Source organism: Triticum urartu, chromosome 7A (assembly GCF_056163025.1).
Source record: "Triticum urartu cultivar PI428250 chromosome 7A, HENAU_Tu73, whole genome shotgun sequence".
NCBI classification, from domain to species: Eukaryota; Viridiplantae; Streptophyta; class Magnoliopsida; order Poales; family Poaceae; genus Triticum; species Triticum urartu.
Window position 1 is genome coordinate 81,711,444 of NC_141879.1, and position 71,485 is coordinate 81,782,928.

The following is a 71,485-nucleotide window of genomic DNA, read 5'->3' on the forward strand; positions in this document are numbered from 1 at the left end:
GAAACCACCTTTCCCTGTTAGGATAAAGGATCATGCTAAAGCTTCAACTGTGGTTCGTAAAAGCAATATTAGAACTTATACACCTCCTGAGCAAATTAAAGTTGAACCTAACATTGCTATTGTTAAAGATCTCTTGGCTGATAATATTGATGGGCATGTTATTCATTTCTGTAATGAAACCGCTAGAATTGTCAAACCTTGTGCTAAAGATAAACATAGACCCGTGGTAGGCATGCCTGTTATTTATGTTAAAATAGGAGATCATTGTTATCATGGCTTATGTGATATGGGTGCCAGTGCTGGTGCTATACCTCATGACTTATACAAAGAAATTATGCATGATATTGCACCTGCAGAGAAAGAAGATATTGATGTCACAATTAAACTTGCCAATAGAGATACTATTTCACCAATTGGGATTTTTAGAGATGTTGAAGTCTTGTGTGGGAAAACTAAATATCCTGCTGATTTTCTTGTTCTTGGTTCCCCACAAGATAGCTTTTGTCCCATTATATTTGGTAGGCCCTTTTTGAACACAGTTAATGCTAAGATAGATTGCGAAAAGGATGTTGTTACTATTGGTTTAGGTGATATGTCTCATGAATTTAATTTCTCTAAATTTCGTAGACAACACCATGAAGAGGAATTGCCTAGTAAAGATGAAATTATTGGTCTTGCTTCTATTGTCGTGCCTCCTAGTGATCCTTTAGAACAATATTTGCTAGACCATGAAAATGATATGTTTATGAATGAAAGAAGGGAAATAGATGAAGTATTCTTTAAACAGGAACCCATCCTGAAACACAATTTACCTGTTGAAATCCTAGGGGATCCTCCTCTACCCAAGGGTGATCCCGTGTTTGAGCTCAAACCGTTACCTGATACTCTTAAATATGCTTATCTTGATGAGAAAAAGATATATCATGTTATTATTAGTGCTAACCTTTCAGAGCATGAAGAAGAAAGATTATTAAAAACTCTGAAGAAGCACCGTGCTGCTATTGGATATACTCTCGATGATCTTAAGGGCATTAGTCCCACACTATGTCAACACAAAATAAATTTGGAGAAAGATGCCAAACCAGTTTGTGATCACCAACGATGGCTGAATCCTAAGATGAAAGAAGTGGTAAGAAAGGAAATACTAAAGATCCTTGAGGCAGGTATAATTTATCCCGTTGCTGATAGTCAGTGGGTAAGTCCTTTCCATTGTGTCCCTAAAAAGGGAGGTATTACTGTCATTCCTAATGATAAAGATGAATTGATTCCGCAAAGAATTATTACAAGTTATAGGATGGTAATTGATTTCCGCAAAGTAAATAAGGCTATTAAAAAGGATCATTACCCCTTACCTTTTATTGATCAAATGCTAGAAAGATTATCCAAACATACACATTTTTGCTTTCTAGATGGTTATTCTGGTTTCTCTCAAATACCTGTGTCAGCTGATGATCAATCTAAGACCACTTTTACTTGCCCGTTCGGTACTTTTGCTTATAGGCGTATGCCTTTTGGTTTATGTAATGCACCTGCTACCTTTCAAAGATGCATGATGGCTATATTCTCTGACTTTTGTGAAAAGATTTATGAGGTTTTCGTGGACGATTTCTCCGTCTATGGATCCTCTTTTGATGATTTCCTAAGCAACCTTGATCGAGTTTTGCAGAGATGTGAAGAAACTAATCTTGTCTTGAATTGGGAAAAGTGCCACTATATGGTTAATGAAGGTATTGTCTTGGGGCATAAAGTTTCTGAAAGAGGTACTGAAGTTGATAAAGCCAAGGTTGATGCTATTGAAAAGATGCCATGTCCCAAGGACATCAAAGGTATAAGAAGTTTCCTTGGTCATGCCGGTTTTTATAGGAGGTTCATTAAGGACTTCTCCAAAATTACTCGGCCTTTAACTAATTTATTACAAAAAGATATACCATTTGTTTTTTATGATGAATGCGTAGAAGCATTTGAAATACTTAAGAAAGCATTGATCTCTGCACCTATTGTTCAACCACCTGATTGGAATTTACCTTTTGAAATTATGTGTGATGCTAGTGATTATGTTGTAGGTGTTGTTCTAGGGCAAAGAGTTGATAAGAAATTAAATGTTATTCAATATGCTAGTAAAACTCTAGACAATGCCCAGAGAAATTATGCTACTACTGAAAAAGAATTCTTAGCAGTTGTATTTGCTTGTGATAAGTTCAGAACTTATATTGTTGATTATAAAGTAACTATTCACATTGATCATGATGCTATTAAATATCTTATGGAAAAGAAAGATGCTAAACCTAGACTTATTAGATGGGTTCTCTTGCTGCAAGAATTTGATTTGCATATTATTGATAGAAAGGGAGCTGAGAACCCCGTTGCAGATAACCTGTCTAGGTTAGAGAATGTTCTTGATGACCCACTACCTATTGATGATAGCTTTCCTGATGAACAATTAAATTTTATAAATGCTTCTCATACTGCTCCATGGTATGCTGATTACGCTAATTACATTGTTGCTAAATTTATACCACCTAGTTTCACATACCAGCAAAAGAAAAAGTTTTTCTATGATTTATGACATTACTTCTGGGATGACCCACATCTTTATAAAGAAGGAGTAGATGGTGTTATTAGACGTTGTGTACCTGAGCATGAACAGGAACAGATCCTACGCAAGTGTCACTCCGAAGCTTATGGAGGACACCACGCTGGAGACAGAACTGCACATAAGGTATTGCAATCTGGTTTTTTATTGGCCTACTCTCTTCAAGGATGCCCGTAAGTTTGTTGTATCTTGTGATGAATGTCAAAGAATTGGTAATATTAGTAGACGTCAAGAAATGCCTATGAATTATTCACTTGTTATTGAACCATTTGGTGTTTGGGGCTTTGATTATATGGGGTCGTTTCCTTCCTCTAATGGATATACACATATTTTAGTTTCTGTTGATTACATTACTAAGTGGGTAGAAGCTATTCCAACTAGTAGTGCTGATCACAACACCTCTATTAAGATGCTTAAAGAAGTTATTTTTCCGAGGTTTGGAGTCCCTAGATATTTAATGACTGATGGTGGTTCACAATTTATTCATGGTGCTTTCCGTAAAATGCTGGCTAAATATGATGTTAATCATAGAATTGCATCTCCTTATCACCCAAAGTCTAGTGGTCAAGTAGAATTGAGCAATAGAGAACTCAAATTAATTTTGCAAAAGACTGTTAATAGATCTAGAAAGAATTGGTCCAAGAAACTTGATGATGCATTATGGGCTTATAGAACTGCATATAAAAATCCTATGGGTATGTCTCCATATAAAATGGTCTATGGAAAAGCATGTCACTTACCTCTCGAACTAGAACATAAGGCTTATTGGGCTATTAAAGAGCTTAACTATGATTTCAAACTTGCCGGTGACAAGAGGTTATTTGACATTAGCTCACTTGATGAATGGAGAACCCAAGCCTATGAGAATGCCAAATTATTTAAATAAAAAGTTAAAAGATGGCATGACAAAAGAATACAAAAGCATGAGTTTAATGTAGGTGATTATGTATTATTATACAACTCTCGTTTAAGATTTTTTGTAGGGAAACTTCTCTCTAAATGGGAAGGTCCTTACGTTATCGAGGAGGTCTATCGTTCCGGTGCCATAAAAATCAACAACTTCGAAGGCACAAATCCGAAGGTGGTGAACGGTCAAAGAATTAAACATTATATCTCAGGTAATCCTATAAATGTTGAAACCAATGTTATTAAAACCGTAACCCCGGAGGAATATATAAGGGACACTTTCCAGAACGTTTCAGACTCCGAAAAGAAATAGGTATGTGGTACGGTAAGTAAACAGACTCCAAAACAGTTCTAATGGCAATTTTCTTCCATTTTGGAATATTTAGAAAAATAGGAAAATAAGAAGCAGTCTGGGAAGGACACGAGGGCCCCACGAGGGTGGAGGGCGCGCCCTACCCCCCTGGGCGCACCCCCATGCCTCGTGGGCACCTCGTGTGCTCTCCGGACTCCGTTTTGACTCCCGTATCACGCAAATATCTCTTGTCTTTGTTTCGAGTTGCTTTCTGTCAGGGTTGTCAAGGCCAGGCATTATGTTGTCTCCCTCCTCCTCCAACCATGAGGGCAACGATGCTTGGCTAATGAAGATAGAACTGAAGAGAGAAGAACCCATGGAGATCAACAAGGATGAAGGGATCAAGAAGGCCACGGAGGACCAAGTGCCGACAACAGAAGACATCCTTCAACTTGATCACAATCTTACCCCAACTGAGATCGAAGCTTTCAAGATGATTGAGTTAGCTCGTATACAAAATAAGTATCTCACACGTGAAAATGTTTTGTTGAAGGAGCATATCATTGCACTCAAGGGCATTATCCGCAAGTTGGAAGATCTCCTACGCTCGATGTGCGACTATCCATCATCACCAACAACTTCTTCACCGGCAAAAGGATATAATCACATGGGTATGGGAACTCCCCTTGGCAACTGCCAAGCTTGGGGGAGTGCCCCGGTATCGTATCACCATCACTTTTACCTTTACTGTTTTTCTTAGTTCGATTCTTTTGGTAATATTTTGATCTAGTAGAATAAAAGTTCTTAGCATGATCTAGTTTTGAGTTTTGCTTTATGATCCTTCTATGTAATCGAGTCCGTGAGCTATATATAATAAAGATTAGTGTTGAGTCAAGGTCTTGATTATTTTGCCATGATCTTGAGTGAATAAAAGAAAAGAGAAAAAGAATAAAAAGAAACAAAGAGATCATATGGATCTTATGGAGAGTGATGAGCTCACATATAAAAAGTATGATGAATAAAAGTTGTTGAGAGTTGACAAACATAGTTTTGGTCATCGTTGCAATTAATAGGAAGTAATAAAGAAAGAGAGGTCTTCACATATAAATATACTATCTTGGACATCTTTTATGATTGTGAGCACTGATTAAAATATGACATGCTAAAGGGTTGACGTTGGACAAGGAAGACAACGTAATGGGTTATGTTTTCTTACATCTGAGATAAATTATATTGTCATGGATCCTCCAACATGTTGAGCTTGCCTTTCCCCCTCATGCTAGCCAAATTCTTTGCACTAAGTAGAGATACTACTTGTGCTTCCAAATATCCCTAAACCCAGTTTTGCCATGAGAGTCCACCATACCTACCTATGGATTGAGTAAGATCCTCCAAGTAAGTTGTCATCGGTGCAAGCAATAAAAATGCTCTCTAAATATGTATGACTTATTAGTGTGGGAGAAAATAAGCTTTATATGATCGTGTGATATGGAAGAAATAAAAGCGACGGACTGCATAATAAAGGTCCATATCACAAGTGGCAATATAAAGTGACGTTCTTTCGCATTAAGATTTTGTGCATCCAACCATAAAAGCGCATGACAACCTCCGCTTCCCTCTGCGAAGGGCCTATCTTTTACTTTTATCTCCTACCTTACATAAGAGTCATGGTGATCTTCACCTTTCCTTTTTGCATTTTATCCTTTGGCAAGCACAATATGTTGGAAAGATCCTGGTATATATGGCTAATTGGATGTGAGTTTTCATGAACTATTATTGTTGACATTACCCTGGAGGTAAAACGTTGGGAGGCAAAACTATAAGCCCTTATCTTTCTTTGTGTCCGATTAAAACTCCATACCCATAAGTACCGCGTGAGAGTTAGCAATTGTGAAAGACTATATGATAGTTGAGTATGTGACTACTATCTCTTTTAGCACTGCGTTGGTTTTCCCCGAAGAGGAAGGGATGATGCAGCAAAGTAGCGTAAGTATTTCCCTTAGTTTTTGAGAACCAAGGTATCAATCTAGTAGGAGGCTACGCGCGAGTCCCTCGCACCTGCACAAAACAAATAAATCCTCACAACCAACGCAAATGGGGGTTGTCAATCCCTATAGGGCCACTTACGAGAGTGAGATCTGATAGATATGATAAGATAATATTTTTGGTATTTTTATGATAAAGATGCAAAGTAAAATAAAGGCAAAGTAAATAGCAAAGTAAATAACTAAGTAGTAGGAGATTGATATGATAAAGATTGACCCGAGGGCCATAGGTTTCACTAGTGGCTTCTCTCGAGAGCATAAGTATTCTACGGTGGGTGAACAAATTACTGTTGAGCAATTGACAGAATTGAGCATAGTTATGAGAATATCTAGGTATGATCATGTATATAGGAATCACGTCCGAGACAAGTAGACCGACTCCTGCCTGCATCTACTACTATTACTCCACTCATCGACCGCTATCTAGCATGCATCTAGAGTATTAAGTTAAAAACAAAGTAATGCCTTAAGCAAGATGACATGATATAGAGGGATGGACTCATGCAATATGAAGAAAACCCCATCTTGTTATCCTCGATGGCAACAATACAATACGTGCCTTGCTGCCCTTACTATCACTGGGAAAGGAAACCGCAAGATTGAACCCAAAGCTAAGCACTTCTCCCATTGCAAGAAAGATCAATCTAGTAGGCCAAACCAAACTGATAATTCGAAGAGACTTGCAAAGATAACCAATCATACATAAAAGAATTCAGAGAAGATTCAAATATTATTCATAGATAGACTTGCTCATAAACCCACAATTCATCGGTCTCAACAAACACACCGCAAAAGGAAGATTACATCGATTAGATCTCCACAAGAGAGGGGGAGAACATTGTATTGAGATCCAAAAAGAGAGAAGAAGCCATCTAGCTACTAACTATGGACCCGTAGGTCTGAAGTAAACTACTCACACTTCATCGGAGAGGCTATGGTGTTGATGTAGAAGCCCTCCGTGATCGATACCCCCTCTGGCGGAGCTCCGGAACAGGCCCCAAGATGGGATCTCGTGGATAAAGAAAGCTACGGTGGTGGAATTAGGGTTTTGGCTCCGCATCTGATCGTTTGGGGGTACGTGGGTATATATAGGAGGAAGAAGTACGCCGGTGGAGCAACAGGGGGCCCACGAGGGTGGAGGGCGCGCCTGGGGGGGGTAGGCGCGCCCCCCTACCTCGTGGCCTCCTGTTACGTGTCTTGACGTAGGGTCCAAGTCTCATGAGTTGTATTCGAAGAGAAAATCACGTTCCCAAAGGTTTCATTCTGTTTGGACTCCGTTTGATATTCCTTTTCTTCGAAACCCTAAAACAGGCAAAAAAACAGCAATTGTGGGCTGGGCCTCCAGTTAATAGGTTAGTCCCAAAAATAATATAAAAGTGGATAATAAAGCCCAATAATGTCCAAAATAGTAGATAATATAGCATGGAGCAATCAAAAATTATAGATACGTTGGAGACATATCAAGCATCCCCAAGCTTAATTCCTGCTCGTCCTCGAGTAGGTAAATGATAAAAACAGAATTTTTGATGCGGAGTGCTACTTGGCATAATTTTAATGTAATCCTTCTTAATTGTGGTATGAATATTCAGATCCAAAAGATCACAAAAGTTCATATTGACATAGAAAATAATAATACTTCAAGCATACTAACAAAGCAATTATGTCTTCTCAAAATAACATGGCTAAAGAAAGTTATCCCTACAAAATCATATAGTCTGGCTATGCTCTATCTTCACCACACAAAATATTTAAATCATGCACAACCCCGATGACAAGCCAATCAATTGTTTCATACTTTTGACATTCTCAAAACTTTTTCAATTTTCACGCAATACATGAGCGTGAGCCATGTATATAGCACTATAGGTGGAATAGAGTGGTGGTTGTGGAGAAGACAAAAAGGGAGAAGATAGTCTCACATCAACTAGGCGTATCAACGGGCTATGGAGATGCCCATCAATAGATATCAATGTGAGTGAGTAGGGATTGCCATGCAACGGATGCACTAGAGCTATAAGTATATGAAACCTCAAAAAGAAACTAAGTGGGTGTGCATCCAACTTGCTAGCTCATGAAGACCTAGGCCAATTTGAGGAAGCCCATCATTGGAATATACAAGCCAAGTTCTCTAATGAAAAATTACCACTAGTATATGAAAGTGATAACATGAGAAACTCTCTACTATGAAGATCATGGTGCTACTTTGCAGCACAAGTGTGGTAAAAGGATAGTAACATTGTCCCTTCTCTCTTTTTCTCTCATTTTTTTATTTTTTTTATTTGGGCCTTTTCTCTTTTTTATGGCCTCTTTTCTTTCTCTTTTTTTATTTGGGCTTCTTTGGCCTCTTTTATTTATTTTTCGTCCGGAGTCTCATCCCGACTTGTGGGGGAATCATAGTCTCCATCATCCTTTCCTCACTGGGACAATGCTCTAATAATGATGATCATCACACTTTTATTTTTCTTACAACTCGATACTTAGAACAAAATATGACTCTATATGAATGCCTCCGGCGATGTGCCGGGATATGCAATGATGCATGAGTGACATGTATGAAAGAATTATGAATGGTGGCTTTGCCACAAATACTATGTCAACTACATGATCATGCTAAGCAATATGACAATGATGGAGTGTGTCATAAACAGAACGGTGGAAAGTTGCATGGCAATATATCTCGGAATGGCTATGGAAATGCCATAATAGGTAGGTATGGTGGCTGTTTTGAGGAAGGTATATGGTGGGTGTATGATACCGGCGAAAGGTGCGCGGTATTAGAGAGGCTAGCAAAGGTGGAAGGGTGAGAGTGCGTATAATCCATGGACTCAACATTAGTCATAAAGAACTCATATACTTATTGCAAAAATCTACAAGTTATCAAAGCAAAGTATTACATGCATGCTCCTAGGGGGGTAGATTGGTAGGAAAAGACCATCGCTCGTCCCCGACCGCCACTCATAAGGAAGACAATCAATAAATAAATCATGCTCCGACTTCATCACATAATGGTTCACCATACGTGCATGCTACGGGAATCACAAACTTCAACACAAGTATTTCTCAAATTCACAACTACTCAACTAGCATGACTTTAATATCACCATCTCCATATCTCAAAACAATTATCAAGTATCAAACTTATCATAGTATTCAACACACTCATAAGAAAGTTTTATTATTAATCTTGCATACCAAGCATATTAGGATTTTAAGCAAATTACCATGCTATTAATATTCTCAAAATAATCTAAGTGAAGCATGAGAGATCAATAGTTTCTCTAAAACAAATCCACCACCGTGCTCTAAAAGATATAAGTGAAGTACTAGAGCAAAATTATATAACTCAAAAGATATAAGCGAAGCACATACAGTATTCTAAAAAATTCCAAATCATGTATGGCTCTCTCAAAAGGTGTGTACAGCAAGGATGATTGTGGTAAACTAAAAAGCAAAGACTCAAATAATACAAGACGCTCCAAGCAAAACACATAACATGTGGCGAATAAAAATATAGCTCCAAGTAAAGTTACCGATAGAAGTAGACGAAAGAGGGGATGCCTTCCGGGGCATCCCCAAGCTTTGGCTTTTATGTGTCCTTAGATTATCTTGGGGGTGCCATGGGCATCCCCAAGCTTAGGCTTTTGCCACTCCTTGTTCCATAATCCATCAAATCTTTACCCAAAACTTGAAAACTTCACAACACAAAACTTAAAGTAGAAAATCTCGTGAGCTCCGTTAGCGAAAGAAAATAAAAGACCACTTCAAGGTACTGTAATTAACTAATTATTTATTTATATTGGTGTTATACCTACTGTATTCCAACTTCTCTATGGTTTATAAACTATTTTACTAGCCATAGATTCATCAAAATAAGCAAACAACACACGAAAAACAGAATCTGTCAAAAACAGAACAGTCTGTAGTAATATGTATATAGCGCAAGATATGGAGCCCCAAAAATTCTAAAATAAATTGCTGGACGTGGGTAATTTATCTATTAATCATCTGCAAAAAGAATTAACTAAATATCACTCTGCGAATAAAAATGACAGCAGTTCTCGTGAGCGCTAAAGTTTCTGTTTTTTACAGCAAGTTCAACAAGACTTTCCACAAGTCTTCCCAACGATTCTACTTGGCACAATCACTAATTAAACACAAAAAACACAACCAAAACAGAGGCTAGATAATTTATTTATTACTAAACAGGAGCAAAAAGCAAGTGATAAAAATAAAATTCGGTTGCCTCCCAACAAGCGCTATCGTTTAACGCCCTTAGCTAGGCATAACAAGCAAGAATAGATCTAGGTATTGCCATAATAGTAAGATAGATTATTAAAACTCATTTCATATTCTCTACGTTCAGCGGCAAGTTTTCTTTGAGGCAAGCAAAAGTAATCAAAAGGGCTAAATTTATTGGGACAAAAGTCTCCAAGATCAACCTTGGGAGGTATAGGTTCCTCCTTCGGTCCTTCATATTGCACAACCAATTCATCATTATAAGCATTCTTTTGACAGAACTTTGTGAGCCTATATTCAAGAGAATATCCCAATTCATTATTTTGAATAGCCAAGTCATCATTAATTTCAGAAAATTCTATCAACTAAAACATTGGTAGGCACCCTTTTTCTAAGATTTTCATTAAAAGCAACATAGTCTAGAGATTGAAAACGCATTATTTCTTCTTGATCAAAGAGGATGGCCTCTATGGGAGGACGGCAAGCGTCCACCCTATAATGCGCAAAGATTTCTTTGGCCTCTTTTATTATGAATCGAAACTCATGAGCCAAAAAGATAGTAACGGCACGCTTAACAGAAGAATGCTCAATATTAGAAAATTCTAGGAAAATCCTTTGTATGGAAGGATGCATGTGCATGAATTGCCTTTCAAGTTCAACTATAAGCATGGCAATAGCGTCCGCAAGACTACTAGTTCTATGAAGGATAGAACTACCCATAGAGGGTAAAGCACCAGCACAAGTAAAGAAATCTTGAATAACTCCTTTTCCAATAATATTACCACTACCAACATAGAATCTTTTTATATGTGAGATAGTGAGTTCTTTAGTAGGAGCATCAAAATTATTTTCGACAATAGTATCCCCAATTTCAGACATAGAGGCAGAAGGTAAAGAAACTAGCCGTAACGACAAGCAAGCAAACTAACACACAAGCAAGCAAAAAGCAAGCGGACAAAAAGAGGCAAATAGAGGGAGGATAGAGAGAGAGGGCGAATAAAATGGCAATGGTGAAGTGGGGGAGAGGAAAACGAGAGGCAAATGGCAAATAATGTAATGCGGGAGATAAGGGTATGTGATGGGTACTTGGTATGTTGACTTTTGCGTAGACCTCCCCGGCAACGGCGCCAGAAATCCTTCTTGCTACCTCTTTTAGCACTGCGTTGGTTTTCCCCGAAGAGGAAGGGATGATGCAGCAAAGTAGCGTAAGTATTTCCCTCAGTTTTTGAGAACCAAGGTATCAATCCAGTAGGAGGCTACGCGCGAGTCCCTCGCACCTGCACAAAACAAATAAATCCTCGCAACCAACGCAAATAGGGGTTGCCAATCCCTATAGGGCCACTTACGAGAGTGAGATATGATAGATATGATAAGATAATATTTTTGGTATTTTTATGATAAACATGCAAAGTAAAATAAAGGCAAAGTAAATAACTAAGTAGTAGGAGATTGATATGATAAAGATTGACCCGAGGGCCATAGGTTTCACTAGTGGATTCTCTCGAGAGCATAAGTATTCTACGGTGGGTGAACAAATTACTATTGAGCAATTGACAGAATTGAGCATAGTTATGAGAATATCTAGGTATGATCATGTATATAGGAATCACGTCCGAGACAAGTAGACCGACTCCTGCCTGCATCTACTACTATTACTCCACTCATCGACCGCTATCCAGCATGCATCTAGAGTATTAAGTTAAAAATAGAATAACGCCTTAAGCAAGATGACATGATGTAGAGGGATAGACTCATGCAATATGAAGAAAACCCCTTCTTGTTATCCTCGATGGCAACAATACAATATGTGCCTTGCTGCCCTTACTGTCACCGGGAAAGGACACCGCAAGATTGAACCCAAAGCTAAGCACTTCTCCCATTGCAAGAAAGATCAATCTAGTAGGCCAAACCAAACTGATAATTCGAAGAGACTTGCAAAGATAATCAATCATACATAAAAGAATTCAGAGAAGATTCAAATATTATTCATAGATAGACTTGATCATAAACCCACAATTCATCGATCTCAACAAACACACCACAAAAGGAAGATTACATCGAATAGATCTCCACAAGAGAGGGGGGAACATTGTATTGAGATCCAAAAAGAGAGAAGAAGCCATCTAGCTACTAACTATGGACCCGTAGGTCTGAAGTAAACTACTCACACTTCATCGGAGAGGCTATGGTGTTGATGTAGAAGCCCTCCGTGATCGATGCCCCCTCCGGCGGAGCTCCGAAACAGACCCCAAGATGGGATCTCGTGGATACAGAAAGTTACGGCGGTGGAATTAGGGTTTTGGCTCCGTATCTGATCGTTTGGGGGTACGTGGGTATATATAGGAGGAAGAAGTACGTCGGTGGAGCAACAGGGGGCCCACAAGGGTGGAGGGCGCGCCCCCCCTACCTCGTGGCCTCCTGTTACGTGTCTTGACGTAGGGTCCAAGTCTCCTGAGTTGTATTCGATGAGAAAATCACGTCCCCGAAGGTTTCATTCCGTTTGGACTCCGTTTGATATTCCTTTTCTTCGAAACCCTAAAACAAGCAAAAAAATAACAATTCTGGGTTGGGCCTCCGGTTAATAGGTTAGTCCCAAAAATAATATAAAAGTGGATATAAAGCCCAATAATGTCCAAAACAGTAGATAATATAGCATGGAGCAATCAAAAATTATAGATACGTTGGAGAAGTATCATGGACTTGCTGAAAAGCTCTTATATTGACTCTTTCCTATGTTATGATAAATTGCAATTGCTCCAATGACTGAGATCATAGTTTGTTAGTTTTCAATGAAGTTTATGATTCATACTTGAAATTGTGATTGAATTATTACTCTAGCATAAGAGATCATATGATGAGAATTATAAAAGTTTCTGTTCTAAGAATGATCATGATGCCCTCATGTCCGTATTTTATTTTTATCGACACCTCTATCTCTAAACATGTGGACATATTTTTCGATTTCGGCTTTCGCTTGAGGACAAGCGAGGTCTAAGCTTGGGGGAGTTGATACATCCATTCTACATCATGATTTTATATCGATATTTATTGCATTATGGGTTGTTATTACACATTATGTCACAATACGTATGCCTATTCTCTCTTATTTTACAAGGTCTACATAAAGAGGGAGAATGCCGGCAGCTGGGATTCTGGGCTGGAAAAGGAGCAAATATTAGAGACCTATTCTGCACAGCTCCAAAAGTCCTGAAACTTCACAGAATTCATTTTCAGAATATATATAAAAAATACTGAGCGCAAGAAGTTCACCAGGGGGCCACACCCTGCCCACGAGGGTGGGGGCGCGCCCCTATCTCGTGGGCCCCCTGGTGGCCCTCCGATGCCCATCTTCTGCTATATGGAGTCTTTCGATGAGGAAAAATCATAATTCACCTTTCCGGACGAGACTCCACCGCCATGAGGCGGAACCTTGGCGGAACCAATCTAGGGCTCCGGCGGAGCTGTTCTGCCGGGCAAACTTCCCTCTGGGAGGGGGAAATCATCGCCATCGTCATCACCAACGATCCTCTCACTGGGAGGGGGTCAATCTCCATGAACATCTTCACCAGACCAACTCCTCTCAAACCCTAGTTCATCTCTTGTATCCAATTCTTGTCTCCAAGTCCGGGATTGATACCTGTGGGTTGCTAGTAGTGTTAATTACTCCTTGTAGTTGATGCTAGTTGGTTTACTTGGTGGAAGATCATATGTTCGGATCCTATATGCATATTAATACCCCTCTGATTATGAACATGAATATGCTTTGTGAGTAGTTACGTTTGTTCCTAAGGACATGGGAGAAGTCTTGCTATTAGTAGTCATGTGAATTTGGTATTCGTTCGATATTTTGATGAGATGTATGTTGTCTCTCCTCTAGTGGTGTTATGTGAACGTCGACTACATGACACTTCACCATTATTTGGGCCTAGAGTAAGGCATTGGAAAGTAATAAGTAGATGATTTGTTGCTAGAGTGACAGAAGCTTAAACCCTAGTTTATGTGTTGCTTCCTAAGGGGCTGATTTGGATCCATATGTTTCATGCTATGGTTAGGTTTACCTTAATACTTTTGTTGTAGTTGCGGATGCTTGCAATAGAGGTTAATCATAAGTGGGATGCTTGTCCAAGTAAGGGCACTACGCAAGCACCGGTCCACCCACATACCAAATTATCAAAGTACCGAACGCGAACCATATGAACGTGATGAAAACTAGCTTGACTATATTCCCATGTGTCCTCGGGAGCACTTTACATCATATAAGAGTTTGTCCAGACTTGTCCTTTGCTACAAAAAGGATTGGGCCACCTTGCTGCACTTTATTTACTTTTGTTACTTGTTGCTCGTTACCAATTATCTTATCACAAAACTATCTGTTACCTATAATTTCAGTGCTTGCAGAGAATACCTTACTGAAAACCGCTTATCATTTCTTTCTGCTCCTCATTGGGTTCGACACTCTTACTTATCGAAAGGACTACGATAGAACCCCTATACTTGTGGGTCATCAGTCCACAAGGTCCAATATGGTCAACAAAACTTTAAGCAATTATTCCATTGTCAACAAGTCAAAGGAGAATACAAAATAAAGGGCTAGTCAACAATCAAGGCAAGAAGCAAAAGAAACTAAAGTCTAAATGGGGCCCAACTCGCCAAAGACCCATTAACGCATGGATGAACGGAAGCAATGCACCGTGGACTATCGACGCACTCACCTTTGATTAGTCTTCGTGGGCCTAAACTTACCATAGTACACCTCCTACCTACCACCACCATGGGTAGCGGAATAAGTAAATTTACCAGTTCCAGTATGTAGCGGTGAAGAATCAACCGTCCACGCAACTCTAGGGATTCGTGCAACTATTTCTAGTATAGAACATGTGAATGGAATACAAAGATAATACATGTGGGGCCTCTGCATGTCTTTTCAACTTTTGTCAGGAGAGAGAGAGAATGTGTGGAGAGAGGCACAACATTGCATCATTGCATGCATGTTAAAATATTCTATCTCCCCCCATCAAAATACTTCCATTTAGTTTCACTGAGAATTTTTCAACAATGTATATCTTTGGAATGAGAACCCGTTTTTGGAAAAAAAAATATTTTAAATCATAGCAAGAATATCTTTAGAATATGATCAGTTATGGATACATTTGAACTAGTTTTAATTTTACTAATTTCAAAAAACAAATTTGACTCAATTCAAAACATGGATTTCACTCATATCAAAAAATGATTTCACATATTTAAAAAATAATAGTTCACTCCTTTCAAAAAAATCATGTAATTCAAGTAACAGATTTTAGGGATTTAGAAAAACAGATTTCACTCATTTTTAAGAAGTGATTTCCAAAAACCAAGTTCACTCATTTCAATTAACTGATTTCACTTTACTCAAAAACATAGTTTCACTCATTTTAGAAAATGTATTTCATTATTTTATAAAACGGATATCACTCATTTCAAAAAATAATTTTCACTCATTTCAATGAAAAGTTGTGTTTCAATTATATTCAAAATCCAATTTGACTCAGTTCCAAAAACCGATTTCCTTGAAATTTCAATAAGTTGAGTGAAATAAGGTTAACATGTTGACAAATATGAGTTTCACATTTTGTAGATAACAAGTTTTGCATCTTTTCACACACCAGAATAAACGAACTTGAAAAATACATTGAAATATGTTTCATAAAAAACATAATTTCACTCATTTTTAAAAACAGATTTCACTCATTTGAAAAAAACATATCTCACGCATTCTAAAAAACTGAATTTACTCATTTAAGAAAATACTTTCAGTCATTGGGAAAACAATATTTCACTCATGAAAAACCCTTTTTTTTCTTATTTCAAATGATCTCGCCCATTTCAATGAAAAGTTACGTTATAATTACTCCCTCCGTCCGGAAAAGCTTGTCCCAAGTTTGTACTCCCTCCTTTCATCTATATAGGGCCTAATGCATTTTTTAAGACCGCCTTTGACTATTGACAAGATTAATAGTACATGACATGCACAATGTGAAAATTATATCATTGAAAGCTCCTTTCACACACGAATTTAACGATGTGCTTTATGTAAGTTGCATGTCATATATTATTGCCCTAGTATTTGGTCAAAGTTAGCCTCGAAAAACGTATTAGACCCTATATAGATGGAAGGAGAGAGTATCTTAAATGGATGTATCTAGCACTAACTTGGTGCTAAATACATTGATGTCACTGTGCTAGGTAACTTTAAAGGCACACACGACAACATCTTTCGAATTATAAGTGTGAACAATCACAGCATAATGAGCATCGCAGTGACCAACTCATCGCCGGTGGTGGTCGTGGCCCCGTCGGAGCTGAGGATGGCGACCGGCGGCGTGATCAACCTCTCCTCCTTCGACAAGTGCTTCGCCCCCATTCCGGTCCAGCTGCTCCTCGTCTTCGACCAGCCAATCGACGACCCGTGGAGACCATCAGGAAGGCCCTCTCGCAGGCACTGGTGCACTATCACCCAATGGCCGGCCGCCTCGTCGCCGGAGCCGACGGGGAGCCGATCCACATCTCGTGCACGGGCGAGGGCGTGCCGTTCGTGGGAGCGTGTGCTAGCTGTGCCCTGGACCAAGTCGCGACGTGGCCACTGCTCTTCGGGGACCTCGCCGTCCGCTACCCTGCCGCGTACTGCCGCCCCAGCGACGCCTTGCTGCTGGTGCAGGTGACCGAGTTCGCCTGCGGTGGGTTCGTCGTCGGGGTGACGTGGAACCACGTCGCGGCCGACGACACCGGGATGGCGCAGTTCCCGCAGGCCGTCGGCGAGCTCGCCCGTGGGATGCCAGCGCCGTCCGTCGTCCCGGCCAGATCCGAAGCGGACAGCTCCCTCCCGCGCCTCCCGCCGCCGATGGTCGCCGCAGTGCGGTCCGGGATGCGCATCAGAATGGAGGAAATGGCGAGCCTCGACGTCAACGTCCCATGGAGCTTGATCAACCGCATCAAAGCAGAGTGCGGCAGCGACTGCACGGTGTCCGACGCCATTGTCGCGCTTATCTGGCAGTGCCGCACCCGCGCGGTCATCTCCGACCCCTACGCGCCCGCGCCCCTCGTCTTCACGAGCAACATTCGAGGGCTCGTGGGCGCCAAGCGCGGCTACTACGGCAACTGCCTGATGGGGCAGACGGTCCAAGCGAGGAGCGGCGCGGTGGCGAGCGGCGACGTCAAGGACCTGGTAAAGCTCATCAGGTTTGCCAAGGAGGACATACTCATGAACGGCGGTGGGGGCGCCGATGGTGGTGGGGATCATCGGCGGCAGCAGCAGACGCCCCCGCCGAGCTACTCCAAGTACAACACGCTGGCTGTGACGAGCTGGAGGAACATTGGGTTCGACGCGGTGGACTTCGGGCGTGAGAGTCCAGCGCGGGTGATGCCACCGATGTGCAAGCCGGAGCAGACGGCGGTGAACCTCTGCATTTTGTGTCCGCCGTGCAAGGGGAAGGACGGTGTCAAAGTCGTGTCCCAGTGCGTCAAGCCGGAGCACGCCGATGTCTTCGTTCAGGAGTTGGCCGCCCCGGGTATATAGTGGTGGTATACATGCAACCGTACCGTACGTACATCGGAGCACGTATGCAGATGCACCCATGCATACAATGATGATCGATGCACGCAGGCACGCAGGCACGCAGAATAAATCTCGTGAATAAAAACGATTCTTCCACTTCCTTTTTGCAAGAACAGAACTTTTATTGGCGAAGCACAGTGATTACTCTACTATGGCTATCTCCATAGCGAGCGACCCATAGAGGCGAGAGTATGTCTCGCCAATTCACGTGCCTACTAAACTTTTTTTTCAAAAAAAACTTCCGATCTATTCATCAAACATCATGGCATTGCAAAAACACCACAAATAATAAAAATTACATCCAAATTCGTAGACTATCTAGCGACAACTACAATCGCTGAAGCAAGTCGAAGGTGCGCCACTGTCATCGCCCCTACCTCATTGGAGCCGGGCAAATCTTATTGTACTAGACAGTCGAAAAGTCGTCGTGCTAAGACCCCATAAGACCAGTGCACCAGAACAACAACCGCCATCGATGAAGAGGAACATAGATCGAAAAGATCTAACCTGTAGATTGATACATCCATTTTACATCATGTTTTTCTACTGTTATTTATGATGTTTTTATGCATAATAATGATTTTTTGAGGAATTTTAATGTCTTTTCTCTCATAATTTGCAAGGTACACACAAAGAGGAAAAATTCCGGCAGCTGGAAATCTGGACCTGGAAAAGCTACGTTAGGCTACGTACACTGCACAACTCAAAACAAGCTGAAACTTCATGAAGAATTTTTATGGAATATATGAAGAATGTTGAAGCAAATAAGTACCAGAGAGGGGCCACCAGGTGTGCACAACCCACGTGGGCGCGCCAGGGAGCCCGGGCACGCCCTGGTGGGTTGTGCTCACCCAGGCCCACCTCCGGTGCTCATCTTCTGGTATGTAAGTCATTTTGAAGTAGAAAAAAATAAGGAGATGACTTTCGGGACGGAGCGCCGCCGTCTCAAGGCGGAACTTGGGCAGGAGCAGTTTTGCCCTCCGGCGGAGCGATTCCGCCGGGAACTTCCCTCTCGGAGGGGGAAATCATCGTCCTCATCATCACCAACAACTCTCCCATCTTGGGGAGGGCAATCTCCATCAACATCTTCAACAGCACCATCTCATCTCAAACCCTAGTTCATTTCTTGTGTTCAATCTTGTTACGGAACTATAGATTGATGCTTCTGAGTGACTAGTAGTGTTGATTACATCTTGTAGTTGATTACTATATGGTTTCTTTGGTGAAAGATTATATGTTCAGATCCATTATGCTATTTAATACCCCTCTAATCTTGAGCATCATTTGTGAGTAGTTACTTTTGTTCTTGAGGTCACGAGAGAAACCATGTTGCAAGTAATCATGTGAACTTGATATGTGCTCGATATTTTGATAGTATGTATGTTGTGATTCCTTTAGTGGTGTCACGTGAACGTCGACTGCATGACACTTCACCATATTTGGGCCTAAATGAATGCATTGTGGAGTAGCAATTAGATGATGGGTTGCGAGAGTGACAGAAGCTTAAACTCCGGTTTATGCGCTATTCTGCAAGGGACCAATTGGATCCGAAAGTTTAATGCTATGACTAGAATTTATTCTTAATACTTTTCTCGTAGTTGCGGATGCTTGCGGGAGCAAGGCAGAACTGGGCCTAGGGCAGTTGGGGCTACAGTCCCAGGCGTGGCCCAACTAACACCTATAACCAGAGTAATTGTTTTTTGAATTTTAGACATATAGGAAGCCCAGCCCCAAGCATGCCGTACAGGCCCAGCCCCATGTGTGCAGCCCAACGAGCTCTCCAGCTCACGTACATAGGCTACATGCCTAAAAAAACGTACACATGCTAAAAAACGATTTTGTAGAATCGCTGGATCTCGTCCGCACAGAAAACCGTAGCTCAAAGCGTAGACGCCACTTACTTTCAACCCTCATCAACTAGATGGAAAGTGCGGCTTGCCACACCCCGCACCCGGCACCCTGGCGGGTGCGGTCATATCCAACCCAGCGACCATCCAACACAGTAGGTTACGCTTCAAATCTGATAGATTGACATCATACCAAAAGCAATGAAGAATTGCAGCACATAATAACTAATTTACAATGCAGTGACATTATATCCAACTTGGTAGAACGCGATTCATATTCGATTCAGGTTGTTACATGAATAGCAAAGCACGATGGTAGCACCACCCAGTCCACTACTGGTTACACAATATATATTCCACTGATTGAAGGAAATATAGTCCATTCATTCCATCATTAGAATTTCTCAAAGATATAGGAGGAACTAAGCACTAATAACAGTAATGGTTTGGTTAATTACATCACTTTGAGCATGTCATAGAAATGATGTCGGTGATGATGTAGTATATGCGGCTACACATCAAGTATATTTGTTGTTGAGTTGTTGAGGTGCTCACAACCCAACTAAAAATGATGTCGTGAGTTGGGGCTTGGACCATCAATGTGGTTATGGTGATGCTGTCCACAGCGCTGCCATGAAGTACCTGATCGACAAAATAAAAAGAACCAGTTCCTTGGATTAGGATAGAAACATGAGCACAAGAAAAAATAGAACTTAATAAGTATCTGATCATAATTTCAAAACCATCATCATCCCTAGAAGTAGAAAAGGTCGGAGAGGTCACCTATGTATAAAAATTTGGCAAGTTAAAGGTTTCAGGCCTAAATAAGCATCACCTAATCGTTGATATTTCGAAAAAAATTGCATCTTACATTAATTAAACATCATAGTAAAGCAAAAGGTCACATATGACACAGTCTGATGTATGGAAATCATGTAAGAATCACTACAGAGTACTTCACAGCAGAAAGTAGTGGCATCACGGATTCAAAAAAGAGCACATTTTCTTAGTCCAAATGAATCCATTGGTGAGATAGGAAGAAAGCAGAGGAGCATTGCATCTAGGAGACAGTGCTAACAACCCAGTGAAATAAATCATGTTTAATGCACAAGCAGTATTTGGTTCGGCTGCAATCTACTCGTATGATTTCTGTACTATTCTCATGTTACCCAAAGAAAGAAGGGGAGGGATTAGAAGAGACTCAAGTCGTGCTGTCTCCGGTATGCAGAGAGAGAGAGAGAGAGCAGCCTGAGCGGAGGGCGCAGGTCGCCTACGTGACGGAAGATGAGCAAGGGAAGATGGAGGGAGCCGCCGCCGTCGGGGCTCCGGCAGGACTGGATGGAGAGGAGGGCAACGAAGGAGTAGGAGAGTTACCTATCAAGTGCTTTCTCTGAATAAAAACCACTATTGTGTTTTCTGCATCATATTGTACGGCACTGAACCAAACAACTGGAATTAACAATGTATTGAGCCATTGCCCTTTTAGTAAGGTAAATATCATCCCTATGACTATAACCAGTAGCAGGCACCCATCTATGAAGGACTGTACACACACTAAGAAAGGCACTAAGAAATTGCTAATACAAAAACCAAAATACTGATCCGACCTCGATCTCTAATTACAATTGCAGCACACATTTGACAATATATTTCTACCAAGGATTATCTTTGTTTTACATAATAAAGTAATTCTAAACTTGGAATGTGTCGATACATCACCATCTATTTTTGTTATGCCAGTACAACGGTTCTGAATCCGTTCGACAACAAACAATACCTAAAATGCATCAAACCTAAGTAAAATAAATGGGGGAGGGGTGCTACCTGAACACCGAGGAAACCTGCAGCAAACCGAACCACTGCCGGCTGGAAAGGTGAGGCAGAATCAACACCAAGATCTGTACCTGCAAAACAAATTAGGCAGCACACAAACAATAAATCAAGTTTTGATCCCCTGTCACGTGCTAAAACTTTCTAAGATAGTAGGAACATCTATTTATTGGTGCACCAAATCACTACTAAAAAATCCTGAATAACCGATGGTTCAACCATGTGCAAGTACCTAAGAGTAGGCTGCTTTATCATGGAAGGAGGCATTTCACTGGTAGACATGGCAGGAGCAGCCTGATTTTAGTCGAAGAACACCTGAGATAGGACACGGTAACAACAATAAAAGAGGGAACAAATTAGCCACAGCGTACTTGTACTTCCATACACCTACAAAAAGAACACATGAATAAGGTCCGGGAACTATACTCTAAATAATTCTATAGCTGCACGAAAACTTCCAGGAGAAAATTTTGAACCCAAGCACAATGCAAGCAGCAGGACTACTGTGGGGAGTTTGGGCTGTCAAGTGGGGAGCTAGCAAGAAGTGTACGCATCTAGATAAGCCCGGTGGCGAACGGGATACAGTCAAACACCATAAATGGTAAAATGGGTACTGTGATAAACCTACACATCCACTACAAAAATGACAGCAAAGCTAGATAAATCTGTGCATAAACTGATAATGCTTGACATAGTAAGAGATACATGTGTAGCCTGACAGTATATACAGCAGGGCTCACAGAATATTGAAATTACAAATGAATTGTTAATTTTAGCCTTTTAATTGGAAATATTGAAAGAAAGAAAATCTCCAAAGACACCCTTTTCGGCAGTGTTCACATGCATAGAATAACAAAAATAACAATATTAACAGTCTATAGATACTGCACTAACCAACAATACTCCAATTAAGCTAATAATGTATCTGTTTGACCAGATCATGAAGCAGAGAATAAAAGAATTGTATGCACTAATGTATACCTCTAATTAACCACTACATGGCACTTATACATTTCTGCATAAATCATGCATCCATCCGCGACTTCAAATGAACCTTAACTGCCATAGTATCTAAATAGCTTCAATATCATTGAAACAATATCTTCCATCACTTGAACTGCCCAAAGGTGAAAGCCATTTATTTCAGGATAAAAAGGAGTATGAATCGACGAAATCATCATAATAATCCAGTTCACTTGGGACATACCTGCAGTTTCAGAGAACAATGAAGCAGTCAAATATAAATAACAAATCTCAAATTACTGAAACATCAGTTTCACATGATAATCCAGTGAATCTAGGTATATATAAATAGTACAAGTAAACTGAAAAATATATCTCAAAAAGAAACAAGCTCACCAGATCTGGGGCATCAATGTACAAATAAACTGAAGAATATATGTTAAAAAGAAACTGAAGAATATATCTCAAAATAGAAAAGGAAGGTAATAAAGAGAAATTTCTCTGGACATATTTTCATGTACTCACCTCTCCTTCATCAAGTCCTACATGAGCACGCAATCGCTTCCTAGAATTAATAACTTTCCTGTAAATGATGAGGCACCCACTACGCAGAGCGACCTGAATATCCCATCTTGATAGATACCTGCAATAGAAGAGTTCCGACTTGTTATGTACGAGACAGGGATATCATATTGTAATGCACTGCATCCATTTACAACCCCGCTAGTTCAGTGTGGCGACTGGTGAGGCCAACAATAACACTGCTGCTACAAGCTGAAACCATGTCCTGAATTTCATATATCAACTGACACGTCTTTCAACAGTTATAAAACATGTTGATCACCCTTTATATTTGATTTTTTTGTCAGTTTCTTTTTACTTATTTAGTTACACTTTGCTCAACTTCATACAATAACCATGGTAGGTTGCACCGATTATCCCAAAAAAGACACGGTTATGTAGCGGTGCTCTGGACTCTGGAGATTTCTACCAAGATTGAAGACAATATATCAGCAATTTGGCATAGTTTAGGAGCATATAGAGTATTACATAGGGAATCTGCTGCTACAAAAGCCAACATCTTAGCCTCCAGGACATGGGCAACCACCTTGCCTGCACTGAAGTGCCCAACGCTTCTCTGCACCTGCACCACCATGGATCGCACCAAGAAATCAGTGACATAGCACAAGCTTTTCAGACCGTACAAGTACCAGATGGTGCTGCAGCTCAATGCTCGTCGAATTGGGTGGAGTTTGTAGGATACCTTCTTCTTGACAGGGAAGCCTCCGCCCAATTCGACACAGCGGCACAAATTCACACAGCAGCACCTGCACATGACCGCATCCAGGCATCAGATCCAAAAAATCACCTTTATCTCTCACCAGATCCACCTACTTATCCAACAACACCAGTCTAAAGGGGCACACCAAAGCACCAAAGCATCTCCAGCGGTACTCCTAACTATCATATGACTACTCATCCAACAACATCAATCAAAAGGGGCACACCAAAGCATCTCTAGAGTTACTCCTAATTATCGTATGACCTCAAGACTATACCTCTCCTTGACAACAAATGCATACTTCAGAAAAAATGCTTCTAGATCTAAAGCTCCCCTGGACAGCAAACTAACAAAATAAGATAGCTCCAAAGAGCCCCTTCCTTGGAACCTAGCTAGAGCAGTAAAGAAATAAGAATCAACAACTCCTGTACAAAAACATAGCCTTCCTGCATGCAAAAAGGAACAAACCCACCAGGGTTCCTACCAATGTCCAGCCAAGAATAAAAGGCATATGTCCACACCCCACTAAAAACAAGCACAAATTCTTTTGTCCCTTACCAGAATCAAGACAAAAAAGAAAAGAGTACAAAAAACACATGGCCATACATGTATACATCCAACCTAGAATAGAAGAATAGTGAAAATAAGGAGGAGAAGGGTTGAACCACTGATCCGTGAAGGCCAGATAGAAGGATGCACTGGTAACAATGGAAGATATCTTCAGCAAATGGAATCCACTACAGGTTGAGTAACAACTGGAATTTGATACATGAGCACTTCCTGCAAAATTGAAGAACAACACACATGAGAAGACAAAAGTAAAGCCAGATCTGCCTCTCCATGAACACCAAAAGAAATCCATCTGGTTTTCTATTCCACGCCCAAGCGACCTGAAATCTCTAGCTTTAGGAGGAGAAGGGGGGAGAGGGACCTGTAGGTCTAGTAGGCGCGGTAGGAGGGTGATGCAGTGCAGGAGGGCCCGGACGGTGTCGGAGAGGACCAACCAGCGGCGCAGGTGCAGCGCCGGCGTCCATGGCGACCAGGATGCTAGGTTTATCCCGGGCTCGAGCTCGCCACGGCCGCTGGCGCGCTCACCAACGTGTCCACGCGCCCGAGCTAGCTCGAGATCCATCGCGCTCACCATCGAGCCGCCGCGCCTGGACCCGGCCCGCCCCTCGACCCTGAGCTTGGATGGGCAGGGCGAGGGGGGCGCGAGAGGGGAGAGGAGGCGGCGTCGAGGTGGGAGTAGCGGGGCGCGGGGGAGGAGAGGAGGCGGCGGCGAGCGAGACGGCCGGGCGGGCGAGCGGCTGGGAAGGGGAGAGGAGAGGAGGCGGCTAGGGTTCTACGGGAGCTGATAAAAGTTTATACCCAAAAGTGAAAGGACTAAAACGCCCTTGGGGGGCACCGATTTTACACGCGGTGGCACGGCCAGGCGGTGGCATGGCGACGCGGACGGCCAGGGTCGCTGCGGGCTCGATTGGACGGCCCGGATCGGTCCACCCGAAGATCCGACGGCCAAAACGCGCTCGGAAAAACGATCCGACGGCTGAGAGGGCACATGGCCTGAGATTGCTTCATTTTTCTTCAGACTCTAACAAGGGGATTTCAAGGGGCGGAACTGACCTGCACGGCTGTGCCCAGGGTGCTTGGCGCTCGGATCATCTTATCACAGAGCAGCCCCTACTGCGCCTAAACAATCTACTTGGCCGGCTCTTATCTGCTCCCGGCCTCCCACTACTAATGTGGATGTATGATAGGTAATTTCTACCTATATCAACTGACATTTCCCCTAATTCCTCTTAATCAGCAGAAATCAATTATTTGGTGATTTTCAATTGTATAATTTCAATCAATTTTATTTTATTTGATAAACCGAAATCAATTATTAGACGAAATCACACAATGAGGAAACAAAAGGGCCTACTAGCTACCTCGTGCATTTCATGATAATGATATATTGTGTTCTAAAAAAACTGAACAATTGATTTGGCCCATGTCTAGTCTCTTGATTTTGGACACTAAGGGCATGTTCGGTAGCTCGCCAGCTCCCAGCTTCCGCGTATCCGCGAGCGGAGCTGGCCCGAACGGCCCGGCGCCAGGCTTCCTGGATCGAACCAGCATCCACGTACAAAAACTGGGAGCTTGTGTTTCGTCGATCCCAGAAATCGCAAGAGTTGGAGTTCCAGCTATTTACGGCGAGCTGCCACCGCGAAGTGGAAGAAAACGTTTCGTCAAGCGAAGAAAAGACCGGAGCGACTCCCTTCCCTCCCTACCAGGCCAGAAACGAGATTAATGGGCCAGCCAGCTCCAACTTGGGCCAAGTTTGGCCTGTCCTCAACTCCCAATAGGCCAGAATCAACTGAAAAAGGCTGCCAGCCCATACGTTGCGAGAGAAAACTGGAGCTGGCACACCGAACGGTTTTCTGATCATTAGCTTTCATTTCGGAAGCTGGCATACGAAATGGGAAGCTGGATTTCAGGAATTTCAGGAGTTGGGAAGCTGCCGAACAGGCCCTAAATTTTATCTTTACAACTCTAGGTACCTCAACTACTGCCAATGAAGAAATGGTGATCTCATATGAAGCAAGTCATCAATAATTTGATATTAGCTTTTACAACAATGCACTTTGTTAGACTGTTTATATTTTTTTGTCAAATTTTCTCTCATGTTAATAATGAAGTTTATATTTCCTTTGAATTGTTAATATCAAGTGTACTTATGACGTGCATTGGTACGTGTGGTATAATAATCTTAGGTGTTTTTGTATAGCCGCTTAGTTTCAGCCCTGGGCTTTGAGAGATCCTGGCTCCGCCTCTGTGTGGGAGGGTTAATCATAAGTAGGAGGTTTGGTCAAGTAAGAACAACACCTAAGCACCGGTCCATCCACATATTAAATTATCAAAGTATCGAACACAAATCAAACCAACATGGTGAAAGTGACTAGATGAAAATCCCGTGTACCCTCAAGAACGTTTTGCTTATCATAAGAGACAATTTTGGCCTGTCATTTGCCTTAAAAGGATCGGGCTACCTTGCTGCATTTTTGCTACTATTATCGTTACTTACTCGTTACAGATTATCTTACTATCAAACTACTCTATTACTTATAATTTCAGCACTTGCAGACATTACATTGCTGAAAACCACTTGTCATTTCCTTCTGCTCCTCGTTGGGTTCGACGCTCTTACTTATTGAAAAGAGCTACAATTGATCCCCTATACTTATGGGTCATCAAGGCTATTTTCTGGCGCCGTTGCCGGGGAGTGGAGCGCCTTTGGTAAGTGGAATTTGGTAAGGAAACATTTATCTAGTGTGCTGAAATTTATTGTTACTTGTTACTATAGAAAACAATTATTTGAGGGGTTTGTTCGGGGTATCTTCACCTCGACCGGAACCACGATTAGCTACCCCTTAACCTACTGCACCTACTGAAAATATTTAATATGAAATTCCTTCGGGTATGGCAGAACAACTGCTAATAATCCTTATGCAGGAGACGGAACCTAACATCCTGATATGAACTTGATATATGTAGAACAAATTTGTGGATTGTTCAGGCTTACAGGTTTACCCGGAGATGAAGTTATGAAGAAGGTTTTCCCTTTATCTTTGAAGGGAAAAGCATTGACATGATATAGCCTATGCGATAATATTTGATCCTAGAATTGGATTTGACTGAAAATGGAGTTCCATCAAAAAATATCCATGCATATAGTTCATCGTGATCGAAATTATATATATAGTTTTTGGCCTCGTGAAGAAGAAGATATCGCTCTAGCTTGGGGGAGGCTTAAGTCAATGTTATATTCATGCCACAATCATGAGCTCTCAAGAGAAATTATTATCCAAAAAATTTATACTCGGCTTTCTCGTAATGATCAAACCATGCTTGATACTTCTTGTGATGATTCTTTTATGAAGAAGACTATTGAATACCGGTGGGATCTTTTGGAAAGAATTAAACGCAACTCTGAAGATTGAGAACTCGGCGAAGGTAAAGAGTCAGGTATTAAACTTAAGTATGATTGTGTTAAATCTTTTATAAATATCGGTGCTTTTCAAAAATTTAGCACTAAACATGGACTTGACTTTGAGATAGTAGCCTCCTTTTGTGAATCATTTGCTACTCATGTTGATCTCCCTAAATAGAAGTTGTTTAAATATCACCCACCTATTAAAGAGAAATTAAAGAACCAATACCATTTAAAGAAGAAACTATAATTTATAATGTTGATCCAATTGTTCCTGCTGCTTATATTGAGAAACCACTTTTCCCTGTTAGGATAAAGGAACATGCTAAAGTTTCAACTGTGGTCAACAAAACCTATATTAGAACACCTAAACCTGATGAACAAATTAAAGTACAACCTAGTATTGTTATGGTTAAGGATCTCTTGGAGGAAAATGTAGATGGACATGTTATTTACTTCTGCGAAGAAGCTGCGACGCCTTGCTGTTGGTGCAGGTGACCGAGTTCGCCTGCGGCGGGTTCATCGCCGGGGCGACGTGGAACCACGTTGCGGCCGATGGCGCTCGGATGGCGCAGTTCCTGCGGGCCACCGGCGAGCTCGCCCGTGGGATGCCAGTGCCATCCGTCGCCCCAATCAGATCCGAAGTGGACGGCTCCCTCCCGCACCTCCTGCCACTGATGGCCGCCGCAGTGCGGTCCGGGATGCGCGTCGGAATGGAGGAAATGGCGAGCCTCGACGTCACCATCCCATGGAGCTTGATCGGCCGCATCAAAGCAGAGTGCGGCGGCGACTGCATGGTGTTCGACACCGTTGTCGCGTTTATCTGGCAGTGCTGCACCCGCACGGTCACCTCACTACAAGAAATATGGCAACTTGCGACCATCACTATTGGTCACTGAAAGGTCATTGTTTTTCATTTGCGACCTTTTTGCGACCAAAAACAGATGGTCAAAAGCTGGCGGTCGTAAACTGAAATTAGTGACCTTCTTTGTGATATGTAAAAGGTCGTTGGTTTCACGACCAAAATTTTGGTCACTAGCAACCTCTCCGGGCCACGTAGGCATCCAACGTGGCAAGCTGATGTGGCACAAGAATCAGCCCAGTCCAATTCGGTTTTCTACATGGGCCTAGCCCAACAATTCGGCCTTTTTAATATTTATTTTTTCTATTAATTTTTGCTAGCTACATGGGCCTGGCCCAGCAATTCGGCCTTTTTATTTCTAGATGCGGCCTTTTACAGCGTATGATCTTTTATTTTTTGCCATTTTATTTTCCACTGTTTTACATTTGTTCCATATATCATAATATCATACACTGGTCCCACACGTCAGAAATTTTAAATGTGCTCAAATTATTTTGATAAGTGGGTCGCATGAGTCATGTTTCCATTGCACACATTTTCAAATCACATACATAATTACTATTTCATATGAAACAGAAATTGTAGTTTTGAAACATACATGAAATTCACAGAGAGAAGATACATTAAATCACATACATAATTACTATTTCATTCACAAACAGAGAGAAGATACATTAAATTCCCAGATAACCCAGCTATTATTACATAACTTGGTATATAAGAATGTCTTGGAGCTTCTTTAAACATCTTTCGTATTGAATTTACTCAAAATATCTGCCAACAAGAAAACAGAACAGCAAGGATAGGGTGAACAACAACAACAACAATAGGTGATGGGGTGCTATTTAGTAGTAAGATCAAGTCTGGAAAGAAACATGCATGAAAATTAAGAAGAGCTAGAGCAAGTCTACATGAAAATTAAGAAGTGTTGTTTAGTATGGATGCCCAAACAGTTTTCGTGCACGTCATGCCAAGTCAGCCAACACGTAGCATGCATATGGGCCATAAAAATGATCAAATGAGGAAGAGATGAAGCCAAACAGTGGTTCCTCCTTGCAATGATCACATTTAGATAGCAGCGACCTACTACAGTTCATGTTACAACAACACTAGTTCATGTGAGTGCATCTCCAGCCGTTCCGCCCCCCAGGACGCCTAAATAGAGCGGCCTGGGGGCGTGCCAGCGCTAGTTCGGCCCCTGGGGGCGACCTAGCGCCCAGTCACGCCCCCCACGCGCCGGCCCCAGGATGCAGGAAATTTAAACTTGGTCATTCCCGCTCACAAAAGACGCCGCAAATCCGGCGATCGGACGTAGTCTGGCGTTACAAAAAACAGAGTTCGCGTGCGCAATGATTCACTCGGCGGGGTCGGCTCCAGGCGTTGGCGGAGTCGGCGTGCGCGGGCTCGGCGGTGTCGGAGCTGCTTCGGTGCTGGGCTGTGTCGGCGCGGCTTCGGCACTGCTGGGCGGCGACGTAGAGGCGTCGTTTGGGATTGGCGTCCGGGTGGTCGTGGGCGTCGTGGGCGTCGTCGGCATCGTCGGCGTTGCCGTCGGCAGCTCGTTCAGGATGAGGCCGCGCTGCACCAGGTACCACGCCTTGAGCTTCTCGTCGTTGCTCTGGAGCATGTCCGCCCCGCCCATCAGAAAAGCCATGTCGGTGTTTCTCTTCTTCGCGGCGACGTTCGTCCGGAGCAGGTCGAGTTTGATGGCGTTGTTCTTCATCAGCGACGACCACCGCGCCTCGGCCTTCTCTTCACGCAGGACGGCCCGGGCTTGCGCGTCGGCGAGGCAATGCTCGATGGACTCCTGCACTCGCGCGGTTGCCGCGTCGGCGTTTTTCGCCTTCTTCGCCAACTTGTGGCCGTCCGGCTGCCCCTCTGACGCGCCCGGAGTCGGCGCGTCCGGCTTGTACGTCTCCTTGGCCTTGTCGAGGGCACGCCGGACTTCCGCCCACTTCTCGCACTTGTCAATGCGCTTGTAGACGTGGAGGTGCTTGAAGTCGGCGTCTTGGTTGTCGCCCCGATACATGGCGAACATACGCAGCAGCTGATCCTCAACGCTGGCGCCGCTCTCGGGGCGAGCCGCGACCTCCTCGACGATCTCATGCCATTTGTTGCACGCCAACTGGACACGGCCCCAATGGTTCGCCATCGCCTTGGAGCCGCGCTGCATGTAGACGCCTTTGAAGTAGGGGTCGACGAGCTTCCGTTCGTCGAACTCGGCCTTGATGCGGTCCCAGTACGTCTCCAAGCTCTGGTTCGCACCGGTGGTCGGGTCGAGGCAGACGACTTTCCATGCTTCAGCGAGGCATTCCTCCTCCTTGGACGTCCACTTGATGCGCGGTTCGCCTGACTTGGCCGCCCGCTTCTTCTTCTTCTGGCGCCCCTTCGTCGGAACAGGAGCCGGCTCATCCTCCTCCTCCTCCTCCTCGGGTTCCTGTGCATCCTCGCCGTAGACGTAGCCGAGCTCGGCCTCCATGTCGCCGCTGAGATCCACTACCTCGTCCTGGGTGGCGAACCCGGGAGAGGCGGCGGCCGCGGTCGATCCTGTCGCGATGATGTCGTCCATGTCGGCTCCCGTGTCGTCGGCGTCGCCGAGGTGCGAGAAGGGCAGAGGTCCATGGTAGAGATGGGGCGTCGGCGTGGACGCGTAGGAGGCAGGCGGCGAGTAGTTGTATGGAGGGTACTGCACGCCGACGAAGGCGGGCGAGGGCGTGCGCGTAGCGGGGTGACCATGAGGGAAGGTCACGTTCGGGTTGAACCCACCGTGCGCGTCGCCGTTGGCGTAGCCGGGCGACGATGAACCCCATGGAGATCCGGCGCCTTGCTGTCCCCAGGGCGCGTACTGGGCGTGGCTGACGACCGGTGGATTCATCCCCGCCTGGTCGACCGATGAGGAAGACGCCGCCAAGCGCGCCGCGTTGTCGCGGGCCTTCTTGGCGATGGCCCTGTTCCGCCTGTCGGCGGTGACTGCTTCGCGCCGCTGAACTTCCACCCTCCACTCGACGTTCGACAGGCCCGGCGGCTTCGATGGCGGCGCCCTCGGCTTCCTCTGCTTCGGCTGGACCACGGCGCCAGTCGCGTTTGCCGCCTCACGCGGCATGGTGTACTTCTTCGACGGCATGGCGGCGACTGGAAGGCGAGCGGGAGGGGGTTTGGCGGGAGAAAGGGGGAGAATGGCGGGAGGAAAGCGAGCGAGCGGGAGAGATGCGAGGGAAAAGCGTCAACAAACGGCGGGAAAAGGCCCTCGGGTCGCCTCCAGGGCGGGCCCACGCGCCTTTTTCGCTTGCGCCGGCTCCCCAAGCACCCCCCAGGGCGCCGGGTTTGGCCTGGGTCCGCCAGCACCAGTTTTGGCCCGAGCCGGCGAAAAACGGCCTTCTGGGGGCGCGACTGGGGCCTTTTTTTGGCGCCGGCGCGGCAAAATCGCCTGGGGAGGCCCTGTTGGGGGCGCGGCTGGAGATGCCCTGAGAAACACACAGGGTCCAAAGTACAAACCAAAAACAATTGGATTTGGGTAAACCAAGACATGATGAAACAAAATTATTCATTATGGTGTCCACCTTATACTACAACATCATCATCAGGATTAAAATAACACATTTATAGTCAGAGTGCTAGATGAGACAAATATCAATTGAAAAAAAAGGACAAGGTAGCATCAAATTAGGTTATAGTTTGTGGGAATCAATGCACATAACATGAACGACAAGGTAGCATCAAATCAGATGATGATTGCATACATACAAATCATGTGCTGGCAGAAAAAAATCCAAGCAGGAGCTCATCTTCCCTCTCTGTTTGGTAACTAACAACCTAAATAAAATAAAATAAAAACATGACTTGTTCATACAGATCCCTCTAAAATTCCTTGGGACAAGTGCATCACATATTCGTCAACTTAGCAGCAGAAGTAGTGAGTACGGGAAGAGGGGGAGGGAGATGGAGGAGCTACCTGCCGCGGTTGCAATGGAAGCAGAGGAGCAGACCCCTCCCGCCCCTCCCCCACGAGCAGGACAGGGCTGCCGGCTGGTCACGCCCATACTCCTCCGCCTCCTTGATCAGGAGACCCCCTTCCCCTACTGCTGCTTGGCGCGCCCCATCACTAGTCACCTCCTCATGCAAGAAATACACAATAAATAGACAGACGGTCAGTGGGTACATTTTCACAGCAACAAAAGCTTAAAATTAACAGAAATACACACATCAAATGAAGTCACTAAGATAGTTAAGTCCGCCACGTGGTGTAGAATTATGTGGTATATAATTGCAACACATGAACCAAAAGAGGAATAACATCATCACCAAGAGTTTCTAATGATAAGCATAGCTCCCTACAAAAAAAAGAACTAAGGGCACAGTGACTAAAGCATGCAGACCACAATATTCAAACCAGAAGCAAGCGGGCATATAGTATAAATGAATCAAGAAAACAAGAACTGACAATGAGAACTGCATACTAATGCACCAGATGATCAACATCAAGCGTAGTATATTCACATAAGTTTGCTTATTCGGTAAATTATTGTATACACATAGCTTCAGTTGAAACTTATAGAAAGATTAAGCACTTTCAACTGCCAGATCTAGACCCATAGTCTGCATGTTGCAATGTGACATTCCTAGAAGCATACAGTTACAGAACAGAAGCAATTTTAGTTACCCAGGTACCCACGACACAACCCCACTACATCTGAAACGCCTGCTGCTAATCAATAAGCCAGGACAAGAATTAACGCAATAGACAAGCTGCCAAACCCTTTTGAACCCTTGAAACCCCACGAGATGCGCCCTGCACTATCCATAATTCAAAGTACACCTGGCTACAGGAACATGCCAGCATAAATCCCCTTTCCCCTCCCAAAATAACCACGAGCAAGCGGATCAGAGCAAGAAGATCAACCCGGAATAGAATTCCACAAGCACACAACACAGCTCAGGACAACAACACTGGCAGTAAACCATAAATGCTTCTTTAGACATGAAAACGGAGAAATGCTGTGTAAGGCTATGCATCAGTTACAAATTCCACATTGTATGAAAACAAGGAGAGGATACATAACCAAAACATACAGGTATGGTAAGGTCACAGAAACAGGGGCAAAGCTAGTGGTTTGCTTACTTACACAGTTAAGGGGAAAGAGAAAATGAAATTTGTTATCCTACTTGTACAATTCATACCAACCATGTGATTTCCTTAACACCAGGACAGATAATTACAGGAACAAGAGCTTGCTCCTGACTGCATGTGACGATCAATCTAACTAACTGAAGGAAATATGCCCTAGAGGCAATAATAAAGTTATTATTTATTTCCCTATATCATGATAAATGTTTATTATTCATGCTAGAATTGTATTAACCAGAAACATAATACATGTGTGAATACATAGACAAACAGAGTGTCACCAGTATGCCTCTACTCGACTAGCTCGTTGATCAAAGATGGTTATGTTTCCTAACCATAGACATGAGTTTTCATTTGATTAACGGGATCACATCATTAGGAGAATGATGTGATTGACTTGACCCATTCCGTTAGCCTAGCACTTGATCGTTTAGTTTGTTGCTATTGCTTTCTTCATGACTTATACATGTTCCTATGACTATGAGATTATGCAACTCCCGTTTACCGGAGGAACACTTTGTGTGCCACCAAACGTCACAACGTAACTGGGTGATTATAAAGGTGCTCTACAGGTGTCTCCGAAGGTACTTGTTGGGTTGGCGTATTTCGAGATTAGGATTTGTCACTCCGATTGTCAGAGAGGTATCTCTGAGCCCTCTCGGTAATACACATCACTCAAGCCTTGCAAGCATTGCAACTAATAAGTTAGTTGCGGGATGATGTATTACGGAACGAGTAAAGAGACTTGCCGGTAATGAGATTGAACTAGGTATTGAGATACCGACGATCGAATCTCGGTCAAGTAACATACCGATGACAAAGGGAACAACGTATGTTGTTATGCGGTCTGACCGATAAAGATCTTCGTAGAATATGTAGGAGCCAATATGGGCATCCAGGTCCCGTTATTGGTTATTGACCAGAGAGGTGTCTCGGTCATGTCTACATAGTTCTCGAACCCATAGGGTCCGCATGCTTAACGTTCGTTGACGATATAGTACTATATGAGTTATGTATGTTGATGACCGAATGTTGTTCGGAGTCCGAGATAAGATCACGGACATGACGAGGAACTCCGGAATGGTCCGGAGATAAAGTTTGATATATGGGATAGTAGTGTTTGATCTCCAGAAGGGTTCCGGAATTCACCGGAAGGGGTTCCGGATGTTTCCCGAAATGTTTGGGCACGAGAACACTTTATCTGGGCCAAAGGGGAAAGCTCATGAGGCTTTTGGAAAGTGCAAAAGGAAGTTTTGCGGAGACCAGAGGCTAGACGCCAGGAACCCTGGCGTCTAGGGGGTAGACGCCGGGAACCCTGGCGTCTAGCCCTGGAGTCCGAGAAGGACTCTTGCCTTTCGGGTAAAACTGACTTTGAGGAGGCTTTTACTCCAAGTTTCAACCCTAGGGCTCAACATATAAATAGAGGGGGTAGGTCTAGCACTAAAGACACATCAAGAAACACCAAGCCGTGTGCCGGCAACCCCGTCCCCTCTAGTTTATCCTCCGTCATAGTTTTCGTAGTGCTTAGGCGAAGCCCTGCGGAGATTGTTCTTCATCAACACCGTCACCACGCCGTCGTGCTGCCGAAACTCATCTACTACTTCGCCCCTCTTGCTGGATCGAGAAGGCGAGGACGTCACCGAGCCGAACGTGTGCAAAACTCGGAGGTGTCGTGCTTTCGGTACTTGGATCGGTCGGACGTGAAGACGTACGACTACATCAACCGCGTTGATATAACACTTCCGCGAACGGTCTATGAGGGTATGTAGACAACACTCTCCCCTCTCGTTGCTATGCATCACCATGATCTTACGTGTGCGTAGGAAATTTTTTGAAATTACTACGTTCCCCAACACTAACTACATCCTCACTTGCATCAGTTCTATGACTACGCAGCTACCATTGCTTGTATAATTTGCATGCAGGAAAAAGGTACTCCTCTCGCACAGCACACACCATCCATCCAATAAACACAAGAGGCTAGATTCTATCGCCCTTCCAGATTTCACACGGGCACACAGCAGCCTCCACAAAAAATGATCTAGGGCGCCAGATCTCAACTGGCGCATGGAAATCAAACCGCCTAAGGAATAAGTCGCCAGATCCCGCGCGGATTGAGAGACGAAGGAGGGGAAGGGAACAGGCGGGCTCACCATTGTCGCCGATTAGGAGGAGCTTGATGAGGTAGCCGTAGTCGGCCCGAGCCCTAGCCGGCGGCGCCGCCATCGCGCCCTAACTCCCGGGCCTGTCAAAAAAACCGCGGCGAAATTAAAATCAAATCAACGCGGCGAACAGGAGGCGAGGCGAACGGCGCAACGGACCGAGCGAGGCGGGGACGGCGTCGCGCGCACGCGTGCTCCGATGCGGCGGCAGCGTTCGCTCGATCGATCTCCGCTCCGTCCGTGTCTCTCTCCCCGCGCGAGAAGCGACGGACGAATCATGAATCGAAGGAGAGGGGTGCGTGGGTCACTTACGAGGGCGAGGGTGCTCTTGCCGGAGTAGGGTCGCGGGGTGAACGACATGGCTGCAACGGCAGCTAGATCCAGACGACGAGGGTTCCACGCTGCCACGGCGGAGTCGAGGACCTGCGACCGACGAGGGCTCCTCTTATGTCTGCGCCGGCCAGTCGAGGTGGAGCAGAGAGCCCCGCGGGCGAGGGAGGCAGAGGAGCATCGGAGGACGACCTCGGGCTTCTCTTCTATCGTGCGCGGGCGTGGAGTGGCGGCGATGCGAGAGCCCCGCGGGCCACGAGGTTGGTCGAGGACGAGGGAGACGAGGGGAGAGTGAGGGAGGCGACGGAGGTGGGTGGTGGGGAGGTTCTGAGGGGTGGGTGGCGGCGACAAGGGGGACGAGGGGGTCTGCATCAGGGGAAAGGGGGGAGGGAGAGAAAGAAAGAAAGAAAGGAAGGAAGCGAGGGGTGGATGGAAAACGGGGGAGAACAGAGCTAGGGTTTCGCCTCACGTGAGGTTGGTGGGGGAGGCGAGGGGTGAGGGCTGCGGTGTTTCGTGCATGATCCGCGTGTTTGGTCCACGGACCAATCAGAACGCAATACAACATTATGACCAACTAAATTGGTCGTGATAGATTTAAAAATAAGATGTTAAAATCATGTAAGCTATTTTGTGATCACATAAATTCAAAAAAAATAAAAAAAACCTTCTCATTGTATCACCAATTGTGAACTAGCTTTCAGGAAAACAACAAACATGGAATGGAAAACAATGTTGCCTAAGGAAGTTTTCATTTTCTTTGCACGAAAAAATCATTTTTCATTTCTCGAGTGCCCAAAATGAGTTTTTTTGTGAAGAACCTATCAAATAATTGTTTCAAAATTGGACCAAATCAATTTTCTAAAATACTAGGCCATATTTAATGCACAATTGACCAAATGGTTGGGTGTCAAAATCCTTGATCCACCTCTGGTGAAAAAGACAAAATTTCGCCGATTCAACATGAAGCGGGTCAAATTTGAACTGCAGCTGCCTCATAGTTTGCTCTTTATTTTTTCCAAAAAACATTTCTAGGTACATAAATATCTATTTAATCAGAGAAACATCAAATTTTTTCCGAGATTCAACCACTAGCTAGGAACGGTCAAACCCGCCGTTTTGATCGCATTTCGAAACAGGCATAAAAAATTCAAAAAATCAAAAAATTGGAAAACATTCGCATTGTGTCATTATATGTGACTAGGTTTCCAGGAAAAATAATAAACTTGTAATATGGCAATTATTTTTAAAAAGTTTTCTCAGAAATTAGCTATCATGTGTGAAGATTCTCGGTTTTCAAGCCAAATGATCAATCTTATGGCCACATTCATGGCATAGTTTGTTCAAATGATCTCATATTGTGCACAAGGATGCATCTTGAAATTCCAAACAATGTTGCCTAAGGGAGTTTTCATTTTCTTTGCACGGAAAATTCATTTTCCATTTTCTGAGTGCCCGAATTGAGTTCTTTTTGTGAAGGAGCTACCATATATTTGTTGCAAAATTGGGCCGAATCATTTTTCTAAAATACTATGCCATATTTGATTCACAATTGACCAAATGGTTGGGCGTCAAAAGCCTTCATCCACCTCTGGTGAAAAAGACAAATTCCCGTCGATTCAGTAGGAAGCAGGTCAAATTTGAACTGCAGCTGCCTCATAGTTTGCTCTTTATTTTTTTCAAAAAATCATTTCTAGGTAGATAAGTATCTATTTAATCAGAGAAACATCAAAAAATTTCCAAGATTCAACCAGTAGCTAGGAACGGTCAAACCCGCCGTTTTGATCGCATTTCGAAATGGGCATAAAAAATTCCAAAAAAACAAAAAAAAATGGAAAAAATTCACATTGTGTCATTGTATGTGACCAAGTTTCGAGGAAAAATAATAAACTTGCAATACGGCAATTATTTTAAAAAAGTGTTCTCAGAAATGAGCTATCATGCGTGAAGATTCAGGGTTTTCAAGCCAAATGATCAATCTTATGGCCACATTCATGGCATAGTTTGTTCAAATGATCTCATATTGTGCACAAGGGTGCATCTTGGAATTCCAAACAATATTGCCTAAGGGAGTTTTCATTTTCTTTGCACGGAAAATTCATTTCCCATTTTCCAAGTACTCAAATTGAGTTCTTTTTGTGAAGGACCTACCATATATTTGTTGCAAAATTGGACCAAATAATTTTTCTAAAATACTAGGCCATGTTTGATTCACAATTGACCAAATGGTTGGGTGTCAAAAGCCTTGATCCACCTCCGATGAAAAATACAAATTCTCGCCGATTCAGTAGGAAGCGGGTCAAATTTGAACTGCAGCTGCCTCATAGTTTGCTCTTTTTTTCAAAAAATCATTTCTAGGTACATAAGTATTTATTTAATCAGAGAAACATCAAAAGTTTTCTAACATTCAACCACTAGCTAGGAACGGTCAAACCCCGCCATTTTGATCGCATTTCGAAACGGTTATAAAAAATTCAAAAAAATCAAAAAATTGGAAAACCTTCGCATTGTGTCATTATATGTGACCAAGTTTCCAGGAAAAATAATAAACTTGTAATACGGCAATTATTTTTAAAAAGTGTTATCAGAAATGAGCTATCATGCGTGAAGATTCAGGGTTTTCAAGCCAAATGATCAATCTTATCGCCACATTCATGGCATAGTTTGTTCAAATGATCTCATATTGTGCACAAGGGTGCATCTTGGAATTCCAAACAATGTTGCCTAAAATTCCAAACAATGGCATAGTTTGTTTTCATTTTCTTTGCACGGAAAATTCATTTTCCATTTTTTAATGCCCAAAATGAGTTTTTTGTGTGAAGGAGCTACCATATATTTGTTGCAAAATTGGACCAAATCATTTTTTTAAAATATTAGGCCATATTTAATGCATAATTGACAAAATGGTTGGGTGTCAAAAGTTTTGATACTCCACTTGTGAAAAAGACAAATTTATGCCGATTCAGTAGGAAGCGGGTCAATTTTGAACTGCATCTACCTTATAATTTGCTCTTTATTTTTTTACAAAAATCATTTCTAGGTATATAAGTATCTATTTAATCAGAAATACATGGTTTGATGGCGATACATCGAGGTTTGGATGGTGGACGAGGGCCCCAACTCCAAAGCGCGTAAACTCGCATGCCCGCCGCGTGGTTACCGCATGACCATAGCGTTGCCATGTGTTCTGGGAGGCCTAGGCATGTCTAGGGGGTTGGGTACTCCCCAGGCAGGTGCTAGGAAGAAAATTACAACATAAGATTCTCACGAGGAGACCGAACTATGCTCAAACATGAATTAGCAGCCAAGTGTTTGATTAGCGATACGGAAAATGCACGTGTCCAATGGGCGTGAGTTTTGGCTGAAGATGATCATCTACTAAGAAGACTGTCTTCACAATTTTTTATCAAAAGGAGGAGCCTAGGTGGTACTTGCTTTGCAAAGTACCACACTGGACAGAAATATGAATGTTGAAGCTGGGCTCAAAATAATGAATAGATTGAGCTGAAATTTGGTTGGGGATGGTTATTTGGGCATATGAAAGCACTATAGAAAATTGATACCATTTGGACATACCAAAGTGGTACTTCCTTCACAATGCTATTCCCTGGACAGAAACTTGGGAAAATTAGCGAGTGAAATTGGATAAATGAAATGAGCTCAAATTTGGTGTAGGTAAGTTACATAGGTATGGTCATGCCCTGGTAAATTTTCAGATCATTTGGGTAAGCCTAGCTAGTACTTACTTCACAAAGCTTCTCTCGAGATAGAAACTTTGGAAATTTCCTGAGAAAGATTTACCAGGAAAATGGAGCTGAATATTATCATGTGGCAATGATTTGGGTATGGAAGAGTGCCCAAAAAGTTTGAGGGTAATAGGAGGGATCTGGATAATACTTGCTTTGCAATGTTCCAATCTGGCCATAAAATATAAATTGAACCTGGGCTCATATAGATGATTTGAATGAGCTGCAATTTGGAGGAGGGTGATAATTTGGGCATATGAAGGAACTGTATAAATTTCATGTCATTTGGATATATAAAAATGGTACTTCCTTCACAATGCTTCTAGGTAGAAAAAAACTTTGGAAATTTGCCGAGGAAAATTTACTGGGCAAATGGAGCTGAATTTTGTCATGAGGCAATGATTTGGATAGGAAAGAGTGCCCAAAAATTTTAAGGGCAATCAAGAATATATAAATAGCACTTCCTTCACAAAGTATTGTTATGAACAAAATAGGAAAATGAATATTGTTGAATTATGTTTGAACTAGGCAAGGAAGGATTTTTACATATTTGGCCAAGATATGACCCAAAGAATTTATGAGATTTTGGGGGCAATTTTGAGAATGACATAAATATAGGTTGCTTCACAACCTAGGGAAAAAATTGACACATGGACATGACACATAGGCAAAACTGATGAGGTGGTGCCTAGTCATAGAAACCCACCACAATTTACAAGGTTATATGACCATCAATATTGGTCGTGATCAACTAGAAATAAGGCAGCAGACCAGTGTTGTCTGCTTTATGACCATTTCGTGTAAGGAATTACGACCGACCTTTCTGACCAAAATGGTCGATATAGTTGAGGGTTTGGAGCCCCCCGGACAACTTTTGACCAATTGATCTCAAATGGTCGTAGGTCTATGACCAATTCTTTCAGGGTCACTGACAGAAGGTCACTAGTTGACATATTTCTTGTAGTCGGCTGAAAGGAAAACGAGCCTATGCTTGCACCAACATTATTAGAATGAGGTGTGGGCATGTATCATTTTTTTAACTCTGCTATCTTTTCCCAAGTCTTTATTATCTTGCCTAGCCTTGTACTGATATGTATTGTTTGATGCTAATTACCCAAGTTAGTGCATGATGTTAAGGATAACCAAAGAACACTTGCCTAAGTTTATAAGATATGACATGTGGCAATCCAAGCCTGCTAGCCTCACAGTCGTAGCTTCGCAAGCAACCCAGCATCCTCTCATCTTTCCTCAACCTATACATCTTTTATTCTTCAGATTTTTCTTCCATTAAGCTACCGGTCTGATGGATGGTGCTTGCTGGCTTGCTGCTCTTTGAATGCTTGTGCTGTTGTACTGTGCTTCTTTAATTGTTTGAATGCTTTTGCTGCTAGCCTGCTGGGCTGCTACTAGCTTGAATAAGTGTGCACTTGTGCTGCTGATTTAATGCTTATGCTCATGCTGCTATTGATTAATTCAAGAGAACCAACTCCAACAAGTGATAAGTGCACGTTAATTATTATTAGCTTCAAAATATGATCGATGCCTTCTTGCAATAACAATAAGCATGAGAATTTTTTGGTAGTTTATGTGCCACTTTTCTACTCTGATATTTTCTTGTGTGCTATACCAGAATTTATAATTTCCTGAGCAATGCACAGGGACGATATCTGGAGCGGTCAAGAGGATGAGTTGATTTTTGAAAAAATAACGTTTGAAGAGGTGTCTATTGCCCTTTTGTTTTGGTGCCCATTCTTTTTAAATTGTTGATGCTTGAGGTGGTATTAGTGTTGTTGAACTGATAGCCTTGCTATGAGCTGTTGATGTGAACCTGCAATGCAGGATGTACTGCAGGTGCATGTCCTTGTGGTACTATGAGATTTATTGGCTGTTTGGAGATGTACTGATATTGTGCCATGTATTTTATTATCTACTCACTCTGTCCCATAATATAAAAGCGTTTTTTACACTACAATAGTGTCAAAAACGCTCTTGTATTATGGGACGGAGGGAGTATATGATTACACATCAGTTTTACTATCAAAATATGAATTGTAGCAATCACTATATTGGGTCGCTCTTCGGGTCACTTCTGGATGGTGTTGGTTAGAGTCTCGTTTAGAGTCTGGGTTGGCAAACATGAATAGTTTTACTTATCCTGTCTTCTATGAAAAGCACCTTTCGTATGTCTCAGAGACAAACTTGTAAATCATGCTTTCGATAACATCATGCTCACACCTCCGACCCTGACACGCCCGCGCTCCTCGTCTTCACGAGCAACATTCGAGGGCTCGTGGGGGGCAAGCGCGGCTACTACGGCAACTGCCTGATGGGGTAGACGGTCCAAGCGAAGAGCGGCGCAGTGGCGGGCGGCGACGTCAAGGACCTGGTGAAGCTCATCAAGCTTGCGATGGAGAAGATACTCATGAACGGGGGCGGCGCCGACGACGGTGGGGTTCATCGGCGGCAGTAGCTGACGCCCCGGCCGAGCTACTCCAAGTACAAGACGCTGGCTGTGATGAGCTGGATGAACATTGGGTTCGACGTGGTGGACTTCGGGCGTGGGAGTCCGGTACGGGTGATGCCACCGTTGTGCAAGCCGCCGGAGCAGACAGCGATGAACGTCTGCATTTTGTGCCCGCCATGCAAGGGGAAGGACGGCGTCAATGTTGTGTCCCAGTGCGTCAAGCCGGAGCACGCCGTTGCCTTCGTTCGGGAGTTGGCCGCCCTCGGTATCACTACCGGAAACTGGCCATTCCCCGACGGCCAAATCAATGCCGACGGCTGCCGTCGGCCTACTTTGCGCTATGCCGACAGCCACGTTCTGGCCGTCGACGTATCTTGGCCGTCGGGCTACCACGAGATAAGCCGACGGCACCCGTCGGCATACATATGTCGTCGGCCCAGCTGCGAACATGGCGACAGCAGCCGTCGGCATACCCAGGCCGTCGGCATACCCGTGGGCCCGGCCACCCCGCCCGTGACCAGCGGCTAACGTCGTCAAATCTATGCCGACGGCCTGGATGGCCGGCCGTCGGCATATATCGTCATGCCACGTCACAGATCCGCGGCGCACCGTCCATGAGCTAAGCCGACGGCTGCCGTCGGCATACCTGCCACGTCAGCGATCCGCGGCACGCCGCCCGCCGCCTAAAACCTGGCCGTCTCTATGCCGACGGCATAGGTAGACTTTTTTTTTCATATGTATTTTTTAAGCTTTTTTATGTATTATTATATAAACTAACATGTAGCATGTTAAATATAAACATACATATGAATATATATGTAGTTTGTATTTTTTTCATATATTATGAATATATATATATATGGTTTGTATTTTTTCGAGCACGTTAATAATGTGCGGTCATGTTCTTTTGAATATAGATCATTATATTTTATTAAAATAAAAAACAGCTATGCCGACAAAAGTTTTGTGGCGGTTGCAAACGCCCGACACCCGTCTCCAGAGTGTGACCCCCCTCACGTCCGCGGTGTGCCCCCCTCATGGACGGCGCCGACACCTGGAGGGGGGAAACGGACGCGTCGGGTCTACACGGTGGATGTAGCTGTGGGTTTGGCCCGGATGTTGCTCCCGGGTGTCCCTACGGGTGACCTGACACAACCGGGTGCAGAGGTCCACTGGTTAAAGCCCGTCCGTGGGAAGTCAAAAGGCTAGATCTCGTGGTCAACCGCTTCACGGTTAGGCGGGACGGGGGCCCTGGGGGGGGGGGTAGCAATGCCACCGGAGCATCGTACCGGACCCTCATACATGCGAGGTGGTGTTGTGGCATGTTCAAAGAGGCGGCACGCATCTCAGGGGCGTGGCCCCCTAACGGACGGCGGCGCCGCCGGCACCTGGAGGGGGAAAACGGATACATCGGGTCTACACGGAGGGGATGTAGCTGTCGGTTTGGCCTGGATGTTGCTCCCAGGTGTCCCTCTGAGCTGACCTAACACAACCGGGTGGAGAGGTCCACTGTTCAAAGCCTGTCCGTGGAAAGTCAAAGGGCAAGATCTCGTGGTCAACCGCTCTAGGGTTAGGCAGGACAGGGGCCTTGGAGGGTAGCAATGCCACCGGAGCGTCGCACCGGGCCCTCATACATGCGGGGTGGTGTGGTGGCATGTCCGAAGAGGCGGCACGCGTCTCCGGGGTTTGGCCCCCCTCACGGACGGCGCCACCGCCGGCACTTGGAGGGGGGAAACGGACGCGTCGGGTCTACACGGAGGGGATCTTGCTGTGGGTCTGGCCCGGATGTTGCTCCAAAGTGTTCCTATGGGCTGACCTAACACAACCGGGTGGAGAGGTCCACTGGTCAAATCCCGTCCGTGCAAAGTCAAAGGGCTAGATCCCTTGGTCAAACGTTACAGGGTTAGGCGGGACGGGGGCCCTGGGAGGGTAGAAATGCCACCGGAGCGTCGCACCGGGCCCTCATACATGCGGGGTGGTGTGGTGGCATGTCCGAAGAGGCGGCACGTGTCTCCGGGGCGTGGCCCCCCTCACGAACGGCGATGACACGGTAGTAGCCATTCTGCGGTAATGATGCGGCGTGAATATTATTAAATACTCGGAGCGCGATAAAATCATGAGTTTTTTTGAACGACGTGGGCACATGTGCTATAGGAACGATAATATTTTTTTCATAATTTTTGGTGATGGAGAAGTATCCAAAAAATTCCCTCTACGCGGATTGCCCTTCGCGCGTCTACGGCTGTGGCCGGCGGCCTCCGGGGGCTAGCATGCCGCCAAATCTTGCGTAGGCGGCCTCTCACGAGTTTGGAAGTGTTGTGGTGGTTGCAAACGCCCGGCACGCGTGTCCGGGGTGTGCCCCCCCTCACGGACGGCGCCGCCGCCGGCACTTGGAGGGGGGAAACGGACGCGTCGGGTCTACACGGAGGGGATCTTGTTGTGGGTCTGTCCCGGATGTTGCTCCAAAGTGTTCCTATGGGCTGACCTAACACAACCGGGTGGGGAGGTCCGCTGGTCAAAGCCCGTCCGTGCAAAGTCAAAGGGCTAGATCCCGTGGTCAAACGCTACAGGGCTAGGCGGGACGGGGGCCCTGGGGGTAGCAATGCCACCGGAGCGTCGCACCGGGCCCTCATACATGCGGGGTGGTGTGGTGGCATGTCCGAAGAGGCGGCACGCGTCTCCGGGGTTTGGCCCCCCTCACGGACGGCGCCACCACCGGCACCTGGAGGGGGGAAACGGACGCGTCGGGTCTACACGGAGGGGATCTTGCTGTGGGTCTGGCCCGGATGTTGCTCCAAAGTGTTCCTATGGGCTGACCTAACACAACTGGGTGGAGAGGTCCACTGGTCAAATCCCGTCCGTGCAAAGTCAAAGGGCTAGATCCCGTGGTCAAACGCTACAGGGCTAGGCGGGACGGGGGCCCTGGGGGTAGCAATGCCACCGGAGCGTCGCACCGGGCCCTCATACATGCGGGATGGTGTGGTGGCATGTCCGAAGAGGCGGCACGCGTCTCCGGGGTTTGGCCCCCCTCACGGACGGCGCCACCGCCGGCACCTGGAGGGGGGAAACGGACGCGTCGGGTCTACACGGAGGGGATCTTGCTGTGGGTCTGGCCCGGATGTTGCTCCAAAGTGTTCCTATGGGCTGACCTAACACAACCGGGTGGAGAGGTCCACTGGTCAAATCCCGTCCGTGCAAAGTCAAAGGGCTAGATCCCGTGGTCAAACGCTACAGGGTTAGGCGGGACGGGGGCCCTGGGGGTAGCAATGCCACCGGAGCGTCACACCGGGCCCTCATACATGAGGGGTGGTGTGGTGGCATGTCCGAAGAGGCGGCACGCGTCTCCGGGGTTTGGCCCCCCTCACGGACGGCGCCACCGCCGGCACCTGGAGGGGGGAATCGGACGCGTCGGGTCTACACGGAGGGGATCTTGTTGTGGGTCTGGCCCGGATGTGCCCCCCCCTCACGGACGGCGATGACACGGTAGTAGACGTTCTGCGGCCATAGCGGATTGCCCTTCGCGCGTCTACGGCTGTGGCCGGCGGCCTCCGGGGCCTCCGGGGATGTAGATGTGGGTCCGCCGCCACCGCTGCCCCCACCCCAGACCCGCGACTAGGAAAAATATAACTATAAAAAACATTAAAAAATCTATATGAAATAAAAAACATAAAGAAGGAAAAACATGAACTACTAAAAACATTTAAAAATGAAAAATATGAACTACTAAAAACATTTAAAAATGAAAAATATAACTATGCCGACGTCAAAGCCGTCGGCATAGCTGCGGCCATAGGGGACTTGTCACGCGGATCAGTGACGTGGCAGCCGACGACAGCCGTCGGCATAGTTTGCCTTATCCCCTCGCGCCGACCCTCATCCACTCAATCTCTCCCAGCTCCCCGCGACCCCGCCGCCTACTGCCGTCGTCGCACTCGCCCTCTGCCGCCGCCGCCGCACTCGCCCCCGCCCCCTGCCGTCGCCGCCGCACTCGCCCCCGCCCCCTGCCGTCGCCGCCGCACTCGCCCCCTGCCGCCGCCGCCACACTCGCCCCCTGCCTCGCCCGTGCCCCCTGCCGCCCCCACCCGCATCGCCGCCGCCCCATCCCACCGCACCCGCGCCGCCTTCTGCCGCTCCTCCCTCGCTCCAGCCGGCGCCGGCCTCGCTCCAGCCGGCCCCGCTCCAGCCGCCCCCGCCCCTCCCTCGCTCCAGCCGCCCCTCCCTTCTCGACCCCGGCCCTCCCTGCGTGGACGCCGCCCCGGCCGGCCCACGGCCTAGCCTGGCCGGCCCCCTGCTGGTCCGACCGGCCGGCCCCTCCGGCGACCGCCCCCTGCCGCTCCGGTGGTCGTCCCCTGCCCTGACCGGCCGCCCCCCTGCTCCGGTGGTCGCCCCCTCATCCGTAGGTAAGAATTTTTTTTAACTTTTTTGTGTAGTAATGTTGTAGATGAATGCATATATATATAGTAATAGATGATTAGATAGATGGATGTTAGATAGATGAATGAAATGAAAGAGAGTATAAATGTGAAAAAAAAATTAAGTGCACAATGTGAGATAGATAGATGGTAGATGAATGGATATTTGTGTAGTTTTACTATGTTTTTAGATACATACTCAATATTATAGATATATGTATTGTGAAGATGAGATGAGAGGGAAGAGTAAATTTTTTGACACTTGACGAAATATGATTTTTTTTCATAGTTAAAAGTATCAATGCTTAATGTGAGGTGATGACCTAAATTTTTTTCACTCGGTGTAATTAACAGGATTTGTGGTGTTCCATCTTCGTGGAGTGATTGTCGACGTTGGAGGTGTTGGTCCACGATCGTCCGTCTCCTTTGATCGACTACATCGGAGGGTGAGCAACAATTCCATGACCTCATCCACTTTTTTTCCATGTCACTAGATTAAATTTTCACATCAAGTCGCGTAACCTAGGTCTCCCGTCCGAAAGGGTTGCATCGATAAATATGCATTCAATTGCATATTTATCACCGCAGCTCTTTCGGATTGTCCAGCGCTTTCCACGGACAGCCCGAGGATGTGTAGATTGGGTACGTTGTTCATGCTCTACCCCGTTCCGAGACAGGATTTCGGCGGCGCCTCTCTGTTGTTCTCCGGATGCACATTCTCTCGGCATTTTGCCGAGACGTGTATTTGGAGAATAGCGGGGAGGTGCTGCCGAAATTTTGTCTCGGAATGGGGTAGAGCATGGACAACGTACTCAATCTACACATTCTCAGGTGGGATTAGGACCCATCTTTACCTATTAGAGATGTAGGTGGATTAAATGTCGTTTCTCGTCAACCTTGTAAAAAATAAAATATTGATGTGAGTAATTTAAATGAATCCTTAATTTTGTTGTGTGGCTTCCAATAAAGCAGAGATGGCAGATAATCAGTGGATGTATAGTGGGTTTTTCCGTCGGAATCAAGTAACAATAGAGTGGGTCGAGAAAACTGATGTGTTTTTGAAAGAGATATTCCGTAGTCCAATGAGGATGGTGCCAGAATGCCCGTGTGCCAGATGTAAGAGGCGTATCCGCAGAGATAAGAGTGAGATGACTAAGCACCTTCGCACGCATGGATTTATGCCCAACTTTAATATGCCGATAAACTTTGCCCAGCGGGACCGTGGTAGAGAGGATGTGATACGACAACGCGTCGCTGGTTATGAGGACGATGGGGTTAGAGATATGCTAGATGATGTCTTTGCTGCACAGCCGACACCTCTGTCACATTCAGCGAATGAACCGGAGGAGCCGGAGGAAACCGCAAAGGCCTTCCTGGAAATCTTGGCCTCGTCAAAGAAACCTCTCTATGAGGGTGCCAAGCTGTCTGTGCTGGATGCCATCTCACAACTGATGGCAGTCAAGGCTGAGTACGGCTGTAGCCGAGGTTGCTTCGAAGCATTTCTGGGAGTATGGTCTAATAGCCTGCCTGAGGGCCATGAACTGCCGAAAACCATGTACGGTACGAAGAAAATCATGAAGGCGCTCTCGATGGACTATGAGAAAATACATGTTTGTCCAAAGAATTGCCTTTTGTTTAGGCATGAGTATGCGGATGACAAGTACTGTAGGAAGTGCGGTTCCTCTCGGTATATTGAGGTGGTCGATAAGCATGGTCAGAAGCAGCAGCTAAAAATCCCTGTGAAGGTTCTTCGGTATCTTGATTTTATAAAAAGACTGCAGCGCCTTTTCATCACCGAGGAGTCTGCCAAAATGATGAAGTGGCACAAGGAAGGGAAAAGGTACAATCCAAAAAAAATTGTACATCCATCAGGAGGTGAAGCATGGAAGTCATTCGATATAGAGTACCCGGAGGAAGCAGCCGAGGTTGGGAATGTCAGAATTGCTATAACAGGTGATGGGTTCAATCCATATGGTATGTCGTCTAATCCATACAGCTGTTGGCCCGTATTTATTATTCCGCTGAATCTCCCTCCCGGCGCCATAATGCAACGCAAGACCATGTTCCTGTCGCTTATAATTCCGGGGCCTGAATATCCGGGGAAGAATTTGAGTGTGTTTATGCAGCCGTTGGTGGATGATTTGCACCATTCTTGGTACTTCCCGAGGTTGACATACGACCGACATCTGCAGAAAAATTTCTTGATGAAAGTTTGGCTACAATATTGCATGCATGACTTTCCCGGTTATGCCTTGTTCTGCGGATGGTGTACAAGTGGAAAGATGCCTTGCCCAGTGTGCATGTAGGCCTTGATTTTCATTTGGCTGAAGAAGGGTGGCAAGTATGTTGCATTTGACCTTCATCGACAGTTCCTCCCTCCAGACCATCCTGATAGGGAAGACAAGAAGAACTTCACAAAAGGCAAAGTTGTCCATGAAGTAAACGAGATTCCAACGTTTTCTGGTGCGGATGTGCTTGCTCAGCTGAAAGCTCTTAAGCCTGCCGGTGAGGGGAAAGGCAAAGGCAAAGGCAAAGGCAAAGGCAAAGCCACAGGCGAAGAAGAGGGCGAGGGCAAAGGAAAAAGTAAAGGGAAATTTTTTGAAGGATATGGTGAGACGCACAACTGGACTCACATTACCCCCTTCACGCAGCTTCCCTATTTTAAGGACCTCAAACTTCCATACAACATAGACGTGATGCACACCGAAAAGAATGTCGCAAAGTCCCTTTTTCACACGATCCTCAACATTCCTGATAAGACAAAGGATAATGTTAATGCTAGAGTTGATCAACAGAATATTTGTGATAGACCACGTCTACACATGCAGCCTCCCACAGGCAGTCAAAAATCTTGGTTCAAGCCAGATGCTGACTTCGTACTTAAAAAGGATCATAAGATGGAGACATTCAAGTGGCTGAAACACGTCGTGAAGTTCACTGATGGTTATGCGTCGAATATAAGTAAGGGGGTCAATCTTTCAACGGGCAGAGTGACCGGGCTCAAGAGTCATGACTATCATGTATGGATTGAGCGGATTATGCCGGTGATGGTTCGGGGCTATGTTCCCGAGCGTGTCTGGCGTGTGCTTGCGGAGTTAAGCCATTTCTTCCGCACACTTTGTGCTAAAGAAGTATGTCCTGAGAAGATAAAAGAAATGCATAAGAAGGCGCCGGAGTTGATATGCAAGCTAGAGAAGATCTTCCCGCCAGGCTTCTTTACTCCGATGACACATCTCCTTTTGCACCTCCCGAACGAGGTATTGTTGGGGGGCCCTGTGCAGAATCGTTGGCAGTACGGCCCTGAGAGATAGAACAAGCATCTGAGACAGAAATGTGGAAACAAAGCTAAGATTGAAGCTTCCATAGCTGAGGCAGTTATCCTAGAGGAGGTGGCAGACCTCAGGACAGCCTACTATCCGGACCATGTTCCCACGTTGCACAATAAGGTGTCTCGATACAATACAGAAGAACCCAAGTATAAACCCAAGTTGCCTCTATTCATCGGGCAAGGTAGTAGGGCTGGATGCTCGAAATCTTATCTCATGCCACGAGATGAGTGGGAGGATGTCATGTTCTATATCTTGCACAATATCAAGGAAGTTGAGGATGAGTGGATGAGGTAATACCTTTGCACCATTCTTTTAGTCAATTCGTTATGTTCACTTTGCCTAGTTCTTATACCGCTTTTCTTATTGTAGTCGATTCGTTGAAGAAGAATGGACGGGAATGCTGCCTCCTTCTGAAGCGGAGGCACTTGCTCTTCTCCGAAAGGGTGCTGATGGAAGGAAAAATTTCGTTGCGTGGTTCATCGAGAAAGTAATTTTTCACACTTTCAATTAAACTCATGCACCCTATAATTTCAATTAAACTCATGCACCCTATAATTTCAATTAAACTCATGCACCCTATAATTTCAATTAAACTTGTAGGGAAATGATCCGACCGAATCAATGGATGAAGAATTGAGATGGGTTTCCATGGGTTTTGATCCTGTTGTCATGACATGCGAAAAGTATGATGTGAATGGGTATCGCTTCCATACAGAGGAGCACCAGAACAGTCGGCCTGATCCCAAAACCATAAATACCGGAGTCTTCACTGAAGGAGATAATGAAGTAGATTACTACGGAAGGGTAGGAAAAATATACGAGCTTACATTCAAACGTGGCCGCGAACACCTAAGTCTCACTGTGTTCAAATGCCGATGGTTCGACCCCAAAAAGGGTCTGAGACATACGCCTTCTGTTGGTTTAGTTGAAGTTAAACCATCAACCGTCTATGCCGGAGCTGATCTCTTTATCGCCGCTACCCAGGCCACACAAGTATATTATCTGCCTTACCCATGCCAGAAAGAGTACCTAAAGGGTTGGGAAGTTGTGTTCAAGGTGTCGCCGCATGGTAAGCTACCGGACCCGAACGATGATGATTACTACAACATAAACCCCATGACATACGAGGGAGTGTTCTATCAAGAGGAAGATGATGACGTGGTCCGAAACAACGAGGATGATGACTTGGGTTATGTTGACCTGGACCCAAACGACGACGACGCACGGATTGATGGTGAGGCAGTTGTGAATCAAAGAGACATAATTATGCTTGAAAAGTTAAATGAAGACGCTGACGATGAGGAAGAGCCTCCACCTCCGTCAGACAACGAAGAAGATATGCGTGATAGTGATGATGAGACCGGTCCACAAATAGATTACAATAGTGATGATTCATATGGGTTCTAGAAAATGTAAGTTCTTTTAATGATCATTACAATAGTATGCTTAATGTGCTCTTCTGGTATTAATGTTTTTCCTGTATGCTTGTTTAATTGATATCCTTACTAATTGTTTATTATCTTCTCAATGCAGGTTTAATAATCATGGGCAAGTCCAGCGGCGCTAGTTTCCTCAGTAAATTTAAAGGACTTACTCGGAGTGGACGAGCCCACAAGGTTCCCTCCCGACTACGCGAGGATGACACCTCACAGGGAGGTGGAGGGGTCGGGGGAGGAGACCCTAGAGGAGGAGGCGGTGGGGGGAGAGCCCCTAGAGGAGGAGGAGGTGGGGGGAGAGCCCCTAGAGGAGGAGGAGGTGGGGGGAGAGGCAACCGGGGCAAAAAACTCCGGGCCATGTCTGAAATAGGAGGGTCTTCTTCAATGCCCTCCTATACAGAGGCACCTTCTGAGTCTGAGGAGGAGGAGTATGTTCCTGATGGCGAGGAGGAGGAGGCCGAGGAGGAGGGTGAGGAGGAGGAGGCCGAGGAGGAGGAGGAGGAGGAGGCCGAGGAGGGTGGAGGGGAGGTTGATCCCGCGTTGTGGGGTGACTTGCCACCGGGTTCTTCGCAGGGGTGGCTGCGTGGTAATGCCGGACTACCTACACCACCTTCTATCGAGGAGCACAAGTGGCTCATTGAACCTGTGGGGACAGAGTAAGTGCCTCTCAATCATATTTTCAACACATGACAACATTTTCTTATTGTACACATGGCAATCATTTGATTCTTTTGCAGAAACTGGATCCTTCACGGAAAGGGCCGTAAACCAAACGGCCTTATCACTGTCCTGTTGAAGGAGTTTTGGCCTGGCCTATTCTGCCCGCGGCCAGACAGGGACCCGCAGCAGCGGGTTTTGGCCACGAGCTGGGCCCACTACGAGGCTTGCAGCAACGCGGAGTACGGGACGACCGCTAAGGCCGTGATCACCAAATTTTGGGTAAGTTCTCTTCTGAATCACTTGTCTTCAGTTTCGTTCATAGTTTATCATTGAATCACTCAACTCATGCCTTGTTTGCTTCTGGTTTTTGCATGATTGCAGCAACTCTATAGAGTTCTTGACGAGCACAAGGCCAGAGCCGATGTGGTCTTGCTTGCGGCTGCGAAGAAGAAAGCTCGTCAGTTGCAGTACGAGGTGCGCTGGGTTGCCGTCTCGCAGTACTACCACTACTACCTGCACCAAAAGATGACCAAAACTCAAGCGCAGAAGCTACGACTTACCTTGAGCAAGGAGCAGTTCATGATGGTAACTATTACTAACTTTTCATTGTTTCAAGCAGTCAACTATATGTTTCGTGCTCACATGTCATGCTTCCAAAATTTGCATAGGTTGTTCCTCGTTGGTGCTATGGAAGGCATGACGGATGGGCGAGTTTGGTGGATAGGTGGCTCGACACCGATGCAGAGTTTGCTGCCAAGAGCATCAAGGCCCGGGCTAACCGTGGAGACGACGGGACACACGGCCAAGGAAACAGGAACCACTGGGGCTTCAAGGCCATGAAGGTATATCTATGTGCATGATGCATTTTTGTTCTGCTTTACGTCATGTTCTTATGTATGGCTGACTTCTATTTGATGTTGTAGGAGGACAAGTTGAAGAGGCCGCTCTCAGACATGGAGTCGTGGAAGCTGGCCCGCGAGCGGAGTCATCGCAAGGAGGGCGAGAGCCAGTACTACGGCAAGACCGAGGAGCACCTGGGGTCTTACATTCATCACTATCAGGAGTTGCATCCGGATGTTCCTGTTGCTGAGGTCGCCCAGTCTCAGATTGACGACACGGCGGTGGTGGCCATCCAGGGGAAGAAGAATGGCCGGTATCCGTGTTTCGATGGCTTGATCACTCCTTCGATCTCGTACACACGGCTTCGGGCTAGCAACCCGAGCCAGTTAGAGAGTACGGGGCGTTCACAGACTCCCTTAGCCCGCCAGCATGCTGTAAGTACTTCCTCCTTATCTTTTTCTATCTTGCATTCTCAGTTTATTTTCAGCATTGCTCACTTAGAAACAACCTAAATTATGTAGGCATATAAGGAGTTTGTCGAGCATAGGAATCTCGAGGTGCAGGAGTACTTGAAACGAGTGAAGGCAAACGATGATTACAACCGTCAGATGATGACGGTTAGTTTTTCCCTCTTAAAACCAACCTAAATTTTTGCACTTTTATTCCTTCTGATCTTCTAGTTTGCTTGTTTAACTAACATTCAGGCTATGTTGGCGTCTTGGACTAACCGCACGGATCCACCACAAATGGGACCCCCACCACCACCTGCGGGAGAACCCCCACACGTGCCCACGTTCGATGAATGGGTGGCACTAGGCAGTGATGGTTCGGTTAGTACATTTGCCTAACTACTAGCAAACTAGTTCTCGTTCATGAAACACTATCATATCATATTTACCATTAGAATCTTTTCTGAAACATGTAGGGGACCGGTGGCTCGACTCCTGCTCCGTCGACCCCAGTCACTCCGATCTGGCAGAGTGGTGGTGGTCGCGATGACGGTTTTGGCGGAGGTGGTGGTGGTGGTTTTGGCGGAGGTGGTGCTTTTGGCGGGGGTGCTCTTGCTTGATGATTCCGTGCATGTGGCCATCGTGCCATGCCTTTCATATTCCTACTTTTATCATGTTTCATGTCTTGCACTACTTTTATGTTCATGAACTTCCATCGGTGATGATCTTTAGATGATGTGATGAACTTGAGTATGTTTAGATGATGATGGTGAACTTGAGTATGTTCACATGATGAATTGTCATATTTCTGCATAATTTTATATTGTTCTGTTTTGAAATGCTGTCAAATGAATTGGAAAAGAGAAAACAGGGAAAATGAAAAAAACCAAAAAAAAAACTATGCCTACGGCAAAGCCGTCGGCATATATACGCCCAGGAGTTACCAAGGCTTGCCACGTGGCAAACTATGCCGACGGCTTTGCCGTAGGCATAGACCTGCTGCCAGGAGAAACCAGGAGCTGCCACGTGGCAGACATATGCCTACGGCAAAGCCGTCGGCATAGATGGAAATCTATGCCGACGGCTTTGCCGTAGGCATAGCCCTGCCGCCAGGAGAAGCCGGGGGACGACACGTGGCGCAGGTATGCCGACGGTCACGTGGCGCAGGTATGCCGACGGTCAAGCCGTCGGCATACCTGCGCCACGTGTCGTCTCCTGAATCGCGCTATTGACGGCGCCGTCCGTTGCCGTCAAACGGAAAACAACGCCGACGGCTAAACTATGCCGACGGCTGTCCCACGGCCGTCGGCATATGCACCTATGCCGACGGCTATACTACGCCGACGGTCTGACACATCTACGCTGACGTGATCTACGCCGACGGGGCTATGCCGACGGCAGCCGTAGGCATAGATCTATGCCGACGGCCCTGGGCCGTAGGCATAGCCCGCGAGTCCGGTAGTGTATATAGTGGTGGTATATCAAAAATGCTAGATACATGGGAAGTGCATGGATGAATCCGGATACATATGAACCCACTTTGAAAAACACATTTTGAAATGCCAAAAAATTCTTAAAAAGAGGGAGCGCGAACATCTCCATATTCTATGTGTGTGCAGAAAGTTTCACGGGAAAAACAACTTTTTTTGTAGCCTGTGCAAAAAAGACAAAATATTGTGCCGCGGAACGCTATTTAGAAGCACTAAAATTTGTCTTTTTTACAGTGACAAAATAAAAATACCTTTTTTCACAAAACTTTGTGCCGCGAACATACTTTTGCAAACATGTATGCATAAAATTTTGTTTAGAATTTTTGACATTACAAAACACGTTAAAAGTACATTTTTGAAAAGCAGGTTCATATGTACCCGTGTGCAGGACGTGCTGACTCCTAGATACACGGACTATATCGACAGCTTTTTACAGACCAGCTGACTTGTCGTTCTTTAATTGGGCTAACTAACCTCCTTCTTCTAATTAATCGTCCCTCCCTCGATTTTAACTGGTGGGGGTGGGCGACAAGCCCTGTAAAACCCTGTAATAGCCCGTTGATGTAGCAAAAATGCTAAACGCATGGGCTGTTTACTGGCTTTCACGGGTTGCTTTCGTCTGACTAAACCTGCCCCCGCTCTCCCCGATTTTCTGGTCGGTGGGGTCCAATCTCTTCCCTTAATCCAATCATGCCTTGGCAACTCAGACTCAATCAGTAAAAGCCCCGTATTGAGCCCGTGAATGTATTCAATGTAGCATTGCTGATATGCAACCGTACCGTACATACATGATACATCGGAGCACGTACGCAGATGCACTCATACGATGATGATCGATGCATGCACGCGCGCACGCATGCAGAATAAACCCCGTGAATAAAAACGAGTCTTCCGCAATTTTAATTTTTTTGAAAGAAAGGAACTTTCATTGATCAAGCACGGTGATTACAATTAACAATCAGAGTCAACTATGCCCCATAGTGAGCAGGCAAGACTACGATAATACTACACACACGAAAAAACCACGGACTTTCATGTACCACGCTGCATGCTCTTCACTAATTGGTGGCCTGCAATCAATCTTAACCACCCCGTAAACCCCCTGCATTACTCTTGGCAAGACTATGGGCGGGAAATCCCCTTTGGTTCCTCCATGTATATACACCTCATACGAGGAAAAAGTTGATAATAAAAAGAGAGTCAAAAAAGTTTAGATTTTCTTTACGATAAACTTGACTTTCTTTTACACTAGTACTTCCTCCGGTCTTTTCTAGTGTGCATATAAGTTTGGTCTAAAGTCAAAGTATCTCTACTTTAATCAAACTTATAAAAAAGTATTAACATTCACAATGCTAAATCGATATTGTTAGATTCATTACGAAATGTAGTTTCATAGTGTATATATATATATATATATATATATATATATATATATATATATATATATATTTGGTACTGTAGATGTTGATATTTTTTAATATAATTTTGGTCAAACTTTGCAAAGTTTGACTTGACATAAATCTAATACGCGGAGTAAAAAGGACATGAGGGAGTATATAACTTTTCATGAATAGAAAAGTAGTGTTGACTTCAGGGCAAAATTTTTTTTTGTTATTGTAGGTCACTATTCACACTATTTTGACCATTTTTTTGTCTTTTTTTGGAAAAAAATAACAAGTTTTTTTCTTTTTGTGGAATTATTTTTACCAGTACAATGGAAGGTCAAGATTATTTCAAAAAACTTTCAGATTGGTTGAATTTTTATTTAATTACTAAATTATTTTTCATATAGAGCGTAGACCAAAAGTTCTCCTCCGACTATGGCTCGCCAATTCGTGTGCCTACTAACCTTAGCTAGACTAAACATTCCTTTTGTGAGCTAGAAACCGTTTGATCTCACTGACACGATAAACATCCTCAGCCGACTCACCTCCTTGGATTGCACCATTTGTAGCAGCTTGACGTAGTCTGATTCCATAATCAATGACAAATCTAAGTAGCCCTTGATCCATGGCTGCTATCTCGACCTCTAGGGATCAAAACAGTTGCAGATCATGCGTGTTGCGGAAAAGTAACATTTCGTTGGTAAACAACATGTAAGATATACCTAGAGCACCATGATAAATCTTTTAAAGAAGTGATATTACCATCAATAATTTCCTTCTGCAACAACACCGAGAGCCCATTTGCTACAAACAGAAAACGGAATGGCGATAGAGGGTCCCCTTGTCGGAGGCCACATGTGGGGTTGAACGAGGGTTCCATTAAATTTGATGGATGGAGTAACTCATCGAGGATACGGATTGATATAATCTATTCGATCCATTGGTGAGAGAAACCTAAACCTTTCATCATATTCTCCAAGAAGTCCCAATCTAGACGGTTGTAGGACTTCGACAACTCAATCTTGTACGCACAAAAGCCCCAAGAGCTTTGCGGTTCAATGTCCTTGAAGATGAAGAACAACAAAGCATGAGAAGGAGTCAACTAGGGTGAGAGATAAATATAGATGTAAAGGTAGTAGATTAGTTTGGTTGATTGTTTGTTGCATGTTCAATCGGTTATCATCTCTCCGTATGAGGTTGTTGGACTGGCCTCATGGTGTATTTTGGTCTTTTGAGTACTCCCTCCTTCCATCTATATAGAGCCTAATGCAATTCAAGAACGTCTTTGACTATTGACAAGATTAATAGTACATGACATGCATACTGTGAAAATTATATCATTGAAAGCTTCTTTCACATATGAATTTGACGATATGCTTTGTATAAGTTGCATGTCATATATTATTGCTCTAACATTTGATCAAAGTTAATCTCGAAAAACGCATTAGGCCCTATTGAGAAACAGTATAACGCAGTGAGCTACACCCTTCCACAGCGATTCAACGTTATCAACTGTTCGATAGATTTTTCTTTTTTTTGAGACAAAACTGTTCGATAGATACATTGAACGTTGTGGATGGCTCATGACCTCGGTCGTTCCACTCCACGCCGTCAGCCTTTTCCATCTTGCCACCCCAGCGGCCCAGCTGGCTACGTTGATGGGCTGCTGCTCCAGGAAGCTACCTGGACGCCTTGTTATGAATCGGGCCGAGATGCCTGCGCGGCCCATACTTTTCTTGCCCGCCTACTACAACACCAGGCGTTGCTCACTCAAAAAAAAAAAACTACAACACCAGGGGATGCGCCTCCACGCACGAGATCCTTTTACAAAAGAAACGAAATTCCTCAGGGGAGGAGCAGAAGGAGACCTAAAAGAGATTAGCCTTCTGCTCTTCTCTCATAATCTCACCTCAGCTGCTTAGTTTTCTACGTACCATACTGATGATAAATTTGTTTTTTTTACTACAGATCACCTGACGCAAGCAGTCAGACCCTCCTCACATGTCATGCAAGAGATCCACTAGGTAGTACACAACAATCATAATATTAGACTAATAGTTGTTTCATATTAAGAAAATTGTGAAAGCAAGTGTATTCTGCAACTGCGTACTGTCTTTTTTGTGGTCTAATCAGGGTTACTGACAGATTCTGGAACGCCATTTTTATTTTATTTTTTGTTGTTGGAATGAACTAACTTGTCATATGTGACTTATAGATGCTGCTGGATGATATTCTTGATGTTACAATCATAATGGATGGAGCAACCCTTATAAGAGTATTTGAAGTTGATGCATCCAGAAGAGAAGGTGATACATTATTGCATCCGGCGGTCATCGTATATGCCACTAATTGATTTTGTTACTTACTAAATTTAGTCATAAATTGTTGCTTATATACTAGATTGTTGGCTGATGGAAAGAGAACATCTTGTGGTTTCACCCTTTTTCAGGGTGCTACATATTGTCAATTCATCTCACATTGTGTCCATGCTGCAATGCCATTGTACTTCAGCATGGAACTACAGAAGTAGAAAGAAATTGATCCATTGTCCAACAACAGTTTTTTGCTCCCCCCCCCCCCCCCATGGATTGGGTTATCTAGGTTTTTTATCCGACATGGTGGAGAAGGTAATTTCCCAGTGCTAGAAGTGTATATATTATTTATTTATAAACTTGTATATAGTAATAATCGTTCAATGAGTTCTATCATTCTTATCTCAGGATGAGCGGGCGCAGCAACGCGCGCTTTTATGTTCTAGTATAGATGAAAGGAGGGAGTAGGATGGTATGTTCTCGCAAAAAAGAGAGTAGGATGGTATGTCAGTTTGCTGTAAACAGACATTGGTTTCTTTAAATGAAATAGGAGAGGGCGACCTCTCTTTTGCTCAAAACATATGAGGTGGTTGAACTTCCCTTATAAAAATGACTCAATATGAGGCGACCTTTCATTTTCTTTTGTAATTTTAGAGCGTGGCTTTGCACCCCTTTTCCTTCTCAACAACGGGATGTTTTAACAAGGCAGCCATTAATAAAGCTCAAGATTTATCCCACATGACGCTTTGCCCTTTTTTGTTTCACTATAGCATTTCCTATTTTTTTATTTTTTATTTTTAAAATAATTGGACAAACCATGCTTAACATGCCAGTGGGCCAACCCGATTAGCAAAGGAGTCGTGTCTGGGCCTGAAGACGCGGCACGATCTGTTTATTAATCGGGCCTCCACGGGCCGTGCCATGACTGGCAAGAGGTACGAGCTGGCCCGGATACACTCTCCTCACCTCATCAAGATTCCAGCCAAGGGTTCCCTCTAGTTAGGGTTTTTTTTTGCTCTCGGCGGCGACTCTATCGCCATCGTTGAGATCTACCTTGTTCCCTCCCGTCGATCGAACACCGAGACGATGCGGGGTCTTCTGATCCTTGCCCTCTCTTGGTACGGAGACTCGGAGTAGGGCAGCACCACAGTTTCAACAGTCCGGCGTTCTGCAGCGATCGGGCTAGGGTTTGGCTTATGGCGACGAAGATGGGTTCGGGATCGGCGGCAGTTGATGCCTCTTCATCTGCGTCGGAGGTAGAAAGGATGATGGCGGAGCTGGGCCTCTGTGAAGATGACATGGATGATGTGGAGGTAGATGAGGGTGCTATTCCCCAAGATGCAGTTAGATGGATGGCGGTAGCTAGGGTTCATATCGATAAACCCTACAGCCAAAGTTGGTTCTTCAGAAACATGCGAGCAGCCTGGGATCTGGCTCAGGTGGTGAACTTCAAGCCGTTGGAGGATAATATCTATACGCTGCAATTCCATTGCCTCGGCGATTGGGAAAGAGTCATGGAAGAGGGTCCATGGAATTTTCGCGGACATGCTGTGATCATCACCCCGTACGATGGTGTGACCCAACCATCTCAAGTAAAGCTTGATACCCTGGATATCTGGATCCAAATACATGACGTCCCTAGTCTGTATGCACACCTGGTGCCGACACTGGCGGCCAAGGGAGGAGAGGTACTTTTCGCAGAAACGTCGTCGCATGACTTTACTGGCAATTTTTATCGTGTTTGGGTGAAGATCAATGTGCACAGGCCCCTGAAGAATGTTGTGTCGCTTGTGAGGGAGTCAAAGAGGCAGACATACAGGGTCAAGTACGAGCGCCTGCCGGATTGGTGTGCAGTTTGTGGTCATCTAGGCCATACGTTCAAGGAACACGGCAACGGAATCTATCCCCCTCAAGCACTGGTCTTTAGGGATCTTCGTGCCTCGTGGATCATGAGGCAAGCTGCAGGCCCTGGAGGAGAACGGGGTCGCCGTGGTGGACGGCGTGGAGGCCGAGGTAGGGGAAACAGAGGGACACCAAGAAGCGATAGTGCAAATTTTGGGAGGAATGATGATCACGAGCGAGGTTTGCAACCAAGCATGGAGGATATGGTTGTTGATGATCCTAACAGAAAGCGGATGGATAGGGAGGTTTCAGGGAAGAATGCTATGGTGTCAGGGAAGCAACAAAGGGGATCCAAGTGCCACAGATCTAGCCATTGTCCCGGTGGGTGATGTTGTCAGCCCGCTCCCGACCAGAGACCCGAAGCGCTCAAAGACAGAAGGAGAAGAAAGAGAAAGTTCAAGCATCCCGGTGAAGAATTTGACGGGCTCCTTCGAGGAGCGCCGCCGGGCCCAATGAGTACTTTCTGCTGGAACTGCCGCGGTGTGGGCAACGCCGCGACAGTCCAAGAACTTCGCGACTTCGTGAGGAAGTTTGCCCCTACCCTGTTATGTATCGTTGAAACTCAGATAGAAGGATCTAGGGTAGAAAGCTTAGCTGCTACATTGGGATATGATAATGCATATGCGGTTGATAGTGAGGGTAGGAGCGGTGGAATTGGACTATTTTGGAACAATGAAATAAAGATTGACATTTTGGGTTACTCTCGTTACCACCTGGATGTTTCTGTACAGGAAGAAAATCATGATGCATGGAGACTGACGTGTGTCTATGGTGAGGCTCAAACTCACCTGAGATACCGGACGTGGGACGTTCTGAAAAATATTAGCACATCTAGCTCCCTTCCATGGATGTGCATAGGGGATTTGAACGAGGTTTTACATTCGAACGAACACGATGGAATTGGGATGAGAAGTAATACTCAAATACAAGCCTTCAGAGACACAATGGATGTGTGCATGTTACTTGATATTGGCTACAAGGGAAGACATATGACTTTTGAAAAGAGAGTAGTTGGAGGGACTTATACCAGATGCAGACTGGATCGGGCGCTAGCAAACGCACCCTGGATGGCCCGTTTCGCTGCGGCTTCTCTTGAACATCTTACGGCGGCGACATCAGATCATAGCCCTCTTCTACTTGACCTAGGGCGGGGCCAGAGAGAACCACAAAGGCACACTTTCCGCTATGAAGCGATGTGGGAGAAGCACGAAGGGCTGAAGGGGTTTGTTCAGACAGAGTGGGCAGCGCACGGCACATGCAATAACGTCCAGGAATTGCAGGAGAAGTTGCAGCGTGTTTCTGTTGGTCTCACAAATTGGAGCCGACAGTCGTTCGGGAGTGTGAGAAAGGAGATTAAGTACCTGAAAAGGAGGTTGGATGAGCTGCGAGGTGACCCACTCAGAATGGCACCCACGCATGTTGAGCTTAAAACTACTAATTGAGTTGTACCACCGGGAGGAGATAATGTGGAGACAGAGAGCACGTATTGACTGGCTGGCCTCCGGTGACAAAAATACTAAGTTTTTCCACATGCGTGCGAGCCTCATAAGGAAGAAAAAAAATGATAAAAGCTTTGGAAAATTCTATGGGGGTTTTGGTGGACGATCCAAATGAATTAAGGGCAATGGCGAATGAGTTTTACCAGACTCTTTATACCTCGGAAGGGGTGCAAGGGATACAGCAAGTTATTGATCAAGTACTAAGAAAGGTGACCGATGCTATGAATGCATATTTGTGTGCCCCTTACACTAATGATGAGGTGAAAACAACTCTCTTTCAAATGTTTCCCACTAAGACACCTGGCTCAGATGGCTTCTCAGCCTTGTTCTATCAGAAGCACTAGGATGTTTGCAGCGAGGATGTAACGAGAATAGTACTCAGAATTGTGAAAGGAGAGGAAAGCCCGGAGTCTATCAATGACACAGTATTGGTACTGATCCCTAAGGTAACTAATCCCAATCTTCTCTCGCAGTTCAGGCCGATCAGTTTATGCAATGTGATGTATAAGATTGCTTCCAAGGTTATCGCAAACAGGTTGAAACTTGTTCTACCAGACATCATCTCTGAGGAGCAATCTGCGTTTGTGCCAGGCAAACTGATCACGGACAACATAATTTGTGCCTATGAATGCCTACACTTTATGAAGAGAAGCAGGTCAAGAAACAATAGTTTTTGTGCTCTGAAGTTTGATATGATGAAAGCCTATGATAGGCTGGAGTGGACCTATTTGAGGGCCATGATGGAGAAGTTGGGTTTTGCATCAGTTTGGATTGACACAGTCATGGCTATGGTTTCTTCAGTCTCCTTCTCAGTTTTGTTTAATGGAGAAAGACTCGAGCGTTTTTACCCATCACGAGGAATTCGGCAGGGAGATCCTATCTCACCTTACCTATTTTTGATTGCAGCAGAGGGCCTTTCGTGCCTCCTGAAATCCAGTTCACATTCATCTACACTCGCAGGTATTAGAGTGGCGCCAACGGCTCCTGCCGTTAACCACCTTCTTTTTGCAGATGACAGCCTGTTGCTTTTCAAATCTAGCGCTGAGGTTGCAGAAAGAGTGTCAAACCTACTGACCATTTACTGCAATGCTTCGGGTCAGAGAATTAATACTGAGAAATCATCAATCTTTTTCAGTAAAGGGTGCCCACAGAATCTTAGAGATGAAGTGAAGAATCGTCTGAATGTCCACAATGAATCGCTTAACGAACGCTATCTTGGTATGCCAACAGATGTGGGCCAGTCGAAGAATGGCACATTCAAATATTTGCGCGACAGAGTTTGGGCGAAGGTGAAAGGCTGGATGCAGAAGCTGTTATCGGCGGCAGGGAAGGAAATCCTTATAAAATATGTGGCACAAGCTATTCCGGTATTCTCCATGGCTTGTTTCAGGCTACCCGGGGGGCTTTGTGACAACATTACATCCATCATTCGCCAATTTTGGTGGGGACGCAGATGGGGGAAACGCAAGCCAGCCTGGGTATCGTGGGATGTCATGACCAAGCCAAAACACATGGGAGGTATGGGGTTTAGGGACATGGAGCTTTTTAACCTAGCTTTGCTTGCTCGATAGGCGTGGAGGCTTCTGAATGATACTAACTCTCTGAGTGCAAGGCTTCTGAAGGCCGTTTATTTCCCGGAGGTATCACTTTTTCAAGCTGAGTTGGGGTCACACCCGTCCCAGATTTGGAGAGCAATCTTAGATGGAAGGAATGTGATGGCGCAAGGAGTGGTCAGAAGAATTGGTGATGGTGTTTCAACCGGAATCTGGGATCATAACTGGATCCCTCGAGCAAGTTACAAGAGACTGATCACATCTCGGGTGGCAGCCCCGCCACGCTTGGTTTCCGAACTAATTGAGCCATCTACGGCTTCCTGGAAGGAGGAGTTGATCCGGGCGGTGTTTACTGAGTTTGATGCCGAAGCAATAATGCAGATACCTTTGTGCACACGACGTGTTGATGATTTCTGGTCCTGGGGGGAAGAACCACGGGGCAATTTTTCGGTCGGGTCTGCATACCGCATGTTAGTTCGAACAAAATATGATAGAGTGGGATGGTTGGATGAGGCAGAAACAACATCTTCTAGTGAGGGACAAAGCAAAGAATGGAAGGCAATCTGGAAGGTCGCAGTACCAAGAAAAGTAAGGGTCTTTCTATGGCGCCTCGCTCGAAACTCGATACCGTCAGGAGACGTTTTACATAGGAGGAATATGTCAACGACGAGGGCATGTGGCTTGTGTGGTACGACAGACTCTTGGAGACATGCGCTGCTCAATTGTCCCATGGCGAGATGTACCTGGGCGCTACCATCGGAGGATATACTGGACCAACTGAGCTCCCAGCAGCAAGAGTGCCCAAAAATATGGTTATTTGCTTTGATGAGAGCCCCCAAACCCGATGATTTCATTAGGTTCTCAGTTACACTGTGGGCTATATGGGGTGCAAGGAGGAAAGCTTTGTATGAGGGCATTTTCAAATCACCACAGGCAACACATGGGTTCATAAACTCTTACATAGATGATATTCAGATTATAGTACGAAGTGTACATGCAACTCGGAGTGGGATTGTGCAACACCCGATCTGGATTGCTCCCCCTGGAGGCTACGCAAAGCTGGATGTTGACGCTGCGGTGGGTAGCAGGAGCCGGTTCGGAGCTGTGGCAGCAATATGTCGGGACCAGAAAGGAGTTTTTCTAGGTGCATCGGCTTTTATTTTTCAAGCATGTTAAAGATCTAGCTACTTTAGAAGCTTTGGCGTTGCGAGAGAGCCTTGATCTTGCAACAGACTTACATATATCAAGGGTACATGCAGCTACAGATTGCAAGGGTGTGGCAAGTGAGATCCGCAGGAGGAGCAGTGTGGCATTTGGCGCAGTGGTTAGGGAAATAGAGATGCAAGTTTCTTCTTTTATTTCGTGTAACGTAGTTTATCAGTCTAGGAGCTCAAACTTTGATGCTCACAACTTAGCAAAGCATGCTTTAACTTTGAGTGTTGGCCGTCATGTTTGGTTAGGCCAACGCGAGGGTATTCCTTTCGTCCCTGTAAACATTATGACGTAATAAAGCTTTGCGAGGTTGCCTTAAAAAAAAATCAAGATTCCAGCCAATGATTCTCGAAAGAGAAAAAAACCTCATCTAGCCAATCAAATCAACGAACTTCCATCACACGGATCGGTTCCCCACGATCCGCGTGCTCACCCAGAAAACCAATCCCATCCGTCCATTCTCTACCAGTCCAACGCTCCAAACCTCATCTCCCTCCTCCAGCCCCCACCCCGACGCCGCGCGCCTTCTCGCCCCGAAAATTCCCGATCCCCCGCCCACGCCCCGCTCCCCTATTTAACCCTCGCCGCCTCCTCCGTCCCATTCCACCCAAACTCAAATCCCTCACTGGCGAAGCATCCACACCCAAACCCTAGCCTCCGGCTCCGATGGCCCGCACGAAGCAGACGGCGCGCAAGTCCACCGGCGGCAAGGCGCCCCGGAAGCAGCTGGCGACCAAGGCGGCGCGCAAGTCGGCCCCGGCCACCGGCGGCGTGAAGAAGCCCCACCGCTTCCGCCCTGGCACCGTGGCGCTCCGTGAGATCCGCAAGTACCAGAAGAGCACGGAGCTGCTCATCCGCAAGCTCCCCTTCCAGCGCCTTGTGAGGGAGATCGCGCAGGACTTCAAGACCGACCTCAGGTTCCAGAGCTCCGCCGTCTCCGCCCTGCAGGAGGCCGCCGAGGCGTACCTGGTGGGGCTGTTCGAGGACACCAACCTGTGCGCCATCCACGCCAAGCGCGTCACCATCATGCCCAAGGACATCCAGCTCGCCCGCCGCATCCGCGGGGAGCGCGCCTAGGTTTTCGGTCGCCGCCGGTGACAATACTGGGTAGAAGCTTTTCATGTGCTCTGATCTGGTTCATGTGTTGGTGGTGTTGATATGATGTGTCGTCTTGTCCTATGTAGCCTGATGCTGGAATGAAATGCAAATGAGAAGTTCAGTTATCATCTGGTGCTAATTTTGTCCTCTGTTTGCTGCTTAGTACCTTTGTGATTTTGCTACGGTGTTTTTCTCGGATCTAGCGTGGTGCTGCAGTGACGGGGTCGAACAATGCCAATTGGTTTCATTATTTTGCCACTGTCCTGTTATTTTTGATTGGTGGCCATGTGATTCAGTGTTTTTGCCTGTTGTTTGTTCAGGGATCTGATGGACTCTTCGTTTGGGCTTTCAGCTATTCTCGAAGTGATTCTGAATTTTGTTTTGGGCTGGTTGATGTTGATAAGCTGACTGTGAAAGTGTGACAGCGGTTAGTTCTCTGTACACCTGATTGCCACTCCATTCAAATTTATGATAACCATCACAGATTTGCTCAATATTTGTGAGCGAAAGCTGAACAGCTTGTACGCTTACACCCTGTCTATAATGTCTAAACACTTGTGCTTGCTGTGCAATTGAGACGCCTGGTGTGTTATCTTCTAAACACTGGTGTTTTCTTTGCCAATTAAGATGCAGTGCAATTCAATCTGGTATGGTACCTGGTCTTGTGAAGCATCTGAAATTGAAAATCCATCAGTGACCATCATCCGTGTGTGGCTGCAGAGGCATTGTATCAGGTAAATTTAGGACATCTTCGCCTCAACTTGCAAGCAACAAGTACTACTTGACAATTTGCAATACTTATCAACAGTCCATCTTCCACCTGGTTAGAAGCCAAGAAAAGGAGCACTTCCAGGCAGGAAGAGAAGGAGAAGAAAGGGATTCCTGCTCTGCTGTAACCATTGCCAGGCGAATGCGGCACTGAGCAGGAGCAAATTTCCTCGGAAATCACCAAGGTGAAGGCCTCTTCTCTGGTACAAATGAGCTTTTCCTTATATGCTATGCAACAAGTGCTTCTTTGCACCAGCAGTTCTTGTATGCATGCTTACAACCTGTCTATATTGTCTAATCACTGGTGCTTGCGGTGTAATTGACATGTCAAATTTGTGTTATCCCGGAGCCGCATTTACAGACTTGTGTTTCCTTGTGGTGACTTCTTGCAGGTCTAACATGCACAATTCAAGCTCAGGTGGGTGAAGATCATTTGTGTGTGGCTGCAGAGGGCGCTATACTATCAGGTAAATTTAGGACACCTTGCAAACAGCACTCACTAGTCAATTTGCAAGACCAATTGACAGTGTCCATCTTCTACCCGTGAGAAGCCAAGAACAGGGATTCCTGCTGTTATGAAACCGTCGTTGTGGCGCTGAGCAGGATCATATTTCCTCGGATTTCACCAAGGTGAAGGCCTCTTCTCTGATACATGAGCTTTGACTTTTCTGCTGTCTGCTGTGTGAAACGCTTTTTTGTGCTAGCAGTAGGTATATGGTATCCTTAAAAAAATTTAGAGATTCTGTGGACAATCATCTCGTTTTTAGTTCAGTCATCTATTGAGAGTTTTCAGAAACAACTGCCTGTTCATAACTTTACTAACAGTGCATGGATTTCGGTCCTGGCTATAGGTATTGGTTAGTGTAATCAACAGAAGTTCAAAATATTTATTCTCAGTACTACCCATCTTTCCCTTTGCTATATTTGCAATGATGGCTTACAGGTTGCTATGACTTGTTAGTGAGCTATTACAGCTTATTTTGCTGATCCTATACGAGAGCAATAGTGAACCGATTTAGCTTCAGATGTGTGAAAATTGCTACGGAGAAGAGTTTACGTACAACTTTTTTGCACACTAATTCACTTCAAATGTGTGAAAATTAAAGACCGATGCCCAGCACCTCCTGCAGAACAATACTTCTAATGGAATTTATAACTGGATAATCAAGCTCTTGGCACCGTACAAGAGACTCACTACTTGTCATTCTACACATCAAGGGCCATGTTGCAGTTATTGGAGCCAGTTTCATGTATATATATACCAAACAAAACAAGAAAAAACAACAGCAACGATACAACTCAGAACAGAGCATTCAGCTCTGCACGTACTGGTCAATTCCATGGGGGATGATTGCATCAGATTCCATGTAAACAGGCGTAATTCCTGTCTGATCTTCACACACATGTATTGGCAAACCTTTTCTTGACGGGAGTGTATGGGCAAGTCTACTTCCTTAAATTTTGATGAACTCTGCTGAATAGTCCGGCCCGCGCACATTCCAATCAGCAGTGAAGTATAAGAGCTGGAGTGCTAAGTGCTAACATGGACCTGCAGAACAGAACTTTTGCGAACCGGATATCACCACGCGGGCAAGCAGCACTAGCACCAGGACTTGCCTGATACAAATGCTCCAACCTAGCTAGTTCTGTCTGAAAGAGAAATGGACTCCTAGAAATGGTCACCTTACACACGTCTACGTAGATTGGTACCAAATTCTCTGCAAAATCTGCAATATACCCAATTCCATCGCCCAACAGAGACAACCCCCAATATTGCTCCTCAACACCTTGTTCCAGAACCAGGGATTTGGATGAGCTTTCAGCACCCCACCGACAATTTTCGCTCCGAAGAAGGACCCATTTAACTTCCTTGCAATTGCCTTGCCTGCTGCTGGCATCCTCGGGTCCTCCTCGACATCTCTGCCAGCAAACGCATGTGCCTTGAAGAAGAACCAGTACTCCTGATGCGGCATAACCTTCAAATCGACCGGCTGCACTGTTCCCATGCTCGCCGCGACAGTCTTGCTGTTTGTGGTGACTATGATCCTGCTTCCACGTTTGCCATGTCTTAAGATCGGCAGTAACTCTTCTAGCGTCTGTTGTTTGCCCGTGTCAACATCTTCAAATACCAACAAAAACCTCTTGGTGAGGTATTTCTCCTCGAGTACATGCAGTGACTCGATGAATTTTTTAGCATCTCTAACTGTGTGTTTGGATCCTAGAACAAACGGTGCCTCACCCCATGCCATTGCCCTGGTGTATGAGAAATTGGAATACAAAATTATTGGAAAGTGGTGGCGCACCCTCTCATCATCGCAGACATGCTGCACAAGGGTGGTCTTCCCGACTCCCATGTCGCCGACACTGGGAAGCACACCCAATTTCTCCCCAGTTAACGGACCACCATCGTGCACCAAGAAGGTGATTATCCTCTCTTTCTCAACATATCGGCCGAACATCTGCCCCTCGATGAAGATATTGGTAGGCAAAGGACGATGCATGGGCTGGCAATTTTGTATGAGCATCATGAACTCTTTGAGATCACTGGATACGGTTTCCAAGATCTCTACCACTCTATCTATCTCCTCACCAACACCAATATCATGGCGAGACAATAGGCTCTTCATGGCACACGCTGCTATGCGCACACGCTTTGCAGGATTAAACAAGGAGAAAGAGAAACGTTGTTCAACTACCTTGTCAGCTTGCTCATCTTCAAGCTCCTGCTCTCTGCATCCGACTGTGTCGAGCAAGTAGCGGCCATGGTACATGCCGTTGTTGAGCTCCGAAAGCCACTCGAGGGTGCCATAGTTTGTTATATGCCTTCCTTTGGCCTCCTCTACTGCACTATGAACCTTGACGAGCATGTGGCAGATCCTTCGTAGCTTGGCCTCGGTGCGCCCTTGGCCTTTGAACTGGCCAGCAATAAGAGATATCGCCCTGCCGACCATGTCTCCGACAACCGCCGAGAAGATGACCTCTGCCATGATAAATTCCTCTAGCAACTGTCTGAATGTGATGTTCGCAAGTTACCTGGTACCCCAACCTTTCTAACAACTATAAGTTTCTGAATGAAACCAGAAGTCAAGGTGAGCACCAATGGTTTGTGTGGTAGAGTTATATGAATATTGCCACGAGAGTGACATGAAAGACTTCAGTGCTTTGACTCTATATTGCACTACAAGTCTACAATGCGTGTTTTCCTTCTATGAAAGGGACTGCCGTTCTAGATTGCACCACCAGTTATACTATTTTAAGTGTCATGCCAACATGATAGAACAAAAAATAACAGGGATAATTTTCTGTTGGCTATTATTTATTGGTTGTATGGTACTAGATACGAAAATATATTCTGAGTTTGCCTGATGACTAATGCAGTGAACGACTAGTCCTTGTCTTAGACCATCAACATCCTTAGAAGCCAAGGGTGTGCTACCTGTCTATTGTTACCATAGCGTAATCACTGATGCTCGCAGACCTGTCTATTGTTGCCATAGCCTAACCATTGGCGCTTGCAGTGCATTTGACCTGTCAATTGTGTGGTCATCTTCCATAGCCACATTTGCAGAATTGGGTTTCCTTGCGATGATTTCTTACATGTTTAACAGTTAGAGTACAATTCAAGCTCAGGTGGCGTGGCATCTGGTATTGTGAAGTGTCTGAAAGTGAAAACCCATCAGTGAAGACCGTCTGTGTGCTGCTGCAGCAAGTGCTCTTATTTCAGGTAAATTTAGGACAACCTCATCCTTGACAATTTGCATAATTGACAGTCCATCTCTACCTGTGGGAAGCCAGATGGGAAGAGCCTCCAGGCTGGAAGAGGAGGAGATGAGAGGGGCTCCTGCTCTGCTGAAACCATCGCCTGGCGAATGCGGCACCGAGCAGGAGCATATTTCCATAGATATCACCAAGGCGAATGCCTCTTTTTTGAGAAACCTCATGTGAGGGCAGGGGGTTTCTGCGTTTCATTAAGAAGAAGAGAGGTTGTCCAGTTTATAAGGAAAACCGGACCCAAAAACCTAACATTCTTGATTAATCAGGTACCTAAACCCAAAACCATATGCGCCTAGAATACTCGGTGAGTGGATGGCAGGACCCGGCCAATCCTGAGAGAAGGTTGTCTAGAAAGTACTAGAAACAACCTAATCAATCTGCCGGCAAAGCTCACAATGGAACTTCCAACCCGATTTTCATGATTAGTTCCCAAGTGTTCTCCCGCAGAACACTAGTCTGGATAATCAAGCTCCTGTCACAGCTCAGGGAACCGCATAAGAGACTCGCTACTTTTCATTCCACACATCAAGGGCCAGGTTACAGTTATCCGAGCTAGCTTCATGTACATACCGGGGAGGCAACACAAGCAAGCTAAGAATACAGAAATAAACAAGAACTAGTACAATGCAACTCAAAACAGAGTATTCTACTCTGCACGGACCAGTCAATTCCATGTAAATAGGCATAATTCCTGTCTGATCTTCACACACATATATTACTGATATTAGGAAATCTTTTCTTGATGGGAGTAAGATGGGCAAATCTACTTCTTTCGAGTTTGATGCACTCTGGTGAATAGTTCGGCCCGCGGATACTTGGAATGGCAGCACTGACCGGCACAACAAGACTTTTGCAAACCCGTTATCACCACGCGGGGCAACAACACTAGCGCTAGGACTTGCCTGATATACCAACCTGGCCAGTTCTGTCTGAGAGGGATATGGAACCTTAGAAATGGTCACCTTAGACATGTCTGCGTCGATCGGTAGCAAATTCTCTGTCAAATCTGAAATGTACTCAATTCCATCACCCAACAGAGATAACCCCCCTATATTGCTTCTCAGCACCTTGCGCCAGAACTGAGGATTCGGATGAGCCTTCAGCACCCCGCCGATGATTTTC

General features: G+C 45.2%; 4 protein-coding genes, 1 non-coding gene and 3 pseudogenes across 12 annotated transcripts in view; 5 read left to right on the forward strand and 3 right to left on the reverse strand.

Annotated features, from left to right (window-relative positions):
• The first annotated feature begins 16,359 nt into the window (after positions 1–16,359).
• LOC125526443 (acyl transferase 15-like) lies at positions 16,360–17,627 on the forward strand (annotated as a pseudogene).
• Positions 17,628–19,739: 2,112 nt separating this feature from the next.
• LOC125526444 (uncharacterized) lies at positions 19,740–24,936 on the reverse strand. Of its 8 annotated transcripts, none has more exons than XM_087534572.1 (9): positions 24,520–24,936; positions 24,254–24,368; positions 23,571–23,634; positions 23,357–23,450; positions 22,832–22,949; positions 22,325–22,550; positions 21,576–21,658; positions 21,355–21,417; positions 19,740–20,155 (listed from the first exon to the last, which is right to left on the reverse strand). In XM_087534572.1, exons 1-5 carry the CDS (start codon positions 24,620–24,622, stop codon positions 22,849–22,851), a joined length of 477 nt encoding a protein of 158 aa, XP_087390698.1. In that variant the 5' UTR covers positions 24,623–24,936; the 3' UTR covers positions 19,740–20,155; positions 21,355–21,417; positions 21,576–21,658; positions 22,325–22,550; positions 22,832–22,848. The 8 variants fall into 8 exon arrangements, with proteins under 8 accessions (XP_087390698.1, XP_087390696.1, XP_087390699.1 ...); XM_087534570.1 differs by having other exon boundaries at positions 21,338–21,417; XM_087534573.1 differs by having other exon boundaries at positions 21,576–21,730.
• A 3,001-nt stretch (positions 24,937–27,937) lies between these two features.
• Positions 27,938–42,772, forward strand: LOC147958000 (acyl transferase 15-like; annotated as a pseudogene).
• Positions 42,773–50,198: 7,426 nt separating this feature from the next.
• On the forward strand, positions 50,199–51,691 carry LOC147958001 (uncharacterized). The gene is made up of 4 exons (XM_087531919.1): positions 50,199–50,275; positions 50,355–50,472; positions 50,586–51,397; positions 51,519–51,691. Exons 1-3 carry the CDS (start codon positions 50,199–50,201, stop codon positions 51,390–51,392), a joined length of 1,002 nt encoding a protein of 333 aa, XP_087388045.1. The 3' UTR covers positions 51,393–51,397; positions 51,519–51,691.
• Positions 51,692–52,537: 846 nt separating this feature from the next.
• On the forward strand, positions 52,538–53,769 carry LOC147958002 (uncharacterized). Its single transcript, XM_087537729.1, has 4 exons — positions 52,538–52,923; positions 53,005–53,355; positions 53,443–53,538; positions 53,626–53,769. Exons 1-4 carry the CDS (start codon positions 52,918–52,920, stop codon positions 53,767–53,769), a joined length of 597 nt encoding a protein of 198 aa, XP_087393855.1. The 5' UTR covers positions 52,538–52,917.
• An 11,539-nt stretch (positions 53,770–65,308) lies between these two features.
• Positions 65,309–65,946, forward strand: LOC125529702 (histone H3.2). Its single transcript, XM_087535386.1, has one exon. The coding sequence runs from the start codon at positions 65,390–65,392 to the stop codon at positions 65,798–65,800; it is 411 nt and encodes a 136-aa protein (XP_087391512.1). The 5' UTR covers positions 65,309–65,389; the 3' UTR covers positions 65,801–65,946.
• A 1,198-nt stretch (positions 65,947–67,144) lies between these two features.
• Positions 67,145–70,872, reverse strand: LOC125529701 (disease resistance protein RGA2-like; annotated as a pseudogene).
• Positions 70,857–71,485, reverse strand: part of LOC125529703 (disease resistance protein RGA2) — a 2,610-nt gene continuing 1,981 nt past the window's right edge. Inside the window, exon 1 of the transcript XR_015610748.1 lies at positions 70,857–71,485. This exon is cut by the window's right edge and continues 1,981 nt beyond it. This is a non-coding gene — a transcript (disease resistance protein RGA2).

Coding starts and splice junctions, on each gene's coding strand:
- LOC125526444 (XM_087534572.1), bottom strand. CDS start 24,622: ATGGACGCCGGCGCTGCACCTGCGCCGCTGGTTGGTCCTCTCCGACAC. Junction 24,369..24,519: donor CGCGCCTACTAGACCTACAG/GTCCCTCTCCCC, acceptor TCAATTTTGCAG/GAAGTGCTCATGTATCAAAT. Junction 23,635..24,253: donor CTGGCCTTCACGGATCAGTG/GTTCAACCCTTC, acceptor GGTCATGTGCAG/GTGCTGCTGTGTGAATTTGT.
- LOC147958001 (XM_087531919.1), top strand. CDS start 50,199: ATGCCACGAGATGAGTGGGAGGATGTCATGTTCTATATCTTGCACAAT. Junction 50,276..50,354: donor GTTGAGGATGAGTGGATGAG/GTAATACCTTTG, acceptor TTCTTATTGTAG/TCGATTCGTTGAAGAAGAAT. Junction 50,473..50,585: donor TTGCGTGGTTCATCGAGAAA/GTAATTTTTCAC, acceptor TTAAACTTGTAG/GGAAATGATCCGACCGAATC.
- LOC147958002 (XM_087537729.1), top strand. Junction 53,356..53,442: donor CCTTAGCCCGCCAGCATGCT/GTAAGTACTTCC, acceptor TAAATTATGTAG/GCATATAAGGAGTTTGTCGA. Junction 53,539..53,625: donor ACAACCGTCAGATGATGACG/GTTAGTTTTTCC, acceptor ACTAACATTCAG/GCTATGTTGGCGTCTTGGAC.
- LOC125529702 (XM_087535386.1), top strand. CDS start 65,390: ATGGCCCGCACGAAGCAGACGGCGCGCAAGTCCACCGGCGGCAAGGCG.